The following is a 72,089-nucleotide window of genomic DNA, read 5'->3' as shown; positions in this document are numbered from 1 at the left end:
CAGGTCTGATATGTTCTTCTTGTATATTCCGACAAGACAATTAGGGAGTGGTTTGAGGAATCAGTTCATAGATAGAGGCACATTGAATAGCAATAAGATAGGGGTTTGAAGGTTAGTTCTGAAAATTTCTTTAATTCTGAGCCAACCAAATCCCCCAACAAATAATCGGGGGAATGTTCCTATGATGAGAATCATTTGAAAATGACCACCAATTTTTCTAAGCATCCATCAAGGAAAGACCAAGCCAATTCATGTTGATACCAACAACCTTCAAGAAGATATCCCATGTTCTTAAAGTAAAAGGGCAACTTAAAAAAAGATGAGAAATGTTTTCTTCAAATTTTTTGCATAGAGTACACCATCCTGAACCATGTTTGTTTCTTTTTTGAAGGTTATCCCAAGTTGGGACTTTGTTCTTGAGAATACACCAGAATAAAATTTTGGATTTTTCTCAGCAACCAAGTTTCCACATTAGCTTGAACCACCAATTCCTATCTCCACATGCCCTTCAATTCAGAATTTTACGGGGAAAGAAACAGTCGTTTTTGGTGATGCAACTCATGCTGCTTCAATCACTAAGATACTTGCTAGAGAGATGGGAATTCGTGTGAGTTGTACAGGTACTTATTGTAAACATGATGCAGAACAACTTGAAGCCAGACCTTCCTTCTTTTCACACTACTACGAAAAGAAAATTGGAGCCTATTCTAAGTGAATCCTGTCGAAAGTAGTATTTCCTACTGATTCGAATCATAACATATGGTCCCGTAAAATCAGTAATATTTTACCTAGCAAATTGTACCCAAACTTCAGAGCATAAATTCCACTGGGAGAGTGGACCCATCGGAGTTCACCTTCCCTTTCCCTTATGTATACATTTTTTCTCTGCAAATCCATAGTGTAGTCCAACCAGACACCCTCCCACTGGGGCTCGAAGTTTAAATCCTCATCCGACTTCCAACCTTGGTTTAAAAAAGATGACTTTTCCTCATTTGAAATTTGATTGAGAAAGTAATCTCCCTGAGTAGCGAGGAACTCCCTTAGATCCCTTAAAAGAGTAAAAGCCTCATTACAACCTACCCAAGGGTCTACTCCCACTCAAACACTAGTACCATTCCCAACAAGCCAGGATAGACCTGTTACACAAAATATTGTCACCATGACTGTTTGCAGTCAGTATGGGTCTATCATCATTCATACTGTCCTCCTAAGCAAGTCTCAAACCTCAGCTCTTCATGTCAAGCTTTGAAAATGAGAGAAAGACCTTAAAAATCAATAAAGCTTTGGTTTCGCACTTTCTCTCACTATTGCCTGCGGTCCCGCACCCCCTGTTCATGTTACCTGCAGACCTGCCCACTCTGTAACTAAAGGAGTGGGTGCGAACCCCTATGAAAGTCAAAAAGGCACAAGTTTATTCTTAAAAACTCACTTTGGGTTAATTCTAGATGATTCTAGAAGGAATCTTGACGTGGATGGTTCGCTCCTAGGTGGTTCATGCATCCCAAAAGTGAAGGAGCTAATCCCTTGATGAGAGGAGCTATCCCTTTGAAGGAGGGCTTTATCCCTTTGAAGGTGGACCTAGTAACTTCCCTCCATAGCACTATAAATTAAGGTATTGGGCTGGTTGCTAGGGAGGTTAGAAGCTGAACATTTTTTAGGGTAAATGCTGGTGGAATTGAGACTTCCTAGTTAAGCTTGAGAGGAGAGATCACATACCTTTTGGCTTCATTGGGAAGAGAGTGAAACTTGTCAAAGTAGAGGAGACTTCTTGATGGACCTTGAGAGGAGCTTGTACAGCATTAAGGCACAAGTTGTAAAGTTCTTCTTTGATTTGAATTAATACAATCAGATTCATTTTTCTCAATGAATTGTCTTATGTGATTTGTTTCATGAATTCCTTGATCATCATGATAAGTATACTTTATTATATTGGCTTTTCAGGTGCTATTTAATTTGTGTGCTTGTTTGTGTTTGCATATTCTCTACAAGGGAGCTCATTTGGATCAACGGAGCGAGGCTTCCACAAACTTGCATTGTACCCAAGGTAGGCCTAAAACGGTTGTTTGCCTTTATTTATAAATTGCATATTTAGAGAAAGATAGAAGTTGATTGGTTTGCTTGTCGCTAGATATCATTAGATACTAGGGAGGTCGGTCTTGTCCGCAAGAACACTCATTCTGTGTGACAAGACCATCAACAACAATGTCAAAAGACTCAATTGTAGCCTTCCAGATGGTCGAAGAGTTTCTAGAGGACTTTTCCGGGGTTTGCAGCCAAGTATCCAAGTCCAAGGGATCAATATATTCCTTTTTATCACAAATGTCCATGGGTGGTCCTTGGTTAAAAGGCTCCAAGCTGATTTTCCAAAGAGCAAGAGAAACATGCAATATCCTTAATACCCCACCCACCCCTATCTTTTGGATGAACAATTTTCTCCTAGGCAACCCAAGGGAGTACATCATCTTCCTTCAAACCCGCCCATAAGAAATGACCACAGATTTTCCTGATCAGTGAAAGAACTCCTTTTGGGACCCAGGTAAGAGCAATCCAGTAAATAGGGATAGCCAATAAAACAAATTTTATAAGAACCAAGCGTCCTACTCTTGAGAGCCACTTAAAACTCCAATGCTTGACACACTTGTTTATTTTTGCAACTAACTAATTCCAGTCTTATTTCCTGTAGGAGTCCGGCTTTAGGAGGAACCCAAGGTATTTAAGACTATTTGACAAAGGATTTACTTCGAAAGGAAATAAAAATAATGATCTATTTATCTCCGCCCCATAGATCCCATTGTGAGTAATAGAGGACTTATGTGCATTAATGCTCATCATGGTTGCCTTAAGGAGTAAGTCTAGAATTATCTTTAGCTGTGATAGTTCACCCCTAGACCCATCACAAAATAGTAAAATATCATCCATAAAAATAATATGAGTAATAAAGAGATTTATAGAAATTTCAATTCCTTTAAATTCACCCCTTCTGATAGCAGAATGAATCAATTGGCTTAACCCTTCAGCTGCAAAGAGGAACAAAAGGGCCGATAAAAGGCATCCCTGACACAAACCCCTCTAGCTAGTGAAAAAAGGAGAGGAAACCCCGTTGATGAGAATAAAAAAGATCAGATTAGTTATACAACCCATGACCCAATTAATAAGACCAATATTGAAACCCAGGTGGGTCATCAAAAGACACAAGAACATCCAACTAATCTTGTCATAAGCCTTTGAAAGATCAATTTTGACAATCATTCCTTTTTTTTTGTGTCTTTTAATATTGTGCAGAGATTCTTGGGCCAACCCAATGGCTTCATGGATTTTCCGACCCTCAAGGAACCCAAACTGTTCCTGAGAAATGTTTTTTGAAAGGATTGGTTTTAGGCGTTTTGCAATAGTTTTGGCAATAATTTTGTATGTATAATTGCACAAAGAGATGAGTCTGAATTCATTGAAACTTTGAGGATCATTAGATTTAGGGATTAAAGCCAAAAAGGTTGAATTAAGGGGTTCATGCACAAAGCCCCTACTTCTGGACTCCTCCACCAGTCCAGCCAAGTCATCCCCAATTAGGTCAAAAAAATGTTGGAAGAATTCCACCATCCAACCATCAAGACCCAGGCTCTTCTCCTTTTGCATAGAATGAAGAACTCCCTCCACTTCCCTCTTTGATACGACATCCATGAGTATATCATTATCGTATTCTTCAACAAAGCTGGGGAAAACTTGTGCCACCCGAATGAATTCACAATAGTGGCCTTAGTAGGAGCCTTAAATAAGGATTTAAAATGACAAACACCCAGGGCAGCGAGATCGCTAAAAGAAGATGTTGATCCCCCATCATCTTATTTTAATTCCCAAATGGTATTTGAGTTTTTCCTGCCCTTAGCATAGTTCTGGAAAAATTTGGAGTTTTCATCCCCAACCTCAAGCCAAATGGATATACTTTTAAGCCTCCACTTTTCTTCAATGTCTTTCATAATCCTATACCTTTCACCCTCCATAGCTTTAATCCTTCTCTTTTTCTCTTCCGTCTCATACCCATCCCCTTCCAGACTTTCTAAAGCCTCCAGTTCAATCTCGATGGTTTTTAGAGCTGCTTCATCCCTTAAATATTTTTCCTTTTCCCAAGAGATCATTGATTGTTTCAATATTTTAAGCTTCTCCATAAAAGACTGAGCAAGGGATAAACCGTAGGTTCTGTTATGAGATCTCCAAATCTCATGAACCAACTTATTGTAAGATCTTTAAGCTAGGAATAGTTGAATTTAAAAGGAGATTCAGGCTTCTTACTGGCCCCTTTTAGTTCCAAAAAAATTGGAAAGTGATCTAAATCACCCCCGGATCCGACCACTAGCGAAAAAAAAGGAATTTGAGCAGCCAAATATTCTTTAATAATAGATTGATCTAACCACCGTTGCCTCTCCAACCCTCCTATTTCTCCTGGTAATTTTTCATTTCAGAAGATCAACATCAATAAGTCTCCCAATCCTAATCTTGTTTAGAAAGAAATCAACCAAACGGTCCACCTGTGCATTTGGTCCCCAAGATTTAGACAAACCTAAAGAAACATTGGATCCCCTCCAGCCATAAGCTTAGAGAAATTTAGTAGAGATTTAGAAAACAACTTGTTCCAACAGGGAATTCATCCCTGGCAAGGTCCATAATTTTTGATAAGGGTTAGGTTTGTATTGAGATCCAAGGATAAAACCTCCGCTCCTAGCATCAATTCAAAGCCCCAAGAATTTAAGAGTTTTAAGATGTAGCCCTTAGAATCCATAGTTAAACCCCCAGAATGCCCACTTGCATCCAATGCCACAAAAGTCCACCAGGCATCATGTTACTCAAAACTTTTATTACAGAATCCCTAGGACCAAGAGTCTCTTGGAGCATAATTACATCACAACTAACATTTTTGAATAATTGTTTTAAAGCCAACTTTTTCCCGGGGATAGAAATACCTCTACAATTGAAGGATAGAAAAATCATTTGGAAACCACCACAGGGGTTACCGCTACTCTAAGTGACCCTTTGAAGGAGAGTTGTTTCCCATCAGCTATGTCAAGCTTTGATTTTATTTGGGCTTTTGAAATGTTCATTTTTTAGCCCCAGGTCTTGGGAGGACCAGCATTATCATGAATAAGGCCGAGACCCCCTACAGGTTCATCAGGATGGTCTCTTTTGTCCCAGGGCCGAAGGTTATAATGGGGCTTTCCTAGGAAAAGATCTTAACGGAGGGGTAAAACAGAGCCCACTAAAGAGGATCCAAAAATATTTAAAACCGAGATCGATGTAATGATATTGTCAAGGGAAAAAGATATATTGAAAATTGGAGAAAAGCCATCAAAATAAGGCCTAGAAGGACAGAGCCCGAGAATAGGATCCACATGGGGCATCAACAGAATCGAATGCGAAAGAGGAGGGGGAGAAGCAGTACCCATAGGATGAGATGCCTCCTTCTCTACCATCTCGTCCCGCATATGTTCGATTGCAGGGATTTCTTCCTCTTTGGGTGTTGCCAATTGAACCTCCTTGACCAAAGTTAGAATCAGAGCCTCTGCCAGTTGTTCCCCATGATTTTCCGACTACTCCATTACTTCGTCCTCAGGCTTCTCTTGCATTTCTTGAACCGACTCCACCTTATTCTTCCTCTGGCATCTAAACCCTAAAGGGAAATCCTTTGCCAAGTGACCATGTTTGTGGTAGCGATGGCATCTATAGGGTAGTTGTTCATAGTCGAGAAATTGAGTGAGGGAGTAGTTGTCCACCTGTATCTACATCATATTTGCCAAACCCTCCCTCAGGTCCAACCTAACTAGGATGCGGGCCACCTTTCTTTCCTTTGTCACCTGAAAGGACATATCGACATCCAGAAAGGTAACCAAAATGTTCCCAATCACCTTGAAAACATCCATTGACCAGAGCTAAGGGCAAGAGCTGGAAGATGCACCCACATGGGGATTTCTCCTAATCGTTCTCTTTGAGCATCAAAAAGGGGAGTTCATTTAAAAAAAAAATTCGGAGCTTTCCTAAAACCCCAGTTCTGATCAAGCACCCAATCAACAACTTCAATGTTAGAGAATATAACCATGAACCAACCCTTGTTCAAGCATATTACCTCCGTCTATGTAACGGCCCTGCACTCCTGTCATTTTTTATTCATTCCATTATGAAATTTGCAGTAAATTGTCTTCCCTTTACCCATCCCACTATGATGCGCTTTGATGCATCCATAGCTTCGTCCATATGAATGTCGACCCCTAGGATCAAATTCGGTTTCTCTACTTTCTTTCTTATCACCTTCCCTTTCTTCCTCTTCAGGCTTGAGGCTTGACCATTAACTGAAGGGGCTTTTGAAATATGTTCTTCGTCAACTTGGATTTCAAACATCGGGAGACCCTCCAATGGCTCATCCAATACCAAATTGATGTTTGGTAGAACCTAAAAATCCAATGTCTTCCCGCCAGAGACAAGAATGAGGGGATGGTTTCCCTCCTTTTACCCCTGGGAGCCCTAATCCAATTGACCAACTAGTTCCAAACCCTGACAAGAAAGAGATGGAAACCCTAGTGCATCATTCCCAGATTTTTTTGGAGACGCTGACCCACTGAAGAATTAACTTCGGGAAGCCAATAAATGAGTTCTCCCCACTACCAACAATCTCAATAGCTAATCAAAAAGACTCTGAGAGGTTTATGGCGCATACCGGAGCAGGAATTTTGCAATTTTGTGTTTTGTACAATCTCAAACCCGCAGTCGGTCATTCAACCCCCAAAACTTATTTTAAACAAGATTGCAACCCTTCCTTTCTCTTAAGCCCACTACTCCTGACTATATCTTCCAACCCGACCATTAGAAACCCAGAACCAGAGGCAGCAGGAGGGGTTTTAGGGCTTACCAATATTTCTGCCGATGACTCGACTGATTTTCCTACCAATACTACATCGTCCTGACCTTCAAGAGCTTTAGAATCTAGAAACCAACAAACTTACCTTGTAGATGAAGGTTTTGACTCCTCCAGCAGCCCTAAACCACACCAAAATGCCATGCTAGCTCCGTACCGCCACTTTTTCCAGGTGGAGACCTAGCTGGCAAGGCTACCTTCGCCAGATTTTGTTGCGTCAATTCCAAACCCCATACTGACAAAATATCCTCTGGTATCGGTTCCAAATCCACATAATCCTTGGGGCTGACCATCTTGTTAACAATAAAATGAGAAGAAGACTAAAAAAATTAAACTCTGATTGTACTAACCAGTGAAGCAACTTCAAGTAACGAAAATTCTGGTAGAGAACCCAATGTGGAGGAACCTCCCAGAAACAGTACACCGCCGGTAACTTGAAGCCCAAGTGATTAGGAAGCCAGTGGTGAAACCGAGAAAACCATTGCATCACAAGGAAGGTAAGATTGAAAGGATGAGTAAAAAATGCAGAGGAAAAGTACAGTGAAACCCCAACCGGTCACCCAAACGCTTGGAATGAGGAGAACGGAAACCTGTTCCACCAGAAAACCCCTGCCTCAAAAATCTCAAAAATTCATCGGCACCTAGACCAAATGCGGGGCCAACATATGCGTGGTTGCCCTGAAACCTACATAAAACGTTACTTGGCTCCACGTTCATCCATCGCTCGTCAAACCTTCAGAGTAGATCCCACCACTCAAATGTTCATATACATGTGTGTGTGTGTGTGTGTGTGTGTGTGTGTGTGTGTGTGTGTGTGTGTGTGTGTGTGTGTGTGTTTGTGTGTGTGTTTGTGTGTGTGTTACCATAAATATTCAAATAGTTTATTTAATTTATGTATTGAAATACTTTTAGAAAGTATAAGACTTCTTTTTCACACTCAAAAGTAAAAATATAAGAATTTTTATTTTTTATTTTTTTTTATCTTTAATCTCTAACTAAAATATTTTATTAGAAATATTTTTACCACGTCTCTTTCATATTATATTGTAATATCAATAATGAAACAAGTAAACATGGTGAAGGTGGGACTATTGATGTTTTATAATGTTTCCAATTAAAACTTAACTACTAGTAACTACCCCTAAAGGTGCAAAGATATACCGAAGGAATTGAACATGCCTATGATGTTACTGCAAAAATGTTGTAGCAAAGGAAAGATAACAACCTAAAGGGATGGAGGGGAGGAAATGTGTTCAGGCTTGCAATAGTCTCACACTTGTGTCGATACCTGTCTAATAGATGTTGCTCGAACCACCTGGCTAAATCAGTTTTTCCAATCAAACCACTATGCCAAAATCTTATAGAGATATCATATCCAATATATAACATGCAAGGTAATGAGGAGAAACATTACAATAGGTCCTCGTGGGGACTGGCACACAAAAAATGTAATTGTAGACTAAGTGACTAAAGTCAATATGTGTTGATAATGAGCATCTTTCACTCGAGTGACCTTTAGATTCCAAGATATTTTGCAATCAATGTAAAGAAGGGGGTTTCTTTTAGAATTTTAGCTATCTCCTTTTAAAAAATTTAAATTATTTTGGAGCCATTTTCCTAGAACCATTAATTCCAAATTTAAATTTAAATTTAAATTTTGCCTAGCAAAGATTTGTTGGAATTGCACATTTATGTGGTGTAATTTACACAATCCAAGTGTCCAAGTAAACTTTCAAGGCATTGTATCCATTTATGCATTCAAAAACACAATTTTAAAAATGAAAATTTACACATGCTATATGCATATATAGAACCAATATAGATCCATTTTGAAGAGGGTTAAATCTCTCGAGGTGCATACCTTTTTTCAAGGTTTACACTCTAAAAGAGGTCCCATAGGCTATATTTAACATTGTGGACGTTAAATTTTCTTTACGGTTGTCTTTTCACAGCTCGTGTGGGTCCCACAATAACGAGTGACCATGTAAGTTAGCTGTAGTTAAGAAGTCTTTATGTCGATGATGGCCTAAACAAAAAAATACCCAATAACATCTCAGGTTGAACACGATTTAAAGTGGGACTTTATCATAATTAGTTAAAGCAATTTTTTGTGGGAGCTATCTTAAGAATCCCCAAAGCCGTAATTTCTATACGAACTTTACCAAAAATTTAGATATTTTCTATTATATAAAATAATTGGTTAGGTTATGATCTAGCTGTAAATTGGTTGAAAAAAAATAAAACTAAGCCCATTTAATTTTTCAATTAAACATTATATATATATATATATATATATATATATATATATATATATATATTCAGTTGCATATTACACGTATGAGAATCAATCTATATAAAAACCTTGTACCTTTCCTGGTTCTAGGATGAAGATAATTCATTATATTTTAATAAAATAATAACTCTTTTCTTGTAAAAAAATTTCTTGAATGTTAACATTGTTAATAATTTTGTTATTATGCTTTATTTTTCTTTAATAATGAGTGAGTAAACATTTTCCCCATTTTTAACTTGAAACAATAAGTAAACATTCATCACTCTTAATTTGAAAGAGTACCTACTAAGTATATAATATGTATTTATAGTTTGGAAAATTTTCACATTATTGAATTTTTTATTTTGCATATATGTGTTTTGTATGTGGAATGGAGAAATTATAAATCTCAATTTCATATCAACAAAGTATAAATATAAAGGAGAGAATATATATATATATATATATATATATATATATATATATATATATATATATATATATCTATATATATATATATATATATATATATATATATAGATATAGATATAGATATAGATATAGATATAGATATAGATATATCCATTTTTAAGGTCATAGCCAAGCTAGACACCAAATTGGTGTATGAGACCCCCTTGTTTGTGGGACAAGGGACCCACCTCCGTGCAACGATTAAGAGTACATGGGTATCATGTAGTCCACTGTGGTTCGCCAGTTTGGTCGCCATGTACTCTGATATGGGCGAACGCTAAGAGTACACTAGGTGGTACTGTGATGGGGCCATCAGAGTATTGATGGCCCCATCAGGTGTTACTGTATCATCCTCTACTCGCACATATAGGAATCACAGGCGGTGAAACTATAAGATCAGATAATTTCACCAACGTTCCAACGGTTAAGAGTATGTGTTCTTTTGGTAAAATGTTATAGGTTCAAATTCAAAGAGGATTAAAATATATATATCTTTATAAATTTTAAATGAAAAAATCTCATGTATCAACTTAATATCTAATTTAGCCATAATCTTAAAATTAAATTATCATTATTATTTATTTTTTTCAAAAACATTAAAAATAAATAAATAAAAAACTTAATTTTAATTTAGATACTAAAAATTAATTAAATATATTTAGATTCTTAATTTGTAAATATGCTTTGTTATAATATCATGGGTCATTACTATGGCTTATCAATACTACATGCCCAAAAAACCATAACTCATTTCATATGACACTTGTTCATATAACATTTTTTTAATTAATTAATTTAATTAAAAGGATAAAAAAGACATAACTACTTTGAAGATAAATCTCAATCATTGATTTGTGTATACTATTATGAAAATTCTAAAATATTTCATGGAGATTAAATCTATACCATCCACCTAATAATTATTGATAATTAAATTAAAATTCTAAAAACCATTCCAAAATATACACGCTTATCTAAATAATTGAATTTTTATTTTTTAAAAATAATGAAAATTTTGTTAAATTTCTCATCATGTAATCAAATATCTATTTTTTTTAAATGTCAAATGGAGATAAAAAAAGGTAGACAATGCCTAGTGTGACCAATTTCAAAAAGCGACAACTTCTGTGTAAAAACTATATGGCTCCCCACCCACCAATTTCCTAGGGATTTGTGAAAGAAAATTTAACATACTAATAAATAAAACACTCATAAAATAAATAGCAGAATTATAGAAAAAACAGACATGGCGGAAAATGCCTCAACCTTACAACATTCCTCACATTCTCATTATTAATCAATCCAATGTACAAAGAATGATAATAGTACAAATAAATACATGAGGAAGTTGGTCTCAAGATAGTATGTCTATCTTGGACACTATGGTTGAGATATTTTCTCAACAAAACACTAATCTAGGAGAACTAGTTGGAGAGAATCTCTCATCCTAGCTAAACTCCCTAGTTTGAGGAACTAACTCCTAATTCTCAAGATTTGATTTATTTAATTAAGATATTTGGATTTATAATTGTTTTATTATGAGAGTGAGGCTAACATTTCCCCCCTCAATGATAAATCCAGAATAAGAACAAGGAACCCTTTTCCAAGTTCTCAGGTTGATCCTCAAAAAAACATTTGCCTGAAAAACTACCAAAGCTGGATGCTAAAGAAACTGCAATATGAAGAGACCATGAATCAGCTACATGTCTGATTTATCTTTGAATATTGCTTGACAACTCCATCACGAGCCAAGCTGCAAAAGGATTCAACTGTCTTTTTCTTGAAATCAACATCTTGTGTCCACTGACAAAATATTGAGAATGCCCACTGGCTGATGACGTCGAAAAACAACTCATTGTTTCTTTTGTTGTGTTTGAAAAACTGCTCACTGCTGACTTTGCTGTCGTTTGCCCACTGACGAATTTTGTTGATGCTCACTCGCTAATGAAAATTCCCACTAGCTGCTTTGCTGATGTTGTCAAGACTTTTAGTCTAACAACCACTGTCAATTTCATTGACATTTTCCCCCCTTTGTCAGCTGAAAGGAGAGACAATCTTCTTCAAATTATTTCTGAACTACACCCCTTCAAGTGTAGGAGTGTTTCACTGGTGTACTCCCTCGTTCAACTACACGAGAGTACCATCTTCATTTTTACTATTGGCTGCAATATGTGTGAGTGAATGCGATTGTAAAACTTATACAATCTTCTGACTGTGGATGAACATTCCCAGGAATCAATCCATGAATAATTGATCTTCAATCTGCTTGATTGTTGTTGTTTGCTGCATCATGTTGATGAATGAGTTGACTTGCGAAAATGGTGACAAGGATGGAGATCAAAACATTGATCTTCCATATGACTAGTTCTTTGACAACGAAGGCGTTTTGGTTTGTCTGCTACTTTCTCATGGCTTGTTCATGTTATTTGATCAAGAAATCCTGCACTGGTGAACTTGATCGCCTTAGAATAACTGGGGATATGCAAGTTGTTTTCATCTTTGTCATATCCTAATCCTTGTCGATTTTTGTTACTTTGAAGTTCTTCCCATGGCTTGATGATTGGTTTGGAAGAAAGTTGAACTGGATTAGGGACCACTTCGACACTTGAAGTTGGTTGGATCAGTGACTTGGAATCATCATCTGTATCTTCATATGGATGAATGAAAGACTTGGAAACATCACTCTTCTGTTGCAACTCATCTCTTTGAAGTTGCGACTCCAGTTGAAGAAACTCAATCATTTCATGTGCATGTTGAAGATGCACTTGAATATCAGCAAGAGTTGTTTTGTTTATGTTCACCATGTCGCCAGATGATGATAAAATCAAATTGTTAAGAATTTGGGACAGTTGAATGTGTGTCACCATGTTAGCTTGCTCACTTTGATTTTAGGCTCGCTTGTTTTGATTGGTTGAATGACACGCTCGCTTGCTTTGATTGTTTGAATGACACGCTCACTTGATTTATTGCTTATTTCTCACTTGAAGAAAAGAATACTAGATTTCACACTCGTTTGATGATGATTTCTTGTTAGATGGCGTGCTTGAACTTGCTTGATTGATTACTGACACTTTGTGCTTTCTTGAATGTACTCACTGAATGTGTTGATTTTTTAAAAAGAAAAGGAAGGGTGTCAAACATTGTCGAAAATGCACCCAATAGACAAATGACAAGTTCAATCTTGATTACTCAGTTGAAGTCTTACTTGACTTAATGTATTCACCTTAACAATTCAAATTAGGGTGTCGGTTACAACCGAGAATGCACCTGTACAATTCAGTTAAAAAATGTTTATCTGCAAGTGATACAAAAAGTGTTGATGATGTTGATGTCGTCTTGGCTTGAAATGCTTGATTTTGTAGTGTCCCTAACTTGATTGCTTTGATTATGTGATGTGGAATGTGCTTGCTTGGAAGATCATCTTATCAAGTTGATGATGTGACGCTTTGTGTTTGTGTACTTAAGCTTGATTACAGGAGCTTGATTAAGTGTTCTTATACTTAAGCTTGCTTATGTGCATGTAGTTGTTTAAGCATAATACAAAGAGAGCATTTTGATAATCTGAACACAAGTCATGCACACACATTCATTACACATGGTGTACCTAAGATCCCCTTATTCAATTTCGGGCAGATCTAGGACACAAGCACCACAAAAATTATGATTTTATTAATTACTGGAGTACATCATTCTTCAATGTCACAACTTTGTCGTGTAAACTTCTCAATGAGAATGTCACACTTACAAACTTTGGAAGCAAATTGTCTTCAAAAACTGCCTGCACTGGCTCAATCGCTCTCAAAGTAAAATATTACTTTGGAGTGCAACAATGGCTTTCTCTAAAAAATTCACTTATCACTCCAAATACAAAATACTTATAGCTCGAAAATATACCTATTCTCTACACACCTTATTTCTCCAAATTACAACTTATACCTTATCACTCCGTTACAAAATATTCACTTTACTTCCATCACTTATCACTCCCAAAAAGTTTTACAAATTCAAAGCATACCTTATCTAAATACATTTCAAGCAATCCAACCAAAATCATTAAAAAACAATCGAAACAATCCAGTCCGGAAGCACACCCTGGAAAACGCACCGACAGTTGTCAGTCGTAGTACCTCCCTCCATGATGTAACATTCACTTTACGCTGAGCTGATCTGGGCGATCTAATGGCCATGCGGAACAATCCTATGGACTATTAGGTCGGACTAGGGTTGTTGTCCGTTCAAATTCAATTCTAACAAAAGTTGCTCTGCTCCTAAATAATTTAAGCACCCATTAATCTGTTAATGAGAATGGAGGATTCGTGCAGATTAATTTGATGGCGAGCATGCCAGGGGACTACGTTCACTTCAAGGCCTGTGTGCCACTTCGACGGGTATCGGTTGGATCAAAACAATGGCGATACTATGATTACGGTCCCAAGCAGGTTCCTCCACTCATTTGTCTTCCTGTTGTGATAGGAACAGTTGATGTCTTCAATCAATGATACAAATCCTTCTTCACATCCAGAAAAAACATGCTTTGACGATACGTTCGCAGAAATGCAACGAATTGTCAGATGCTGCGAGTGATCTTCCTTTTGGTTTTGATCCAATGGGGTTTCGCAGTTTCTTATGGCAAGAAGGGGTTTTCCCGTGGCATTAAGGTTGGACCAGAACCAAAAACGTGTATCGGAATTGTTCCGAACAAACATCGGGAAAACGTTTTGTCCATCAGATATTTTGGAGCTGTAGGCGACGGGAAAACTCTCAACACCAAAGCTTTTCGGACGACAATCTCTCAAATTGAAAATCTAAACAGCAGAGACAAAGGCGGCACATTGCTTTATATTTCGAGTGGAGTTTGGCTTACAGAAAATTTCAATCTTACCAGTTATATGACTCTGTATTTGGCTAAGGATGTCGTTTTACTCAACATGATGGATATATGGTGCACGTCAATCAATCACCATATATGCGCAGGGCCCTTAGTTTTAAACTTCAGCGTGGCTTCCACCTGTGATCCACTTCTGCTCCTTGACGGTGCACAATAAGAGATAGTCTGTCTTGTGTGTGGAGGGCTATGGATTGCAAACGAAAACTTGTTGACCTTACCATCAACCAATCTCCTTACGACCTTGACTACTTCAGAGAGCAGCGATCCCTAGATCTACAATGCGGGTGCAGTTTGGCCATTATTTTGTTGCCATTGTATGTGAATCTTGATTTGTGGTCTCTATCATTCTTTGCGACCAACTGTATGGTTCCTCATTAACACAATTGTTATATGGCTGTTGAATTGATGCGATGAACCCTCAAAAGCACTCTCGGCCTTCAAAATGTTGTTTCTACAGTTCATTGGTTCTGATACCACATGTAGAAAACTAATAAATTAATAATACACACTCACACTCATAAAATAAATATCAGACATATACAGCAATCAGACATGGCAGAAAAGGTCTCAGCCTTACAACATTCATCACATTCTCATTATTAAGTAATCCAATGTACAAAGAATGATAATAGTACAAATAAATACATGAGGAAGTTGGTCTCAAGATAGTACGTCTATTTTGGACACTATGGTTGAGATATTTTCTCAACAAAAAACTAATATAGGAGAACTAGTTGGAGAGAATCTCTCATCCTAACTAAACTCCCTAGTTTGAGGAACTAACTCCTAATTCTCAAGATTTAATTTATTTAATTAAGATATTTGGATTTATAATTGTTTTATTATGCGAGTGAGGCTAAAAGTGATTTTTCCAATTCTAATAAGTTCTTCCATGATAAGTTCCTCATTATTATTTATAACATTCATTTATATATAAGCAAATTTTATTTAGCAAAATGGTCCATTTTATAATAAGATGTGTAATTCCTTTTTTTCCTTAAGTTAAAGTTGACCCATGTCAAAACAAAAGGACAAATGTTAAATGGAGATGAAAATGCCTAGCAACCAATTTCTAAAAGAGACACCTTCGGTGTAAATATTCATTTTCATTTTTTTCCCTAAGGAAAAATCGTAACTTTTCATTAATTTGAAAAATTACATGTAGTAGATGTCGTAGACATATGCATTCTATTGGCCATAGCCATGCAAAATATATAGATCTGTACATAATTTACCACGCAGGGTATACTGATAAGTCCAAAGGCATGAAATAAATATATACAATACATCAACAAGTAGTTGTTATAATCACTGCTAAAAATTGCAAAATAATTTAGGGTCTGTCTGCCCTCAGGTATGCTCTATCAATATATGGCCGATGATAGTACTGGTAGTGATCATCTCCAATCTTCTCCTGAATTAACCATAGGCCTCTGGGGTGTGTCATAACCTCCTTGGAAAGTTGGTCAGCAGTCGTGTTACGTTCCTTGTAAATATGTTGACATGAAACATAATTAAATTGTGCTTTTAATATCATGATATCATCCAATATGTTCCTAAGAGAGTGCACATGACAAGTAGAAATGTTATTGAACCAATTGATGATGATTTTTGAGTCACCGAAAATCTGTAAATGATAGCATGCATGGGCCAGTGCAAAATGTAGAAGATGTCTGAGAGAGATCAGTTCAGCAAAGTTGTTTGTTCCCAAGCCTAACCCCATTTGAATTTTGTAATGGTGGTTTTCAGTTTTATGAAGTAGGATTCCCCCTCCACATCCCTGTGCTTGTGTCGCGCCATCAAAATAGGCCCAGGGAATAGATTGATCAATAGCTTCGGGTGAGACAACATGACCTACAAGTGTATTATCTTCTTCAGGGATTTCATGATATGCTGTAATAATTTTTGTGATGATGGATGACCATCGAGCCAATTTTTCTCTGAAGATGATCCCATTCCTTGTCAACCAAATAGACCATCAAATGAGGAGTGGTAGACAGTGTACTTTAGAGTTTTGGTTTGAAGCTCGCCAATGATCCCAAGCATTTGATACATTCTGTCCATGCCATCTGTTAGTAAGAGCCAGCTCGTCCAGGACTTGATTCCAAAGATGAATTACCGACGGCAGGATAGGAATAGATGGTCATTAGATTCCTCCGCTTGCTGACAGAGCACACACCAGGTAGGGCCAAATAATGATCTCTGCATTAAGTTGAAACCAGTAGGTGTCTTATTTCAGATGACATTCCACATGAAGAGCTTCATTCTCAAAGGCGCTTTAAGCTTCCATATCTTTCTCCACCAATCCTTGAGAACAAGCGTCTATGCCTGATGTGAATAATAGGATAGCCCGCCTTCGGGGAGTATGTACCATGTTCTGCAGGGGTCCAAAGGAGTTCATCAACCCCTTCTTTTATACAGACGTGAGATTCATTAAGGGCTGTTATATAAGCCTCCCAGTCAGATGTAGTGCGCGGGGATGTCTAAATGCTCTGTAGAGAACCATGCTTGATTAAAGATAGAGTTGTTCTCCATATCCGCAACATGAGAAATTACAGTAATGTTCTTGTTATTGAGAAATTGAATTAAGTCCGGGGTAATCAAAACATATTCCCACAGCCCAACCATGGATCTAAACCAATGTGAATGGATGTGCCATCATTAATTCTCCATGCTAATCCATTTCTGATAGTAGGCAATGTGTGTAGGATCACTCGCCAAACCATTGAAATCCTAGTTCTCTGCCAAGTGGGCATACGTATCCAATCCATTAGCTGATGAGGCCAATATATTTATAATAGATAACCTCAGTCTAGAGGCTATGGGAGGTGAGGATATTCCAACCCAGCTTAGCAGCAAGTGCATGTGCAAAGGAGGATAAATCCTTCAGACCCCAACCACCCCATTTCTTTGGTATAACAATATGATTCCATCCCACCCATGCAAAGGGTTTACCCTCGTTATAGCCATTCCAAAGGAATATGCAACAAATCCTTTGAATTCGAGAAAGGATTCCTTTAGGAATCCAAGCCAGCGACATCCAGTAAACAGGTGTATCTTCCACCACAGATTTGATGAGCACTAATCGTCCTGCCCTAAAGAGGAATTTGTGGTTCCAGTTGAGTAATCATTTTTCGATCTTGACCACGAGCCAAATCCAATCAACAATTTTGTAGCTATGTGGCTTGATCCAGAAGCCCAGGTATTTGAGTCCATCCTCCAGGTGATGGCTCTGAAAAGGAAATTTTTGCATTGCCACCCTAGCCTCATGGGGAGTACATTCAGATAGAGTAATAGTGGATTTCAAATGGTTTTCTTCCATACCTGTGGCCTTTGCGAAGAGTAGAAGGATATCTGAAAAGGTAGTAATATCCTGAATGCCTTCATCAAGGAAGATGAGTACATCATCTACGAAGAGTAGATGGGTAAGTATGCACTGATCGGTTATTTTGAGACCCTGAAAATGCACATCATGCTTGGCAGAAGTAATGAGCCTACTGAGGCCTTCCATAACAATCAGAAAGAGGAGACGGGAGAGAGGGAATCCTTGATGCAACTCTCATTTAGCATGAAAAAAGTAAGATGCAGAGCCATTTATCAGGACACTGAAAGAGGTTGAGGTGATGCAACACATAACCCAATCAATGAAGGGAGGGGGGAAACCCAGATGGGTGAGAATCGTTTTGAGATAGAGCCAGCTTACCCGGTCAAAGGCTTTTGCTAGATCAATTTTGAGAATTTCCCCCTTGAGATTTTTAGATTTCATGGAATGAAGGGCTTCCTGCACTGAGCCTATAGCCTCATGGAAATTTCTGTTATGAAGGAAAGTGAATTCTTCAGGGGATATGTGACAGGAGAGAATCGGTTTGAGGTGATTGGCTATGATCTTGGCAATGATATTATAGAGACAATTACAAAGAGATATAGGCCTGAAGTCATTAAAAGACGAAGGGGAGTCTGATTTGGGGATAAGGGCAATGAAAGTGGAGTTAATAGCCTCGTACATACGCCCAGATGTCCTGCATTCTTCCACCACCTTTAGCAGATCCTGACCAATAGTTTCATGAAAAGCAAGATAAAACTCAATAGACCAACCATCAGGTCCTAGGCTCTTGTCTTTTTTGAACCATTTTAAGGTACTTTCCAATTCACCCATTGTAACTGGGGAGGTGAGCTCCTCAGCTTCATCTAGGCCAACAAACCGAGGAAAATGTCCCGCTATTCGAATGATATTAGCAAGGGTGGCACCGGGGGGACCTTAAAGAGTTTTTGGAAGTGTTTGTTTCCCATATGAGACAGATGATTAAAAGAAGTTGCAAGTCCACCATCCTTCATGGGCATGTGCCAGATAGTGTTGCAAACTTTCCTTCCCTTTGCATAGTTGTGGAAGAATTTTGTATTCTCATCACTAACTTGTAACCAAATAGCCCGATTGTGGAGGCGCCAGGTTCCTTCCCTCTCTTTTAGAATCTTGGATCGCTGAGCCTCCAATTCAATAAGGTGGGACTTTGCAGTTTCAGATGTGAATCCCCGATCCTATTCATCCAACAAATTGGCCAGATTAAGTTCAATAGACCTGAGGGTCTGTTCATCTCGGTCTCTTTTTTCTTTGGCCCAATAAATAGATAATCGCTTGATTTCAAGTAGGTTGTCATAGAATCCCTTCGCCAAGGTTCTCCCCGAGGATGGTGGATGAGATAGCCAATAACTGTTAACCAGGTGAATATATGAGGGATCCTTTAGCCAGGTGGAGTTGAATTAAAGGGTGCATTTGGCTTCTGGACTGGACCGGAGAGTTCCATGTAGATGGGGGAATGGTTCGATATTCCTCCAGAACCAACCCATTGTCTGTACAAAGATAGCCTTCTCACCAGGGGATCCTTAATGAGGAAGCGGTCCAAACGCCTAGCCAGGGCAGCATCCTCGATTCTTCGGTTGCGCCAAGTGGGTTGTGGTTTAACCATAGGGATGTCAATCCAGTGATGATGTTCAAGGAGTTGTTCCATAAAGTTAGATAAGAGATCCACATGTGCATTGCTTCACCATGATTCCCCGTATCCAATGGAGAAATTCAAGTCTCCTCCCAAAATGGTCTAATCAGAGTTGATGATGGAAAGAATTAGGAGATGATTCCAAAAATCCTCTCTGTTATGACAAGGGTTGTATACATTGACAATCTTGAGGTCCATGCCTAGTTCTGATGAAAAGATGTCCATACCAATGAAGCCAACCCCACCCCAGGAGGCCTTAAGGTGTATTGTGCGGGAATTAATACCCAGGTCCAGCCCACTCGATCGCCCCATGACATCAAGAGCCTGGAAATGCCATCCTGGTTTAATCGAATGAAGCACAAGTATAGTATGATCAACCAACCCAAGTGTTTCTTGCAGAAAGATAATATCCACCGACTCAGATTCAAATAAGTGTCTGAGGGCTAGTTTTTTAGGAGGGCTAGCCAGACCTCTGCAGTTGAAGGAGAGCCACTTCATGGGGGAGACTGAGGGTGGGTAGGTTGTGCTCTAAGTACCCAGTCGAGAGTAGATTGTCTGTCGAAAGCTACATCCACCCCAACTTGCTTAATGGCCTTTGATATGAGGGATTTCCACCCTCTGGGGACAATGGAGGAGCAGGAAGGGGATATCAGGCCCAACCCGGAGTTCCCAAAGGTCTCATATGGTAGAGAAGTGCGGGGGCGAAGATTATAAGGATGAGAGTGACTGGAGATGGTTGATGGCTCAGAATGAGAGGGAGAATGATCCAGGTTTGGGATGGTGGGTGGAGTAGTGGAGATAACCGGAAGATGGGGATCCAGGGAGCAAGGGATGGTAGGGATATAATCTGGTAAAGATGCAGATGCAGAGTGCAAATGCAGTGCAGAACTTAAAAGAGAAAAAATAGTTTTAGAGCAAGGGAGAGGAGGATTAGCCAATGATCGAGTTGCCGCAACTGCAGCCCTTGATCTGTCATCGGCGAGGAAGGAGGGCAGGGGGCACTCGAGGAAGGCACCTGAGTTGCTGCACCTTCCTTTGTCTGGGGATATTTTTCCTGAGGATTCAAACCAGGAGCTGATGTGGCATCCCTTTCCATTCATTCGCTTGCTTCTTTGGATGGTGAAGCAGTCTTGCAAACCAACAGACATTCCTTGTAGAGGTGCCCGACCTTATGGCACCTACGACATCTGAAAGGCACTCCTTCATAGTCCAGGATTTGAATCCTGGTGAAATTCTTCCACTACATGGTGATTTTTTCCTCCAACCCTTATCTAGTATCCAAGTAAACTAGTATACGGGCCAATGACCGATTTCCCGAGCGGATGTACGTCTTGTCATAGTCCAAATAGGTGCCAAGAGCATTGCCTATGCGAATGAAAATATCTTCAGACCAAAAATGTAGGGGGAGACTAGGCAGCCTTACCCAAAGTGGTTCGACTCCAATTTTTTCCCGTTCTAGATCAAACAGTGGACTCTAATGCTTAAGCATGACCGGAGCCATATTAATATTCCAATGTCTGGTAAGTGCCCAGTTTGTATATTCCTCCTACTGGAAATAGAGCGTGAACCATCCTCAGGCCAAGGTTTGCACTTTTGGGAGTTCCTTGAAGATGTTCCCCCAAATATCTTTGATCTAGAGCTTGAGTCTCTCGACCGAATAGGCACGGCCTCAAACTCTTCCAACAAGAACCCTACCCGCCGCGACTACCACTTCCCCCATGGTTACCTGTAGAGTCTTCAAAATGTATTCAAAATATCATTCACTTTCACCTTTATCACCACCATTTCACTCACATGTCACAACTTCATGACCATATAACCTTTCATTAGCCTCCATTTTCATAATTATATGGGTTACCTTTGTGTTTTCCAAAAGTTAATGATTTCTAGTATTATAAGTGAATTAAATGGTTAAAATTTAGAAAAAAGACATATACTTGCTAATACTTAAAAGTGGCTTGAGTTTCATAACATGTGTAGGTCATTTGGAAGCTTCCAAGGCACACTTATGTGGCCTCCAATACTCAAATTCGAATTACTTTCAAGATATGGAAGAAGATTTGGGTAAAGGTCAAAGAGGATACGTGTCTCATCATTACCTATTTGAGTTGTAACTCTATGAGATTTTCTAGGGATCTAGGGAGAGAATAATGGACCTCAATTAATGAGGTAGCTTCTTACGTTTTTGTATAAATAGGAGAGCCTTCTCCTTTGAAAGGCATGTGTAAAGTTGGGGAAATGCTCATGTTTTGAATATAGAATTTGGATTTGGCACCATGCTCATGAGTGATGTTCACCTTGATTTGGTTATGCTTGCATTTAGAGCCTCTCAACTTGCCATCTCTCATGCTTTTGGATTGGCCATCTACAATGTGTGCAATTTAATGTTTTTCATAGATTAAGATTTATTTATTTCATACATTTTCTTGTGTGAGAGGTTAAGAGTGATTGTCTTTATTTTCTTTCTACCTAGAAGTTAAGAGCATTTGTTTTTATTTGCTTTCATATCTTTTCCTGTGTGAGAGGTTAAGAGTGATTGTTTTTATTTTCTTTCTACCTAGAAGTTAAAAGCATTTGTTTTTATTTGCTTTCATATCTTTTCCTGTGTGAGAGGTTAAGAATGATTGTTTTTGCTTTCATTTATGAAAGAGTGGTGTGCTTTTTAGTTCCTGCAAGATTGAAAGATTAAGATTTCAATTTCGCACGCTATACTATAATTTCTTTTGAATTGAGTGTTGAATTAGAATAGGTGAATTTGGTTTGTCATTATTTGGTTTCGTAGTTACATTGATCTAAATTGAAAGTTAATTTCTAGCATATATAGTGCACGCACGCTTCGCAAGTTTTACGAAACCCCCTGGGTTGACAATTAAATGATAGCTAATTAATTCGCCTCAACATTTTTGCACTGTTGCCAGGGAAGTGTGCATAGGAACTAGCTTTCAGTCTAGAGTTCATTTTTCAGTTTTTTTCTAGATGCATGATTAAAGCATGTAGATGCATAAATCATTTAGCTGCATGTCATATATATATATATATATATATATATATATATATATATATATATATATATATATATATATATATATATATATATAATTTTTTTTATATTAATCATTTATGGACAAAGGATCTAGAATGCAGATCAAACATTCTTTGGAGCACAAGGACTACATTGAGGAATGGTGTCGAAACGCGATTGTGCCACGACATTCATCCGTTCTTCAAGAGATCTTTGCGGCAAATCTAAAGGTTAAAACGATTTCTCATGTCCTCATACACAATCAGGTACATTTTGCAAATTTGGATATGAACATTTTAGATGGTCTAATCCGTAAATGGCTCCATTGGAAATATTCATATACTTAAAAAATAAATAAATTTTTTTATTTTTTATTTTATTTTTATTTTTATTTTTTTTCAAGTAAATAAATTAAGAAAAGTAAAATCAAGCTTGATTACATTTTTTTTAAGTTCTTGGTTACATTTTTTTAAGTTCTTGATTGCATTTTTTTTAAGTTGTTAGACTTGAAAATCTTTTAGAATTTTATTTATTTTCTTGCATTTTTTTTCATTAACATCACAAATATTTTCAATAAAAAAATCATGTTTTGATTTTAAATAATTAAAAAATAAAAAATCATGTTGGATTCTCATTAAAAAAAAAAAATCAATTTACTTATTTATTTATTTTTTTCAATAAAAAAATCAATTTTCTTTTCAATAAAAAAATCAATTTTTTTTTTCAATAAAAAAAAATTCATGTTTTTGAATAAGGAAAATAAAAATTCTGAAATCAATTTTCTTCTTTGATTTTCATTCCCAAAAGAATTGACAAATTGATAACTGGCTCTCATGGTACCTGCAAAAAAATTAAATTCAATTGCATTAGCTTAAAAATCAAAATCCAAAATTCATCAAAAAAAAAAAAAATAACAAAACACATAAACCAAATAAAAACAATAAAAAAATATGCTTTAAAAATTCACAAAGAAAAATTTTGCAATAACAATATCGAAAGTTGATCAAATGCATCATAGTTTTCTCGCAATCCTGTAAATTGATTGCCCATCTATGCACACACTGTATCTGGCCATTTACAACTTTCTCGAGTCCGAAATGGGCAAACACTATCACAACTTTTCAGGAATAAATTTGTAGAGAGGTCACTATCCCAGAAATGGAAATAGATACAGACATATCATTTGAACCTTCCTCTTTAAGTTCATCTACATTTTTCTTCATTGATTCCTTCAGTGACATGGCCATTATTTTCTGTTCTATTTCTTCTGAGCTTGCCATATCTGTAATACAGTCATGTGAACTAGAGAAATTAACTTTGCACCCAACTGACTCCATTGCTCGCTTAATAGCTATGTTCTCTCGGCAAGCCCTTCTAACCAGAGTAACTGCAGAATGGCGGGCACACTTTTCAGATACTAGCTTCTCAGTTAGTACTTGCAGGCCCAGCATAAATGAAACTGAGGCCAGAGAGTTGGTGCTAAGGCTGCTGCAGGGGGAAAGAGTGGTCCAGGATACTGATCAGCACTATAGAAAAGGGGATCCTAAGGACGATGAAGATCGGGCCAAGGCATCCACTGCACGGCTGAGTTCTTCGAAAAATTCCAAGAAAACAGTGGGAGCAAGAAGCAAGAAAACAGTGGGAGCAAGAAGCTGAGCAGCAGGTTATGGAATTTGTTAAGAAATACACTCCAAATCTCCAGATCTGGAAATCAACTGAGGATCTGCAGGTTGAGCATCGATGGTTCGTTTGCTGAGCCTGGGAGGCACATTTTAGTAGGTTTGTTTTGGAGGATATTTCTTTCCAAACTCACTACGTGCTGTTAATAACTCCATGTGCGTGTGCTTGGCTCATCCCTGTGTCCAGCTACCAGGGTGCACAAATCTTCCACATCGAAACCTCCCAACATCGAAGGCCAAAAAATCTGCATATGCATTAGCATGGGCCACGTAATAAGTCCAAATCTCCAATCAATCTAGAAACAATTAATTTTGTTAACTCATCATTTGCCAGAATGCATAGCAACTTAAAAACATCAGTTTTAAAACACGATTTCTAGCCAAATGAAATCAAACTTCTAAAAACTGAAACATGGGTTTTTCCTAGAACAGGGTCAATTACAATACCTAGGAGCGATTTTCTCAAATTCGTAACAGATTGGGAGATATTCCAGGTTCTTTAGAGCCTTATTTTCCAGATTACATGGAAAAAATGGTTTTTACTTACTGCCTTGATCCTGCAAATCGTTGAAACAAATCCGGTCTGATTGAGTCCATGAGAAAGACGTCTTGGTTTTGATGAGCGCTGCTAGATTTGCGTCCACAATATGGGGAGAAATGTGGGTTTGTGAGCACCAAGTATCAATTTATTTACGAAAACCAGCTTCCGCTCTATTCTATATCTCCAACTGCTTCACTGAGAAGAAACACACATCCACCCAAAAATTCCACCCGCTGCTCTCACCACCGCCTACGGATCTCTTTTGCAGATTACACATTAAATTGTGGCCTCATCCATCCCTCCACGTGGACATTCAAAATTAACAACAATCAACTTATACTCCTTCGTGCTCCAAATGCACAGTTACAAATTTTATGCGCATTGCCAACACTTGTGCTCCGGAATATGCTGTTGTTACAGTCAAAACCACGTATCAGTGTTGCTACAGTCAAAACCACGTATCTGTTCATATCAGTTCAGATATTCACTCACAATGCTTTGAATTTTCATGGCAAATTTCGTACTAATTTTTTCTGTATATGTATATTTTGATGTTAGTGGAATGTTGTTTTAATGTTTTATATGTATAATTTTTGTTATTTTGTTATTTTTATTTTTTTTAAGTGTAAATATATGTTTTTTATAATATTTGTTTTTATCATTTTTTTTTTAATGAAGTGTTTTTTATAATATTTGTATACTTATAGGTTTTTTTTATGATTTTTTTTATGTTTGTTTGTATGTATATTTTAGTTTGTAGATATATGGTTGATTTATGCATTCTTAAACATGTTCAATGTATCTTGCTGCAACAAAAAGAAACAAGCTATTGAAACACACGAACCAATACCAATTAAGATTTGATTGTCACACAAGAACCAACCAAACATGTTGCAATTCAACGTATGACAAGGAATACTTTGCAAAACGAAATAAAATTGTCAAATACCATCAAATTCAAAGTTTAAGGATATATGATATAAGCCAATCTCATTCAAAAGTAAATCATGATTAAGCAATGCAGTAGATTGCATGAAGACATACAATAACGTCAGTTGGGGGGGAATGTAGAGTCTCCAAAATGTATTCAAAATATCATCCACTTTCACCTTTATCACCATCATTTCACTCACATGTCACAACTCCATGACCATATAACCTTTCATTAGCCTCCATTTTCATAATTATATGGGTTACCTTTGTGTTTTCCAAAATTTAGTGATTTCTAGTATTATAAGTGAATTAAATGGTTAAAAATTAGAAAAATGACATATACTTGCTAATACTTAAAAGTGGCTTGAGTTTCATGACATGTGTAGGTCATTTGAAAGCTTCCAAGGCACCCTTATGTGGCCTCCAATACTCAAATTCGAATTATCTTCAAGATATGGAAGAAGATTTGGGTAAAGGTAAAAGAGGATATGTGTCTCATCATTAACTATTTGAGTTGTAATTCTATGAGATTTTCTAGGGATCTAGGGAGAGAATAATGGACCTCCATTAATGAGGTAGCTTCTTATGTTTTTGTATAAATAGAAGAGCCTTCTCCTTTGAAAGGCATGTGTAAAGTTGGGGAAATGCTCATGTTTTGAATATAGAATTTGGATTTGGCACCATGCTCATGAGTGATGTTCACCTTGATTTGGTTATGCTTGCATTTGGATCCTCTCAAACTTGCCATCTCTCATGCTTTTAGATTGGCCACCTAAAATGTGTGAGATTTATTGTTTTTCATAGATTAAGATTTATTACTTTCATAGATTAAGATTTAATTCTTTCATATTTTTTCTTGTGTGAGAGGTTAAGAGTGATTGTCTTTATTTGCTTTCTATCTAGAAGTTAAGAGCATTTATTTTTATTTGCTTTCATATCTTTTCCTGTGTGAGAGGTTAAGAGCGATTGTTTTTATTTTCTTTCTACCTAGAAGTTAAGAGCATTTGTTTTTATTTGCTTTCATATCTTTTTCTATGTGAAAGGTTAAGAATGATTGTTTTTTCTTTCAGTTTTGAAAGAGTGGTGTGCCTTTTAGCTCCTGCAAGATTGAAATATTAATATTTCAATTCCACGCACTATACTATAATTGTACTATAATTTCTTTTGAATTGAGTGTTGAATTAGAATAGGTGAATTTGGTTTGTCATTATTTGGTTTCGTAGTTAGATTGATCTAAATTGAAAGTTAATTTCTAGCATATACAGTGCACGCATGCTTCACAAGTTTTATGAAACCCCCGGGTTGACAATTAAATGATAGGTAATTAATTTGCCTCAACATTGCCCATTCCCCGAATTTTAGAAGCAGGTCCTTGATCATGGCCTTTACACACTTGAGTTTTTGTTTCCCGATGCGAGGTGTTGTGGTATGATCCTGCAAAGGATCCTGAGAGCCTTGGTGCTCCTGATGCGACAATAGAGTGGAGTGTCGGATTTTGATAACTAGGGTTTCAAAACAATGATAAGGGGAAGATGGGGAACCCGGAGCCACTACTGAAGGGGCAAGTGGAGTGGCTGAAGGGGGTTTTATTCCAGTCTCCAAGTCAAATCCTATAGAGGAGGGAAACTCAAAGGAGGTAGAAGATCCAAATTTCTGGATGGTGAAGGGCCAAAAGGGGGAGACGGCGGAGTGCAGGAGGTGAGCAGTCGGTGGAGGGTTTCCGGCGAGAAAGGCGGGCAGTCGAGATCCGAGGAGTCGATGGAGAGAACGACGAAAAGGAGGTGTTGATAAGTTAGTATATTAGTCAAAAATAAATTCAAAATTTTAAGTTAGGATATGGATGCAAAAGAAAGAAAAATAAAATGTTAGGACAATTTTATATTTTAGAGGCATCCATATCAATAAAATGATAGGAGTTAGTTACCCTAAAGAAAAAAGACAAAAGAAAAATAAAATGTTAGGGAAGCAAAAATAAAACAAAGGCTTCATTTTCATATAAAAATAAATGCAAAGGCTACTAGTCTAAATGTGCCACGTTAGAAAAATGTTAAATTTTGTTAATTTATGATTAATTCCTTAATCTAGATTAATTCTTTGGTTATAAAACTTTGTCATTTGAAATTATATATTAAAGTGCATATTTGATTAGACCAAAGTCAATAAATGAAAAAAAGTCTTGTCGGCTTTCAATAAAAGAGCGCATGATTCAATGACTCATCTACTCCCCCCCCCCCTCGCCCCCCCCGGATCAACGGCAGGGAGATATTTCGCACCCCCTTGTCCATTTCCCGTTAACGCGACCGGGGGGTGCGTGGGAGTCCGGAAAGCGGTTTCCATGGCAGACGCCCCAACCTTATGTGTCGCCACCATATCACTCTGCACCCCCCTCTCAAAACCACAAACCACTCGCTACCCCCCCCCGCAAACCGCTCGTGGTTTCCCTCCACCAACGACTTTTCCATCCCATGCCTTAACCATTATCCCTCAACCAATCCCAAGCCGCCACCTCACATACCCGTTGCCTATTCGACATATCTGTTTCCACCTCACATGCTCATTGCCCTGCTATCATACCCGTTGTAATCACCCATTATAGCTCCGCTCCTGTGCATTAAAGCAGCTACGATTATGAATTAAATCGTTACCCCTTCCCGGCATATTATAAATAAACCTATTCCTGTCTCTTTGTTACTTTCCTCTAACTTTTTCTGTTATTCACAAGTAAACAATTTCTGTAGAACTTTTCTTATTCACTCAATCTATTGCCATCGTTGCTTTTCCTTCTGCCTGCTAGTATGGCCTCAAAAGTGAAATCCAAAAAGCAAAGTGCATATGAAACCTATACCACTCTAACTCAACTCAACCTTGGCCATGCTCCTCTGGTAGACTCACTGTTCAAAATTGCAGCAGCCAAGTGTGAGTTCGATTTCTATGAACTGCACTTGTGGCTCAAACACAATTATCTTGACAAACAAGATCCAGTTAGGTTTTGGGAATCCCTATTACCTCTCTTTAGTTTCCCAAAGACACATGAGTTCCCTGATCTTATTACCTAGTGCCGAGCCATATATGATCCTGTGAAAAGAGCAATCATGGCTCAGAATGGAGACATTCGGATAACATTTCTGCTAAAAGCATAAATCAAATGCTCTTAATCCCCCAATTTGACTCCTTAACTCATTTTTCACTAGCAGCACTTATGGATCTGTACCATAAGTTAACTTTTCCTCAGAGAGCCCAAATTTTTGAAATCTTTCTACCTAAGGATGCAGAAATACCCAAAAGAAATCCACCCTACTCATCCTCTATGTTTCCTGAAGCCTCAAGGCACTGCATTTTCTTGCTTTCTTATTTATTAGGATACCTAGATGACCAGTCCGTTGATAAGACTATCATTGGTTTCCTATCCATTTTTAATAAAGATCAACAATCAGCATTCATGTATAATTACAACCAATTCTTGGTTGATAATATACATGAACAATTCATGAACTTCACTGTGCAAGGAGTGTTCAGTTACAACTCTATAATTGTCCACATGTTTCTTTTTCAGCAAGGTGATTTCTTACCTATCAAACTCCGCAAGCAGGATGAACAAGGAGTGAATCAATCAATGATTCACGGATAGAAATAGTCAGAGCAACTTCTACCACTTCATCATTTGTAGAATTTGTAGATGCATTCATACATCCAATGGCATAGCTCCTTAACAGTCAGACATAGCCCAGGATCGGGGATGAAATTAAAAGGATTCTACACTTAAGTGAACAAACCAAAACTGGTGACTGGTATTTATACCAAAAGTATACCAAGGTAAGGGTATATGGTTGTGAGCTTGCACCATATAAGTTGTCCAAATATGTTCTTATGAGAATATTTTCTCTGGAATATATTAGGCAGATGATTCACATGGATGAGATACATTTTTTGTCAGGTAAAAAGAAGTCTCAATTCAAGCTTAAAGCACAGATCGGATCATTTATTTGCAACACCACATCAACTGGTGTTGAGGCAGATGCATTGTTAAGGAAGATGACTTTTCAACCCAATTTCACCTAGTCCTATGATCATTTTGGCATCGTTTCTACTTTGAGAGTTAATTTCAAGATGACTCCTTATAACCATACTCCAAGGCCAGAAATAGAAAAAATTATGAGTCACGAAACATGGGTTGATGGGACTCTTCAAGAGGTAGATGAACAGGTTGTGTCTACCTCCACTAAACATACTCCAGTTGCTCGGAGTAAGCAACAGAAAAGGTTGAGAGAGGAAACTTCATCTATTGAAGATATTATGAAATGATTCATTTTTCAACAAAAGAAGCCTAAGGTTAGCTTGGTCACATCAGTAGAAGAAACTCCACCAATGATCATTGATCTTGGAGATCCAGAAGTGTCTACATCAGTAGGGATTAGTGCTTCAACCACTCCTCCCACAACTAGTGTTTCAACTACTCCTCCTACAACTTCACCTTCTAGAGAGCCTCTAGAAATTATTCAGTCCACAAGAACTAGCTCTTCGGATGATCAGAATATATTTTCAAGGTTCCTAGAAATTAAATAGAAAAATGAGACTTTAAAGTCCAATGTGTACAACCAGTTCTAGAAACAAACTTCAACCTCCCAACATAGGCTTCTTTCTGCTTTTGACAGTGAGAAAGGAAGAATGCAAATGGCTTTCTTACAAGCCCATATTCCATTTCCTAAATCACCATCAAATTACAAAAAGGTTGTGTTTTCATTTGATACCAGTCAAATCCATCCAATTGATCAGATGGATATGCACAGACAGACTAGTGAGATGTTGTTTTCTACTATGACAACTACAACTATGTCTCTTTCTAAACTTAGGACTGCCCTATCTAATGTTCAGTCCCAACTTAAGTTAGAAAATATTTCTTCTTTAGCCAAAGACAACAGAATAAAATCATTAGAGGATTTTGTAATTAAAGTGGGATATGATCCCAAAGATGTAAAAGTTGCATAGCTACTCCTTAAGAAGAAAGATGCAGACATTGTTGCATTGAAGAAACAGTTAAAGTTTCCTTCGAAAGAAGATCCTCTGACCAAAGATATGGAAGAGAATGAAAGGAAAAAGGAGGATATGCTCAATCTTATCATTGAGCAGAATATACAGTTGAAGAAAATGGAAGAGCAGATTGAAGAGTTATTAAAAGAGAAGGAAGCAGCACAACTTGCCATGGTTCCACTCACAACAGTCCCAATAGAAGTTGCAGGTACAAAACCTAGTTCATCATCAACAACCATTGAGTCTACATCAACAACAACTGATCCAACTAGATTATCACAGGAATTGTCCATACAAACACGGGGAAACGAGAAATTACTTTAGAAATTCCAAACTCTAGAGTTGCAGAAAGTACAAAATAATACTTTGTATTTGCAGGAAATGCAGAAGACACACAAATTGGAACTTAAAATCAAGAAGTTAGAGAGTGAGTCCCTGATGGAAGACACTTTTGCTCATGCCAATGAAAATATTTGGACAAAAATCAACCAATCCATGACAAAGGTATGGCCATCCATACAGATTATTTTTGAACAGCAAGAACTCATCACTAGATGCAAAGCAATGATAGAAGAACAGAAAACAGCCTTGAAGACCAAGCCAACAGAAGCCACATATATGATCAAGGTTTTAAATTCAAAGAGCGAAGAAGAATTAGAGGAGATAAACATCTCTGACAGAACAACTACCATCTTAGAGATTAAGAAGGTATTACAAAAAAGGAATTTGATCAATCAATTAGAAACTAAATGCCAAACCCTGTATATTTCTGTCAAAAGATTTCATTCAAAGTTTAATGTTTTAGATCAGAAAGTGTTTCAAGATTAGTAGGTTTGAATGATAAATTGATTATATTATATGATTATTGTAAGGAGCTATATGCTATTGCAATAGACAGAACCAAATTTGTAGGAGTTAAAGGACAAATAACAGGGAGGGATTTTCTGGAAGCCTTGGAGTTTGATTTAACTATCTTGCATGAAATTAAACATTTATTTCTCACCAAGCCTAGTTTCGAGAGATACACAGAGGTGGATGAAACATTTAGAAAGATGGTGAATGTGGAAATCCCAAGTGAAAAAAGATGGGATAAATTGTGTGAAACAATTGAGTAATTGCTCATTCTAATAGCATGACATCTCACCAGTGTTTTCAGGCCAGATCATCAACAGATTCCCAAAGGATAGAGCCACCTCTTCAGTAGTTTTTCGATTCCTGTTATATTGTTATATTTTTGTAATTTTGTACTATTTTGGTATTCTATTCCAAACAAATTGTAGATCTTTTGCAAATTTTGTATAAATAACTCCTCCATTGAATTATTGAGGGTTGAAGCCCTGAACAAACTATCAAGCAAATTTGTACTAAGCTGGAGCATTTTTGAAATAATAAAAGATTCTAGATTTACCTCATATGGTCTGTTTCTTAGTGAGTTGTATTTCATCTTGTTTATTCATTATGTTTTCTTCATATAAATTAAGTCTTTTGCAGTTATCTGATTTAAAATTTAACTAATTTTCAGTCTCATTTTGAATGCTATATGAAGTTGTGGTTTTAAATAAGAGAATAATTTACAGAACTATTTGTTATTGTAAGTTCCTCTTTAAATATAAATTACACCAGATTTCTGTAACAGTTTGATTATATTTTGTTGATTAAGAAAGCATTGTTTTCTTAATTTCTTCTTATAAATGGTTAAATATTCAGTTTGAATATCAAATCAATTATACCTCTCATGCTCTACTTCTCCATCCCATAAAAATGAAATTAACCGTGTGTAGTTAAAGAACAACGTTTTGTTTTACTTAAGAATCTATCTAAGTTTAAAGCACTTGTTTATAAAATTGTTCATTGGTCATCCAATCATTTAAAACAACAAAACATTATATATGCTTTGGCATAACTAGTTGACCTTAAGTTATCTCAAAGGACAACAAGAAGCCGGATGTAGATGGACCGGGTAAAGAAACGGAGGGTGGATCAACGGGAATGCGTGAACAAGACGGACCTTGTGACCCAACAGGTGTATATTCCAACGTAGGTTTAGGGTTCGACCATATGGTAACATGGGGGTCAGGGTCGGCAGAGTAGTCCACCTCCTCGAGGTCCATGTCCAACATCCTGTAGCGAATTGAGCGACAATGTAGGGTAGCAGGTGACAACGAAACCGGTAAGAAAAAAACCGTAACGGTGAGGATGACAACAAAGGTTCAGCGGGTGATCAGGCGCGCCCAAGTGCAGACAGAGAAACCCTATCCATGCTCCTTGTTAGGTGAGGTCGCGAGTGCCTGGTCACCCATCATTCGAGCTAGTGTATAATTTTTTTTTTCATTTATAATCATAACCCACATTGTTTTTTATTTAGAGATTATTTTATTTTTATTTCTAAAAAGGCACAAGTCAAATCGAAGTTGAGTACAAAACTCTCTCATTTTGCATGTAAAATGTGTCATATATATATATATATATATATATATATATATAGAGCCAAGCCATTGAGTCCAGGGTTAGCTCAATTCGTCAAATCTCTATTGTTAAAGCATCTTTGCTATTGACAAACCATAGGTTCAATTCTCACAACCTTGGTGTCAAGCTCCCCTTCTCTTGGATTTCCAAATAGCTTAAACCGTTTTATTGGTTTGTTGTTCAAAATGAAAGCAATATGTAATTTCTTTCCTATTCACTAGACACTTGTATATAAATGGGATGAAAGGATATATATATATATATATATATATATATATATATATATATGATCAAATCCTTTGGGCACTTGATAAATCTAGATTAGGAGGGACGTAGGTTAATGATTAAAACATTTGATGTTTAAAATAAAGAAGATATGCAATTGCTTTAATAATCAAGATAATATTGATACATTATATATAGAGAGAGAAAGCATTAATCCATCTTAAGCTAACGAGAGATCAAATTTCTTGAAATTTAAATTTTTTCCAAATTTTGCACTCTAGAAAAATTTAAGATTTACACCTTTAAAGACTTCATTTTTCTCAAAACTTAATAGATCCAAAGTTAAAATCAATATCCCTTATTATAACTTCATACATAACTAGTTTCTTATAGACCATAAACTCACACAGTATCATTAAATTTTTTATAACTATTAAAATTATAGAAACTTTTACAATCATAAAAATTATAAAAATCTGTCCGTCACCACCATAAAAATTATAACAAACTCTCCCATCATAAAGATTTTTTATTTAACTACTAAAATTATTAAAAACTTTTACAATCATAAAAATTATAAAAATGTGTCCCTACACAATCATAAAATTTATAAAAATCTGTCACTTGCAACCATAAAAATTATAACAAGCTCTCCCATCAGAGAGAATTTTTTATTTGTTGTGCTATATCTATGCATTCGGTCATTTCTACATCACCGTCATTTTGCAAAATTAGCCTGCATAACAATAAAGAAAGAGAGTTTAAAATCCTTTCTACATAAGAAAAGATGTATCATTGTGAATTGACTTTATTCACAAGTATGTATTATTAGAGTCGAGCTACCAGTCTTGTTTTGTAAATTTCAACTATTATCTTGGGATCAGCTACTGTTTTCGCATATCCTTCAATCTTGTGCAATTCCTGTATTCCAGGCAGAATGTGGTTAAGCATTTTTATAACATAAGCACCAAATCTATTATAAAATTCCAAAACCATTTGTTTTTGCACCGTTGAAAATAGGAAGTAATGCAAATAAAAGAGAAGTTTGACTTGCCTGAATCCATTTCAGTAGTTTTGGCCTTCCAGCTGTGATATCATAATTCTTTAATGCAGGAAACACAACTTGAAATCTTTCAAAGAAAGGACCAAATGCAATATCAACCTGCAGTAATGGTTAACAAAATATAACATCATATAATGTCAAAATATCTCAATTGTCAAATCGGATCATAATATAATATAAGGTCAAATGGAAAACAAGTTATTAAGATGGCTTACCACACTGAATTCACCCAAAAGGAAAGGCCCATCAGCAAACTTTCCCAGAGCATTTTCCAAATAATCAAGAGCAGGTCCTGCAGTGATGGGAAGTTCAATTATATTAACCCACACTTCATAATCTGTTGAAGGTTAGAAATCTTATTAAAACGTAAGCGATGGCTGCTGGAGAATTTGTTCTTACCAGCTTCTTGTGCAGCCTCAGGCTCTGACTTGGTCAAGGCAACGAATAGATTTTGTGTAAAAGTATCCGTATACTTCAGTAACTCAGTTGCAGCCTCTGTTTTCGCAGGATCCTGTTTAATGGCAAACAAATTTTAGAGCATAGACTCTGGAGGTAAAACTGGACTAGCATTCCTCAGGGTATTACAGCTATGGTTCCAACCCCACCCTGCTACCCTGAAAAAGTCTCTAACGAATTCAACGTTATAAACTAAAATTGATAAATACCAAGTCCCTGACCATTGAGACACTTTCATTTAGTTAATGACCTAAATTAACAATATTCAGGTAGGCTAGCACATACCGTGGGAAAAAGTTTAGGTCCTTCAAAATTGTTCTCGAGATACTCGAGCAAATCCATACTCTCTCCTGTGACCTTGCCATTGTGCTCAAGAGAAGGAACCTGAAAAAATGAAAATAATCAGTTGTTGCGAGTTCCACTCTGTATCTTGCAGACATCTGACCCTTTTGTAACATTTCACAGTTGCCACTTCTATTTCTGCACATTCCTTGCTTGAAAGTTTAACACCACTCTAAACATGATCACACCTCAACGCACACAAGTTTAACACCACTCTAAACATGATCACACCTCAACGCACACAAGGACGGCTCACCCTACTTCGTTAAGAATGCCAAAGTCAATATCCAATCTGTGTTGGTTTTTCTTAGTCCATGCCCAAATAGTAAAAGGCTAAAACAGCGATGATCAAACACTCATTGCAGCCTCTCGAGGAGAGGGTGCCTCATAAACTTGGGAGTAGCATTTGAACCCTCAGCTTCAAACCTGTCAAGCCACAGTAAGAAACGTGTGCATCTTAAGCTTGGAATTGCTTATATTACTTATTAGATTCGACATGCAGCTGAAATCCAAAAAATTCCACCCTCGCCATGTGTTTTAGTAAAATAAAAAAAAATAAAAATTAATAATTATAAAAGGATGGACTTTCCAATTTGTAGCCAGCACAAGCACATGTAATTCTGAATTTTGGGCATGTGGCAAGATAGACTGCAAATTTGGCAAGGTATAACCTTATCCTCAGGCAATAACCCTATGATCCCCACCTCATTTTACTTGGTCACATATCAAATATATTGGACCAAACTAAATATCGCGTAGTCTAAACAGGCCTCATTTTCACCCAGAAAACAAAGTTTTCTGGCAGATTTTTATATAAATTTGGTCAGAATTTTTAAAAACCAGGTTACAGTTGTGGAACAGTTGTGAAATTTGGGATGCTCCAGAGGTTTTTGATAATGTTCCATTTATTTCTAGTGATAATGCTCCATTCATTTATTTCTAGTGATAAAATGGTGACTGAAATACTAAAAACTTAAAATTTTGCAATCCAAAAATTACCAATTCTGGCCAAAAAAAATATATTCAGAAAAAGTTGTCGCCTCTGTAAACAAAACCCCCAAATATTGCTAGACGGCTTGTTCATGTGCAAGCCTGTTCCCTGTTACCTAGGCTAAGTTAAAACCAGGGCCAACCCATCTATTTTCTCTTTTGCATCTGCTCGGATCAACATAAGAAACTAATAACAGAGCTTTTACACTACAGGGCCCAGGCCCTAGTTACACGGCAATTAAACCATAAAGTAGATCCAATTGCCCTTGAGTGAGGAACTAAAATAAAATAAAATTAAACAAATATAGAAACACTAGACTACCTTATTGGGAGGATAAACTTTCTCCTTGTACCATGCTGGTCTGTCTTGCAAGTCAATCGAAACTATCTGAATCTCATTAAGACCCTGCAATTTATTTTCAACCGTTTCAACCAATGGATAATGATATCTGATATCAATAGAAGACCTACCAACACAAAACAGGGGATCAGCAAGATAAAAACCTTGATGTTCCTGGCACTCCAAGCTCGCTGGGCATATGGGCACAGCACATTAATATACAATCTGCAAACCACAGATCAAATTCAGTATTTAATCGCTAAATAAATACGATACCGTACACATTCCAACAGAAAGTGATAATGAAAATAAATGATCAATAACAAAATGCAGTAACAGTAAAAATTTAGATACTCACCTGGTCGTTCCATCAAACAATGGAGGCGGTTCTGATTTGGAGGTGAGAGGGGGTGGAACTGCATAGCTGCAATCGAGCAACGCCGTGCCTTGAGTTTGGATATAATAAATTAAATATATCATCAAACAATGCAGTGACTTATACTTACAGTGCTGCCATCTTAACCTGGAGAATCACTGTTATATAAATATGTCTGCAAAACAAATCTCAAAAGCTTAGTGTCCCCTTAATTGTGGAAGAATATGAACCATACATACTGTAAATATCTAAATGAAATGGATGGATTTATAAAGTTGTACCTGCAACTGCTATGCGGTTCTTACAAATGGGCAATTAATTTATACGAACCATAAGACAAGACATGAAGAAGCTTCGCGAACACGCTGAACGCCAGTGAAACACTGAGGCATCTATGACTTTTGCAATTGTATTTTAAGATTTTCTTATTTTCCAAGAAAATATTAAAGACTATAAAAGTCAATGATTAGTTATGAAAGGACCAATAAATCAGTAATTAATAATAAGCTAATTACATAATATTTCAAACAAATCTTATAATACAGCTTCGCACTAAATCAGAACATTACAAATACCTCAGCAATGATGTAAGCTGCGCGTTGAAGAGCAGACTTCGTTTTTAAAAGTCAATGATTAATTATGAAAGGAACAATAATTCAGTCATTAATAATAAACTAATTACATAATATTTCAAACAAATCTTAAAATACAGCTTCGCACTAAATCATAACATTACAAATACCTCAGCAATGATGTAAGCCGCGCGTCGAAGAGCAGACTTCTGGTTCGGCTACGGCATCTCAATGTTAGAATGCCTCAGCAATGATGTAAGCCGCGCGGTGACATGAATATTCCATTTACGAAAGCACGTAGTACGTCTAAAAAATAAATAAAACAAGAAGGGCTGCGGTGCAGCTAGTCCCTGCCATATTCTCTTGTTAGTTGCAGTATTTAGCAAGCTTGTTCAGCGGTTTATGAACATGAAGTAGCTAGATTCTAGTATGAATAATAGTTTTACAATTTCATGCGCTCGGAAATAGCTTTACAATTTCATGCTCATGTACCTGGACCAGTGGATTTGTTATTAAACCGTTGAGAGCAGATTGGCCATGTAGCAGGCAAATCGGTGATATAGCTGGAGTAAGGACATATTTTCGCAAAGTTACTGGTCTTTGTAGCCGGAGTGAGGACGTATTTTCACAAAACGCCCGATGCCCGGTAACAAAGTATGGAAAGTTGCTTTTCCCGCTGTGTGACGTACGCGGTGTTCGCCACGCGGCGATTTCAGGCATCAAATATGACACCACTACTCATATTAATTGCCGCGAATTCATCAGTTACTTGCCGTTGGGAAATAACGAGGGTTCCGATCCCGTTTTACCTGTCCATCAACATATTTCAATAGCACATTCATTGATGTCACTGCCATATATATTTGACCATGCAATAAGCCAACGGGAAGTCGCTGCAATTTATAACAATGATATATTTGACCATACAATAAGCCAAGGGGAAGCCACTGCCGTATGACAATAATATATTGGACCATGCAATAAGCCAAGAGGAAGCCACTACCATATAACAATGATATATTAAATTGGCAAACAAATTTGAAAAGATCACAAGAGAAAATCGCTGCAAAACATTCTCCATAATATGTTTTCTTTTGAATAGCTGCAAGACATTCTCCATAATATATTAATATGCAATAGATAACACACTCTCCATGATATAAATTTCCAGGAATGAAGTTTTCTTTTGAATAGCTGCAAGACATTCTCCATAATATATTAATATGCAATAGATAACACACTCTCCATGATATAAATTTCCAGGAATGAAGGCTGCTCCATAATGAACGTTGCTCAACGCTCTCCAAGCTCAACGTTGCCAATCAAGCATTGAACACTGCAATTATATATGAATAAAAGTCTGCAATCAAGCATTAAAGGCTGCAATTAAGTACTGAACGCTGTAATTATATATAGATAAAAGACTTGAACCACCAATCAAGCATTGAACACTGCATAATGCCAAGAAGGGTGGTATAATATATGAACACTCTTCGTAATGCAAAGAACTTAATGCTCTGACTCTCCATAATATTAAAGGATGCTGGCATATTAAAGATATGGAATATTAATTTTATTCTCTCCAATGCATATTAAAGATCCAGAAATTCTCTCCAATGCATATTAAAGATTTAGCAATTGTTTGTTGCAGCCAGATATGAGTTCTTAGCGAAGGCGAAGAAACGAGCTTGGTAAATCGTCTCGTGGCGAAGAAACATGCAGAATACCCGACGCGTGTCAAATTATCATGTTTTTCCAGAGCATAACACCTGTGCACATAATTTATTGGCTGCATGTTTTTCTAGAGCATAAGACTTGTGCACATAAATCATTGGGTGCATGCACAGATAGTGTAACATGTCAAACCGGCTTTAACTCCGTGATTTCTATGCCCAGGTATCGGCTTCAGTAAGACCAATGAATTGTCCGTCGCGTTGCCATTATCGCCTTCGCTGTAAGTTGTCGGTCGCACTGCCATTATCGCCGTCGCTGTAAGCAACCTATTCTCAGCGTATCATGCAGGCCGAGGGCACAAGTATGATGTTGCGGCTGTAACTGAATGCAGGGCCATCTGTTGAGAGGGATTTAGTTTCTGTGCAATTTTAATCCTGTTGTAGCCCATAATTTGGCTATTTTCGAGCCAGAATTGCCCAATTTTGAGGGATTTTCACTGATTGAAATCAGAATTAAAATCGATGTTATGTGTATTTAACCATTAAGTTCAATAATGATGTCGTATTCATCCCTTTGCATGTATTGTGAACAGTTGTCAATATAGCTTTAAGGTTCGCGAGCAAGTGACATTTGCGTTGTCTTGGTAAGTTCTGTGACGGCTGTAAGCACTTTTAGCAAACACTGTGTCAGTCTGGTCTCTGGTTCAAAAGCCAGCAACTAGCAGAACAGTGACTGAAGTTGTTGTTAGTGAGATTTGTGTTATATTCGTAAATTCTGCCTCTGTGTCACGGCTTCTGGTACTGTGCTTCACTCTGTTCGTTGTTCGAACATCTTGTACCTCAAGCTTTGAAGAAAGAAAGTGAAAAAGAAAACGAGCAATGGCTATGCCCAGTTCAACGACTGCCGGTGGCGCACAAATGGTTCCGGCAACCCCTTCTTTTGCCGGAAAGTTTAACATTTTGAGGCGACCCGGCTTTGGCAATTCTGGACAGCCTATTTCCCTCTTGGCAAATCATTACAGGGTTCGGTTTCAGAACAAGGAGTTGTTCCATGCCTCTGTGTCAGGGCTTCTGGTACCTTGCTATGACTAGCGGTGGTGCATTCTCCACTGCACCCTGCAAATTATTAAGCGATACATATTTTCTCCACGGCAACCTGCAAATCATTAAACAGGAAGAGAGCCATGGTACCACAAATACTTCATGATTGTTTTGTCATTCTGATATTATTGTTTTAGTCACGACTCATTTTGTTTCTTTTTTTTTCAATTCAGGTAGAACGCCAGAGCCCGCGTAGGTCAGAGAGGTTGGCACAGAGAGTTCCATATAAATCGCACTCCAACCTCCAGCCTGTTTGCAAAAAAAGGAAAGATATAGTGAGTAATCCTGGGTTTTATAAGGACCGGCTGACCTCTGCAGCGCTTGATAAATTCTGATAATGCAATGATACTATAAAGAATGGTTAGTCACGACTCATGTTGTTTCTTTTTTCATTTCAGGTAAAACCCCAGAGCCTGCGTAGGTCAAAGAGGCTGGCACAGCTGAGACGCGAAGGAACTATTAATGATCTTCCCGACGACATCATTCGACAGTGCTTTGGCAATTCTGGACAGCCTATTTCCCTCTTGGCAAATCATTACAGGGTTCGGTTTCAGAACAAGGAGTTGTTCCATTACGATGTATGTATCTTTCTCCTTTTCTTTCACCGTCTCTTTTTTATGCGAAAATTCATGTCAATGTCTGGAATGATCTTTTTGGCTTTAACCGCGTAGGTTACCATTGAGCCGAGGCCTCCTAAGGGTTTCCAATATAAGATTATGTATGAAGCATTCAAGAAGTACCCTGAGGTCCCTGCTTATGATGGGCAGAAGAGCCTCTATACAGCCAAGCCTCTCAGCGACAAGCAAGTGGAACTGGACGTAGCTGACAAATCAAGGTCTCTGGGTGCTAAAAATGTTCATGTGATTGCTGCCGATGTGACCAAAGAAGAAGACTGTAAGAGATTCATAGACGAGACTATAAATCTCTATGGTTGTTGTAAGATCCCTTTCTGAGCTTTAAAATGTTCTTGTAGTCCTCTGTGTATATTCTATGTTCTGTTGGTATAACAGAAATTCTTCAAATTAATGCAATAATTGTGGAAACCTGTACAGTAGTATTAAAATTGCATGTTTTATTATGAGTAATTGTACCAGTGAGAGTTAGAGAGGTATAATGAGTTTGGAAATGGGAAAATTTGGAATCAAAAGCGAGCTTTATCATGAGATCAAATGAGCATTTGAGAGTTGTTCAGGCGGGTTAGGACTTACCACATGCTATTCAGGCAGGCCGCAACGATTCACTTGAAGCAACTGGCACAGTATTTAGCAGGGGAGCCTGTGTCGCTTCCGCAAGAAGCATTGCAGGTCATGGATGTGGTGCTTCGTCCCTCAGCAACATCTTATGCGTATGAATTTGTTACTGAAACTACTGCTTTGCGTCTCGTTCTTCACCACCTGAAACAACTGGTTATGCATATCATCTGGATATGCTTTTAGGTATGCTTATACAACATCTGTTTTGTCTACCCTCAGCAACAGCATCTGTTCTGTAGACACCACAGCAGCATGCAGAGTGACACATTGCAACAGTGATATCAATCGGTTCAGCCTCCTGATAGCTCAAATGCAATAAGAGCTAGAGCTAGCATTTTATATTGCCAGATTAATGTTAGCATTAATCATCTAACATCTGAAAAATGAATGAGAAAGACCCGGACAAATACAACATAAGATATGATTTCAGCGCCTCTGCCTCGGGAAGAGGCCAAATAAGACCATAAACCACTATGATGTAAAAAACTTTGTTTATACTCGATAAACAGACGCGTTCAAGCAGGTGAACTAATGTTAAGTACATCTTTTTTTATTACTATAGTCCCTGGCCATTGTCAGATGGCAGGGACTAAAAAAATAAAAATTCCAGCATGTTTGATGGAATTTGATTTGATTATATATATTTTAATTATAAAAAATTATTTGATGGAATTTGATTTGATTATATATATTTTAATTATAAAAAATTATTGTTTACTCAGGAAGGGTAAGTAATTGTTTTATGTGAGGTTAGGGTTTAAATTTCATAGGAAACCATGTTTAAAGTTGAAGAGTTAGTTTTAATTTCATTTTGAAAAACATATATTCATCTATTTTTTCAAAGATGAAAAGTTATAAAATAATTTTTTTTATAAAAAAATTGTAAAATGAAATAGTATCTTTCTAAATCTTAATAATCTTACAAATTTAAAGCGTGGCTACATTAAAACACTATAAAATCTTAATAGAACTTAGTAAATAAGCTAAACCTCACAATGACAAATTGAGGTAGACAAAAAAATTTTGATAGGAGGATAATGAAAAATACCTTTTGACTAAAGACCTGCGTTATAAAGGAATAGTGAGAAGAATTTGAAAAAGGACTGAATCTGCAAGGACTAATCAACTCGTTGGATTATGTCAGAGCTCTCGCCTCAACACCTCTTGTATCCCAATTGACAGAAACTAGACAAATACTACTAGTGATGACATTGAAATATGTACTGCTTTCGCCTCCTATGATACTAGGTTTCCATCTCGATCTCAATCAACGGATTAAAAAATCAGATCAACCAACCCTACCTTTGCTTCTGTTGCTCATTAAAGGCCAACGATAGTCTAGCGTCAGACTGTGGATGATAACTTGCCCTCTATGGATAATGGGTTGCACCCTTTATGGATGATGGTCGCAAACTTGCAATTCAAATGGAAATGGAAAAAATGGATGCAGCCTGCAAGGAAAGAGTGCTCGAGGATAATTGGGGAGGAGCGAGAGCCGAGAGCGCACACGAAGTTGTTGAATGGGTCATTGAGTAATATGCTTCACCTCAATGTGCCAAGTGTAATAGCACCAACTTGCAGTATCAATTTTCCAGCAATATTATTCTTATGACAAAACATGATTATTGAAAGAAGAACAAAGGCGGCATATCGAGACAACAAAGCTCACATTGACATTTTGGATAAATATATATATTTGTGTATTGTAATCCAGTATAAGAATAGTTTATTGTATGTGACTTAACATTTTCCATCAAGTTGTAGAAGATTTAATGTTTGGTATCCAAAACCATGTTAACAAATATCATCATTCATGATTTCATTAAGTGCACATCATATTGTCATTCGTCTGCACAATCTAAACCCCTTACATCCTCGCTTACATTTGAGGTCTTTGTCTGTGGTCTTCTCATGTACCCTACTATCGATGGTAGGTGGGTACTATCACCCATCCTCTATCCTTTCCCATGTCCCAGTTTTCCTTGAAGTTATTGCTTTACAACGATTCTTAAAACTTCTATTCTCTGCTACTTCTTCACAGACAACATAGTTAATGCTTTGGTCTCATTGTCGGGCCAAATGAATGATGAGTACATCAAATGTTGTATAGTCAAACAACATAGTCTGAATAAAGATAAAGATTGTAGAGAAAATGAGACAAAAAGAGTTCATGTGTCAATGGATCACCTATCCAAACACGAAAGGACCCATACATTATTTTGTAATTGATTTCATCTTTGATTTTATAATTTATTTCCAATGTAAGGAATTTGTTGATATATTGGGTAGTTGACTAGATTATTCTATCATGTGTGGCCATAAAATCACAAAGTTTCCACTCATGTTTGTGTTGCATTTTATATGGGTGAAGAATCAATCAAGATTGGGTTCATAATTAAATTAATTGAGTGCATTTGCACATAACATCACTGCCTTTGCCTTCAACAAATTCCAAAAGTGAAGTGGACAGTGGAGAAATTAGTTCAGTTGCTTCTAAAAATTCAAATTAATGGACGAAACTCAGCATTCTTTTGAAGGAGTGAATGTAGTGGGATACATCAATAAAAAACGACGATTTCAAAGGAATGATATGATTCCCTAGCCCCTATTTTTAAAATAGTTTCCTTTAAGATGTATGTGCCCCTATTTTTACAATAGTTTCCTTTAAGACGTACATGGGACCATTATGTCCCATTGTTATGGATGCGGGGGTGTATTATAAATTAGTGTTGTTCTCTACATAAATGAATAAAATGAGTTACTATTATTGTCCTCACTCATAATCATTCATTCATATCTTTTTAGTCTAGTGCCTAAGAAACCTAAAAGTTCGTACTATGTATGGATTTACATGCATTGATGGGGCACTAGGTAGATGGAATTGCACTAAGAACAAATGTGTGAGATCAATAGGAAAGAAATATGATGATCTATTATTTATTGTCAGTACAGAAACATGAGTAAATTTAAAGAAATTAAAAAAATATTGAAGGGTTATTAAAAGTATTGCCTTGTTATTACTTATTGTTGGTACCGAAAGAGAAGTAAATTTAATGAAGTTAAAAAAAAATATTGACAGGTTACTAAAAATATTAAACTCCAACCCAAAACTAGGAAACATAAACATTGAAGTTGATAAATAAATACTAATGTAATTTTAAGGTCATGACCAATCCAAACACCAAATTGGTGTATGAAACCCCCTTTTTTGAACAAGGTTCCCAGCTCCACACAACCAAATACAACATCATTACATGAAGATAGATGAAACCCTAACCAAAAACTAGGAAACATGAACATAGAAGTTGATAAATAAACAATAATCTAATTTTAAGGTCACGGTCAATCTAAACACCAATTCGGTGTATGCAACCCCATTGTTCGTGGGACAAGGGACCTGCCTCCACACAATGATTCGACTGCTAAAGTCTACAAAGGTGTACATAATCGACCACCATATAGATTTGAGCTTGTTGTTTTAAATGCAACAAGAAAACCTCAGTTTGACTTTGCCTTGGTCAAACTAGAGAGAATTCGAATTTCTATTTCAGCATAAATCTTGGAGGTAGTTAACTGAGGTGACATGGCACTTGTCACTCAGTTAACTCAGTTAATTTGAGTTAGAGAAGCTTAATTTCAGTAAAGTATGATTGAATGCTAATTTTTAGAAATCTATTCTAGTTAAATTGAGTTATTGTTAGTTAAACTAGTTCCAATTGTTAGAGGAACTAGTGGAAGGTCAAGTAGTGGGTGTGACTTCAGTCACAATCAGTGATCATTCAGTTAATTGATTAATCAACCTAAAATAATTGATGTATGCAGAGAACTCAGGATGCATCCAAGTTATAGGTTCTATTGGTGTTTGGAAGATCGTTGCCTTAATCCCCTAAAGTGCCCAATCAATGCATTCGAACCCGTCTTCAAAGCTAAATGTAAGCAAAAAAATCTCCTTCATTTCATCCCAATCAGCTGTCCTGTGTTGCAGCTTCATCTCCAAATACCAGTTCGTCGGTATAACGTCTAAGGTATGAATAAATATATGTACCCATTCTAGTTGAGGTACCTGATCCGTAAACTGCCGTGGATATTCCACTAGATAGCTCCTCACAACAAATTTGATAATATTATATTTAAAATATGAGATTCTACACTATTACAATTTTATTTAATTTCTAGATATTCAAAATTAATTGTAGTTAGTGAATGCATGTAAAAGTAAATCAAGAAAAAAAGTAGAGAATGACAAAACAATCTCACACACACATCATACACAAGATATGCTCTCTGAGAAACCCTTTCGAGATAAAACCCAGTTGGAAGGTGAGGCTATTTCGCTCTCTTTCTCTGTCTAGAAATATGGCTACAGATACAAAGAAATAATGTTTGTGGCCTGTGGGCTGCTACAGTGCATAGATCCTCTCTGTGTGCTCTACCTCCTATCTCTCTTGGCTATCTTTTCTCAGTTATGGAACTAAATGCTCTCGAAAGAATGGAATGCCTCTTCCTCCTAGTGGCTCGGTTATAACACAACCCGGTAGCCTACTAGTGGTTAAGTTTGACTACATCAACTCTTAACTAGAGTTACAAAATAGAATCTCCTAGAGTATTTTACATCACAAACACGTGGCTAGCCCCTTTTCCATGAATAATGGGGGCTGACGCGGCATCCTCCCGAGCTATAGGTGTGAAAGCAGGAAGGTCAACTTCTGAGTGGTATAACTTTTGCATACGGACTCCGATTAACGTGATTATTGCGCCATTGGAAATATCTTTGTGTGTAGAATAGCATGAAAATGTGTTTTACTTAAGAAAGAAAATTCTACCCCCAAAAAACTTCGTTGGATTCCCCGAAACACTCTTGGAAGGTTTCAGACCCCGTTTCACCAAACTGGGTCCCGCCGGTAAAAACGGTCCCTTCAGATGATTCCTCCACTTTTTCCACTCCAAACGCATCGAGATGGATGAAAAACAATATAATGATCCAATTTGGATCACACCTCCCAATTTTTGGAGGATTTTGGTCCCCAAAAGCTTTTACTGAATGAGGTGAGTAAATTTTTCCTCCACCTTCTCTTTGGTGTACCATTTAGCTTTGCCTGGAAGTTGTCCCTTCAACCCAATCTACTAAAGGTCTTGTTTCCCTTGTCTTGTATTTTTGGACCTCTTTTGCAAAATTGTATCTTCTTTCAACTTTTCCTAAGCGTCTGGTGCTAAATCCTCCACAGAAGGTATGACATGTTCCTCTTCTTGCTCTAGCATGGAAGGCTCATAGAGTTTCAAATTATCTACATTTACAACTAAGTAAATGTGCATATATGGTGGTAAAATAAGTTGATAGGCATTATCACCCACCTTTTCTAGTATCTCAAAGGGACCATACCTTAGAGGCTTGATTTTCTTAGCAGGCCCTGTTGTACTATGCAACAACCCCCCATTTATTTTACATAAATGACTTAGGAGATTATTGTATAAATAAATAGGGACCCTTAAAAAATTGAAAAACACAAGAATATAGTTTAGTTTAGGGGTTTTGTTAAGAAGAAATTTGATTTTTTTTAATAAACAAATCCTCATTAAATCTTGAATGACTTGAATAAGGCTTACCTTAAAGAAAACTCGACAATATCGCATGTCGCAAAGTTTCATTTACCCTTTCGAAACTTGCAATTACAATAAAAGATAGCCCCCGGGAACCAAAACTATCTATTCCTTAAAAATCTTAAGTAATGATGAAATACCTTCACGACAAAAATTCCCCGCATCGCAATCTCATAATAAAATTGATATATCATAAAACCAAGGAACATCCCTATTGTGAAATGCGACAAGTGATCGGACTCGACAAAACAATAAAATGCACTCCCTAAAAACATCGCGTCTAGATAAATCACAAGAGTATCAACATGCTCCCCGATTATATCATTCCCAATTTCCCCGATTGCAATAAAGCTATTTCTTAAAGAGTGCGCCTAAGGAAAATCATAAAGCTAAAAACAAAGTCACGCTTAATAATAAACCCATGGGCCCACTACAATGCCACGCCACTTCTCACAATTTTGCAATCACTCAAAGCTTTCAACCATATCCATTCTCCGCTACTCCTGAAACCTATGATTGCGATATTGCGATATTGTGACTATCGCAATCACACATCTCTCATGCTTAATAAACTAATACAATGATATCGTTATCGCATATCAGCGGAGTACTTGAAAATAACTTTTATTTACCGTTTGAAAATATTTTTGCGATGCGATATATTAATGGATGATAAATAACCACACAAAGCTATGGTTTCAGTTATTAAAGGATTCTAACGGTATTTATGATTTCAAAGCGCAAGGAGATTTGATGGCCTTTTTAGATTGATTCACATTTAAACTTCCCTTCCTGTCATTTCAAGGCCTTGTGTGTTTGTATGCTTCCGCGTTTAACTCCTATTGCTCTTCATTCCTCTGTATTCTCAATTTGCAAGTTTTGCTCGAGAAAGAATCGTGTAATAGGATGACTAAGTCAAAGAAAGGAAACAAACCCATGGTAGCCACACAATCTTCTACATCTGATGTAACAGAAATGCCCCCACTATTCTCAGACATGACATGCACTATCGACAACGATACTTCCTCATGGGAAACCATGTACCAGTTGCTAGAGAGTGAGGGACCTAAGATAATTCAAAGAGAAGCAACAACCAATGCTACTACCTCTTCTGAAGTCTCCCACTTTTAATTTGCAAGTTATTTCCTTCACAGAATTGCTTCTAGACCCAAGATTTTACCTTACACCGATATGGTAAGATGGATAATAGAGAATATTAACATTTCTGACAGGGACATTGTTAGGTCCCTTTAATACTAGTGTAGCCCCTTATTGTTATTAGTGCAACCCCCTTATTGTATTGTTGTGCCCATGTATTCCCCATGTTTTTATTATTGTGCCCCATAGAAGCCCACTATTGTTATTGTTGTGCCCCTACAATATTATTGTTATGTAGGCTCGGATTATATTGGGACCACTTAGACTCCTATATATAGAAAGGAGGTCCTGTCATTTGTATCATCCAATAATTGTTCATTTGTGTAATGTAAATTAGATTTCCCACTCGAAGAGGCTGATTTTGAAGTCATTGATCTATCTTTTCTTCTATTTTGTGAGTTGGTTGCATAACATTTGGTATTAGAGATTTGGATTCTAGGGTTTTGCTGCTTCAAATAGGTCATCGTGGAATTTTTGCTATAACTTTGTTTCTACGAAGTTTCCAAAGCTAAAATTAAAACCCATTTGAGACGAAATCTTGATGAACCTTGGGTCCGAATTTCAGATCTTGTCTAGCTATATTTTTTGAGATCTGATCCAAGGAATTTAGGGTTTTTGCAGGCTCCCAAATTATATCTCAAACAGGTAACCTGGGGAAAATTGTCATAACTTTATCTCTGAGCATTAGATTGAAATTTTGTAAAAATTTACAAAAAGAGGACAGACTTTAGTTTTCTTGGTATTGTTTCTAGGTCCGAAGTTTGAAACAGTAACATGTGGAACTTTGTACAAGTTTGTTTTACTGAACTAGTCTATAATTAGGCCATCGTGGGATATTTGGAATAATGCTTTCTTGGAGAATCCAATATTAATCAGACTTGTGGGGTTGGAAAGAGGACTTAGAGGGCTACCACATGTCACGATTTCAGACCTTGGAGATCCGAAATTTCAAAGATACAACAGATTCAAGATCGAGCTCCTAAAAGAAAGAAAAAGAATGACTCGAATAAAGAAAATAGAAACACCTAGTAACCAAAATTGGAGGGATGATTTGAATAATGTGATCGAAGATATGATCAATAAGATAAATGGTATAGAAGAAAAACTGAATGGAAACATGGAAGATTTGAAGAAAGACATGGGAGGTTTGAAGGAAAGCGGGACAAAGTCCCTACAAGAAAGGCTTCCTAATGCCAAAAAGGTAGTAAAGTAAACTCATGATGAGAACAAAAGAAATGTTAATCATGATTTCATAGACTCTAACGTTGGATTGAAGACCCTCCATATTCCAAATATAGATTTGAGGAAATTTGATGGCAAGGATCCAATAACTTGGATACTATAGATGGAACAATATTTTGATCTACATGGTGTGCAACTGCAACAAAAGGTACGTATTGCATATTTATATTTAGAACCGAATCAGTTTGTGTGGTATAAAGGGATTTGTTCTCGCAAACCACTTGTCACTTGGTCAATTTTCATGGAGGAAATGATAGCACATTATGAGGATACAAAGAGCAACACCTTCTTTAGCCAATTGATAAATCTCAAACAAAAGGGTTCAATGGAAGAGCACATTGAGGACTTCCAAAAATTGAATATAAGGGTAAATGATCTTTCGGAGAAGCATAGGATTGAAGTCTTCATAGGGACTTTAATTGATAACATCCAACATGAGGTTCGCCTTTGGGAACCTGATTCATTGGAGAAGGCATTCAGGTTGGCAAGAAAAATTGAAAGCAAAATTGTACTCAGGCTAAGTGTTGTCCAGAGTCAGTCTATCAGGCAAAGGGATAGACTATACAGTTGCAGATTGTACTCAGGATTGAGAAAGCATTGTGTTTCAACTCTATTATTTGATTAATGCAATACAAATAGGAAGGGGTTTTGAGCAGTTGCTTTCCCCTAGATAAATCTTTGTGTATGTGTGATAAATCTTCGTGCATGTTTATGATTTGTGTTCTCGATCATGAATAAAATTCCGCAATTGAGTAGAGTAGATTTAAGTCTTATGTTTTAGTAAATTACATGAGAAGTTTCAGATCTACACATAATTTCTACATGGTATCAGAGCAAGATTCATAGTAGAGAAGAGATTTTGAAGTTGTTATTGCAGGAGGATCGAATTTGCAGGATCAATTCTTTAGAGCTAGCAGGATGGCTTTCTATGGACTAAGACTTCAGTATGCCCTTGAGGGAAGCCCAAATTATGTTGCTTGGAAGGACAATATGGAGGCAATGCTGGAAGATAATGGGTTGAAAGAATTTTTTGATACTAATATCTAGAAACCGACAACAGTTGATACTTAGAATCTAGCAGAATGGAAGAAGTGTGTAGCCAAGGCAAGGAGGATCATATTGGAGGGAGTTTGTTAGGTCCCTATAATACTAGTGTATTCCATCATTTTTATTGTCAGTGTATCCCCCTTATTGTTATTGTTGTGCCCATGTAGTCCCCATATTGTTATTATTGTTATGTTGGCTCTGATTATATTGTGACCCCTTATACTCCTATATATAGAAATGAGGTTTTTTCATTTGAATAATCCAAGAATTGTTCATTTGTGTAATGTAAAGGAGGTTTCCCCCTCGAAGAGGCTAATTTTGAAGTCGTTGATCTATCTCTTCTTCTATTTTGTGAGCTGGTTACATAACATTTGGTATCAAAGTTTGGGATTCTAAGGTTTCTCTTCTTCAAACAGGCCATCTTGGAATTTTCGCAATAACTTTTTTTTTTACGAGACTTTAGAAGATAAAAATTTTACCACATGGATTCGAAATCAGGGTGAACATCATGTTAAAATTTCACATCTTGGTTCACTATATTTTTGGAGATATAATCTGGGGAAGTTAGGGTTTTTACAGGCTCCAAAAATTATGTCTCAAATAGGTGACCTATGGGAAATCGTCATAACTTTCGTATTTGAATTCTATAAAAATTAGCTAAAAATTCATGCACTGTAGTTTTTCGTGTAGCAATTTCAAGGCCGAAGGTCAAAACAGTGACACGTGGCACTCTGTACAAGTTCGCTCTACTGAACTAGTCTATAATCAAGTCCTCATGGGAGATCGGACATAATGCTTTCTTGAAGAATCCAATCTTGGTCTGGCTTGTGGGGTTGGAAAGAAGACTCAGAGGCCTACCACAAGAAAAAAGTTCAGACCTTGGAGATCTGAAATTACATAAACGCTCCTGCAAAGAGAAAAAAAAGGTGTGTAGTTTTTCAAATTTACATAAGTTTTGTTTGAAAAACTAGTTTGAAGTGATTCAATGGGCATAGTGAAGCATAATTATCATTAATTGATGCCCTGAAGAAAGAAAATGGAAACACCTAGTAAGCAACCTAAAATCTCTACTATGACACATGAAGAAGAGGAAGAAATACAACATGATATATCAAAACCATGTCTCAGTGCTGCTACAGTCAAAACCACATATCAGTTCATATCAGTTTAGATATTCACTCGCAATGTTTTGAATTTTCATGGCAAATTTCGTACTAATTTTTTCCGTATATGTATATTTTGATGTTAGAGGAATGTTGTTTTAATGTTTTATATGTATAATTTTTGTTATTTTGTTATTTTTATTTTTTTTTAAGTGTAAATATATGTTTTGTATAATATTTGTTTTTATCATTTTATTTTTATTTTTTTTAATGAAGTGTTTTTTTATAATATTTGTATATTTATAGGTTTTTTTATGATTTTTGTTATGTTTGTTTGTATGTATATTTTAGTTTGTAGATATATGGTTGATTTATGCATTCTTAAACATGTTCAATGAATCTTGCTGCAACAAAAAGAAATAAGCAATTGAAACACAAGAACCAATACCAATTAAGATTTGATTGTCACACAAGAACCAACCAAACATGTTGCAATTCAACGTATGACAAGGAATACTTTGCAAAATGAAATAAAATTGTCAAATACTATCAAATGCAAAGTTTAAGGATATATGATATAAGCCAATCTCATTCAAAAGCAAATCATGATTAAGAAATGCAGTGGATTGCATGAGGACATGCAATAACGTCAGTTGGGGGAATCTAGAGTCTCCAAAATGTATTTAAAATATCATCCACTTTCACCTTTATCACCACCATTTCACTCACATGTCACAACTCCATGACCATATAACCTTTCATTAGCCTCCATTTTCATAATTATATGGGTTACCTTTGTGTTTTCCAAAAGTTAATGATTTCTAGTATTATAAGTGAATTAAATGGTTAAAATTTAGAAAAATGACATATACTTGCTAATACTTAAAAGTGGCTTGAGTTTCATGACATGTATAGGTCATTTGGAAGCTTCCAAGGCACCCTTGTGTAGCCTCCAATACTCAAATTCGAATTATCTTCAAGATATGGAAGAAGATTTGGGTAAAGGTCAAAGAGGATATGTGTCTCATCATTACCTATCTGAGTTGTAATTTTATGAGATTTTCTAATCTAGGGAGAGAATAATGGACCTCCATTAATGAGGTAGCTTCTTATGTTTTTGTATAAATAGGAGAGCCTTCTCCTTTGAAAGGCATGTGTAAAGTTGGGGAAATGCTCATGTTTTGAATATAGAATTTGGATTTGGCACCATGCTCATGAGTGATGTTCACCTTGATTTGGTTATGCTTGCATTTAGAGCCTGTCAACTTGCCATCTTTCATGCTTTTGGATTGGCCACCTACAATGTGTGAGATTTATTGTTTTTCATAGATTAATATTTATTACTTTTATAGATTAAGATTTATTTCTTTCATAATTTTTCTTGTGTGAGAGGTTAAGAGTGATTGTCTTTATTTGCTTTCTACCTAGAAGTTAAGAGCATTTGTTTTTATTTGCTTTCATATCTTTTCCTGTGTGAGAGGTTAAGAGTGATTGTTTTTATTTGCTTTCTACCTAGAAGTTAAGAGCATTTGTTTTTATTTGCTTTCATATCTTTTCCTATGTGAGAGGTTAAGAATGATTGTTTTTGCTTTCATTTCTGAAAGAGTGGTGTGCTTTTCAGTTCCTGCAAGATTGAAAGATTAAGATTTCAATTCCGCACGCTGTACTATAATTGTACTATAATTTCTTTTGAATTGAGTGTTGAATTAGAATAAGTGAATTTGGTTTGTCATTATTTGGTTTCGTAGTTAGATTGATCTAAATTGAAAGTTAATTTCTAGCATATATAGTACACGCACACTTCGCAATTTTTACGAAACCCCCGGGTTGACAATTAAATGATAGGTAATTAATTTTCCTCAACATTACCCCTTCCCCGAATTTCAGAAGCAGGTCCTTGCTCGTGGCCTTCACACACTTGAGCTTTCATTTCCCAGTGCGAGGTGTTGTGGGATGATCCTGCAAAGGATCCTGAGAGCCCTGGTGCTCTTGATGCGACAACGTAGTGGAGTGTCGGACTTTGACAACCTGGGTTTCAAAACAGCCGGAGGGGGAAGATGAGGAACCCGAAGCCGCTACTAAAGGGGCGAGTGGAGTGGTTGAAGGGGGGTTTATTCCGGTCTCCGAGTCAAATCCTGTAGAGGAGGGAAACTCAAAGGAAGGCAGAAGATCCAAATTTCCAGATGGTGAAGGGTCAAAAGGGGGAGATGGCGGAGTGTAGGAGGTGAGCAGCCGGTGGAGGGTTGTCGGCGAGAGAGGCGAGCAGTTGAGATCCGAGGAGTTGATGGAAAGAACGGCGAAAGGGAGGTGTTGATAAGTTAGTATATTAGTCAAAAATAAATTCAAAATGTTAAGTTAGGATATGGATGCAAAAGAAAGAAAAATAAAATGTTAGGACAATTTTATATTTTAGAGGCATCCATATCAATAAAATGATAGGAGTTAGTTTCCCTAAAGAAAGAAGGCAAAAGAAAAATAAAATGTTAGGGAAGCAAAAAGAAAACAAAGGCTTCATTTTCATATAAAAATAAATGCAAATGCTACTAGTCTAATGTGCCACTTTAGAAAAATGTTAAATTTTGTTAATTTATGATTAATTCCTTAATCGGGATTAATTCTTTGGTTATAAACCTTTGTCATTTGAAATTATATAATAAAGTGCATATTTGATTAGACCAAAGTCAATAAATGACAAAAAGTCGTGTCGACTTTCAATAAGAAGAGCGCATGATTCAACGACTCATCTACTCCCTGCCCGGATCAACGGCAGGGATATATTTCGCACCCCCTTGTCTATTTCTCGTTAACACGACGGGGGGAGTCTGCAAAGCGGTTTCCATGGCAGACACCCCAACCTTATGTGTCGCCACCATATCACTTTGCACCCCCCTCTCAAAACCACAAACTACTCACTACCCCTCCCCCCTCCGCAAACCGCTCGTGGTTTCCCTCCGCCAACGACTTTTCCATCCCGTGCCTTAACCATTATCCCTCAACCAATCCTAAGCCACCACCTCACATACCTGTTGCCTATTCGACATATCCGTTTCCACCTCACACGCTCACTGCCGTGTTGTCATACCCATTGTAATCACCAATTATAGCTCCACTCTTGTGCATTAAAGAAGCTACGATTATGAATTAAATCGTTACCCCTTCCTGGCATATTATAAATAAACCTATTCATGTGTCTTTGTTACTTTCCTCTAACTTTTTCTACTATTCACAGGTAAACAATTTTTGCAGAACTTTTCTTATTCACTCAGTCTATTGCTAGCATTGCTTTTCCTTATCTATGTGAGTATGACCCCAAAAGGGAAATCCAAAAAGCAGAGTGCAAATGAAATCTCTACCACTCTAACTCAGCTCAACCTTGACCATGCTCCTCTGGTAGACTCACTTTTTAAAATTTCAGAAACCAAGTGTGAGTTTGATTTCTATGAATTGCACTTGTGGCTCAAACAGAATTATCTTGACAAACAAGATCCAATTAGGTTTTGGGAATCCCTGTTACCTCTCTTTAGTTTCCCAAAGACACATGAGTTCCTTGACCTTATTACCTAGTGCCAAGCCATATATGATCCTGTGAAAAGAGCAGTCATGGCTCAGAATGGAGACATTCTGATAACATTTCTGCTAAAATCATAAATCAAATGCTCTTAATCCCCCAATTTGACTCCTTAACTCATTTTTCACTAGCAACACTTATGGATCTGTACCATAAGTTAAATTTTCCTCAAAGAGCCCAAAATTTTGAAATATTTCTACCTAAGGATGCAGAATTACCCAAAAGAAATCCACCCTACTCATCCTCTATGTTTCCTGAAGCCTCAAGGCACTGCATTTCCTTGCTTTCTCAATACCCAGATGACCAGTATGTTGATGAGACTATCATTGGTTTCCTATCCATTTTTAATAAAGATCAACAACCAGCATTCATGTATAATTACAACCAATTCTTGGTTGATAATATACATGAACAATTCATGAACTTCACTATGCAAGGAGTGTTCAGTTACAACTCTGTAATTGTCCACATGTTTCTTTTTTAGCAAGGTGATTTGTTACCTATCAAACTCAGCAAGCAGGATGAACAAGGAGTGAATCAATCAATGATTCACTGGACAAAAATAGTCAAAACAACTTCTACCACTTCATCATTTGCAGAATTTGTAGATGCATTCATACATCCAGTGGCACAACTCCTTAACAGTCAGACATAGCCCAGGATTGGGGATGAAATTAAAAGGATTTTACACTTAAGTGAACAAACCAAAATTGGTGACTGGTATTTATACCAAAACTATATCAAGGTAAGAGTATATGGTTGTGAGCTTGCACCATATAAGTTGCCCAAATATGTTCCTATGAGAATATTTTCTCTGGAATATATTAGGCAGATGATTCACATGGATGAGATACATTTTATGTCAGGTAAAAGGAAGTCTCAATTCAAGCTTAAAGCACAGATCAGATCATTTATTTGCAACACCAGATCAACTGGTGTTGAGGCAGATGCATTGTTAAGGAAGATGAATTTTCAGCCCAATTTCACCTAGTCCTATAATCCTTTTGGCATCATTTCTGATTTGAGAGTTAATTTCAAGATGACTCCTTATAACCATACTCCAAGGCCAGAAATAGAAAAAATTATGAATAAAGAAACATGGGTTGATGGGACTCTTCAAGAGGCAGATGAACAGGTTGTGTCTACCCCCACTAAACATACTCTAGTTGCTCGAAGTAAGCAAAAGAAAAGGCTGAGAGAGGAAACTTCATCTACTGAAGATATTATGAAATGATTCATTTTTCAACAAAATAAGCCTAAGGTTAGCTTGGTCACATCAGCAGAAGAAACTCCACCAACGATCATTGATCTTGGAGATCCAAAAGTGTCTACATCAGTAGGGATTAGTGCTTCAACCACTCCTCCCACAACCAGTGTTTCAACTACTCCTCCTACAACCTCACCTTTTAGCGAGCCTCTAGAAATTATTCAATCCACCGGAACTAGCTCTTCAGATGATCAGAATATATTTTCAAGGTTGCTAGAAATTAAATAGAAAAATGAGACTTTAAAGTCCAATGTGTACAACCAGTTCTAGAAACAAACTTCAACCTCCCAACATAGGCTTCTTTCTGCTTTTGACAGTGAAAAAGGCAGAATGCAAATGGCTTTCTTACAAGACCATATTCCATTTCCTAAATCACCATCAGATTACAAAAAGGTTGTGTTTTCATTTGATACCAGTCAAATCCATCCAATTGATTAGATGGATATGCACAGACGGACTACTGAGATGTTGTTTTCTACTATGACAACTATAACTATGTCTCTTTCTAAACTTAGGACTGTCCCATCTAATGTTCAGTCCCAACTTAAGTTAGAAAATATTTCTTCTTTAGCCAAAGACAATAGAATAAAATCATTAGAGGATTTTGTAATTAAAGTGGGATATGATCCCAAAGATGTAAAAGCTGCATAGCTACTCCTTAAGAAGATAGATGCAGACATTGTTGCATTGAAGAAATAGTTAAAGTTGCCTTCAAAAGAAGATCCTCTGACCAAGGATATGGAAGAGAATGAAAAGAAAAAGGAGGATATGCTCAATATTATCATTGAGTAGAATATACAGTTGAATAAAATGGAAGAGCAAATCGAAGAGTTATGAAAAGGAAGCAGCATAGCTTGCCATGGTTCCACTCACAATACTCCCAATAGAAGTTGCAGGGACAAAACCTAGTTCATCATCAAAAACCATCGAGTCTACATCAACAACATCTAATCCAACTAGATTATCACAAGAATTGTCCATACAAAAATAGGGAAACGAGAAATTACTTTAGAAATTCCAAAATCTAGAGTTGCAGAAAGTAAAAAATGACACTTTGCATCTGCAGGAAATGCAGAAGACGCACAAATTGGAACTTAAAATCAAGAAGTTAGAGAGTGAGTCCCTCATGGAAGACACTTTTTCTCATGCCAAGGAAAATATTTGGACAAAAATCAGCCAATCCATGATAGAGGTATGGCCATCCATATAGATTATTTTTGAACAACAAGAACTCATCACTAGATGCAGAGCAGTGATAGAAGAACAAAAAGCAGCCTTGAAGACCAAGCCAACAGAAGCTACATATATGATCAAGGTTTTAAATTCAAAGAGCGGAGAAGAATTAGAGGAGATAAACATCTCTGATAGAACAACTACCATCTTAGAGATTAACAAGGTATTACAAAAGGGAATTTGATCAATCAATTAGAAACTAAATGCCAAACCCTGTATATTTCTGTCAAAAGATTTCATTCAAAGTTTAATGTTTTAAATCAGAAAGGGTTTCAGGATTAGTAGGTTTGAATGATAAATTGATTAGATTATATGATTATTGCAAGGAGTTATATTCTATTGTAATAGACAGAACCAAATTTGTAGGAGTTAAAGGACAGATAACGGGGAGGGCTTTTCTGGAAGCCTTGGAGTTTGATTTAACTATCTTGCATGAAATTAAACATTTATTTCTCACCAAGCCTAATTTCGAGAGATACACAGAGGTGGATGAAACATTTAGAAAGATGGTGAATGTGGAAATCCCAAGTGAAGAAAGATGGGATAAATTGTGTGAAACAACTGAGTAATTGCTCATTCTAACAGCATGACAACTCACTAGTGTTTTTAGGCTAGATCATCAACAAATTCCCAAAGGATAGAGCCACCTCTTCAGTAGTTTTTCGATTCCTGTTATATTGTTCTATTTTTGTAATTTTGTACTATTTTGGTATTCTATTCCAAACAAATTGTAGATCTTTTGCAAATTTTGTATAAATAACTCCTTCTTTGAATTATTAAGGGTTGAAACCTTGAACAAACTATCAAGCAAATTTGTACTAAGCTGGAGCATTTTTGAAATAATAAAAGATTCTGGATTTACCTCATATGGTCTGTTTCTTAGTAAGTTGTATTTCATCTTGTTTATTCATTATGTTTTCTTCATATAAATTAAGTCTTTTGCAGTTATCTAATTTAAAATTTAGCTAATTTTCAGTCTCGTTTTGAATGCTCTATGAAGTTATTATTTTAAATAAGAGAATAATTTACATAACTATTTGTTATTGTAAGTTCCTCTTTAAATATAAATTACACCAAATTTTTGTAACAGTTTGATTATATTTCGTTGATTAAGAAAGCATTGTTTTCTTAATTTCTTCTTATAAATGGTTAAATATTCAATTTGAATATCAAATCAATTATACCTCTCATACTCTACTTCTCCATCCCATAAAAATCAAATTAACCATGTGTAGTTAAAGAACAACTTTTTGTTTTACTTAAGAATCTATCTAAGTTTAAAGCACATGTTTATAAAATTGTTCATTGGTCATCCAATCATTTAAAACAACAAAACATTATAGATGCTTTGGCATGACTAGTTAACCTTAAGTTATCTCAAAGGACAACTGGAAGCCGAATGTAGATGGACTGGGTAAAGAAACGAAGGGTGGATCAATGGGAATGCGCAAACAAGACGGACCTTGTGACCCAACAGGTGTATATTCCGACGTAGGTTTAGGGTTCGACCATATGGTAACATGGGGGTCAAGGTCGGCAGAGTAGTCCACCTCCTCGAGCTCCATGTCCAACATCCTGTAGCGAATCGAGCGACAACGTATTGCAGCAGGTGACAACGAAACCGGTAAGAAAAAACCGTAACGGTGAGAACAACAACAAAGGTTCAACAGGTGATCAGGGGCCCAGGTGCAGACAGAGAAACCCTAACCGTGCTCCTTGTTCAGTGAGGTCGCGAGTGCCCAGTTACCCATCGTTCCAGCTAGTGTATCATTTTTATTTTTATTTTCCGTTTATAATCATTTTTATTTATTTATTTATTTTTTCTGTGTGGTTCACGAATACCCTTGGTCACTGGGTAGCGGCTACGTCCACGGTAAGAACTGGGTGGATCGAGGATCACAACCCTCAGCCTATTTACTGACCTAACCCCAAGAGCTTTCGAGAATTGACCCTGTGACCTCCCATCTGGCGAGGCCCAACTTGACCGATTGAGCTAACCCTTGGAGCTATTTTCGTTTATAATCATAGCCCACATTGTTTTTTATTTAGAGAATATTTTATTTTTATTTTAAAAAAGACACAAGTCAAATCGAATTTGAGTACAAAACTCTCTCATTTTGCATGTAAAATGTGTCGTGTATATATATATATATATAGCCAAACCATTGAGCCCAGGGTTAGCTCAATTCGTCAAGCCTCTGTTGTTAAAGCATCTTTGCTATTGACAAACCATAGGTTCAATTCTTACAACCTTGGGGTCAAGCTCCCCTTCTCTTGGATTTCCCAATAGCTTAAACCATTTTATTGGTTTGTTGTTCAAAATGAAGGCGATATGTAATTTCTTTCATATTCACTAGACACTTGTATATAAATGGGATGAATGGATATATATATATATATATATATATATATATATATATATATATATATATGATCAAATCCTTTCGACACTTGATAAATCTAGATTAGGAGGGATGTAAGTTAATGATTAAAACATTTGATGTTCAAAATGAAGAAGATGTGCAATTGCTTTAATAATCAAGATAATATTGATACATTATATATATAGAGAGAAAACATTAATCCATCTTAAGCTCTGATTTATTAAGGAGAGATCAAATTTCTTGAAATTTAAATTTTTTCCAAATTTTGCATTCTAGAAAAATTTAAGATTTACACCTTTAAAGACTTCATTTTTGTCAAAACTTAATAGATCCAAAGTTAAAATCAATATCCCTTATTATAACTTCATACCTAACTAGTTTCTTATAGACCATAAACTCACAAAGTATCATTAAATTTTTTATAAAGTTTAACTTATAAAAAACCTTTACCATCATAAAAATTATAAAAATATGTGCCTTGCCACCTTAAAAATAATAACAAGCTCTCCCATCAGAGAATTTTTTTTATTTAACTATTAAAATTATAAAAAACTTTTACAATCATAAAAATTATAAAAATATGTACCTTTACAAGCATAAAAATTATAAAAATCTGTCCCTTGCAACCATAAAAATTATAACAAGATCTCCCATCAGAGAGAATTTTTTATTTATTGTGCTATATCTATGCATTCGGTCATTTCTGCATCACCGTCATTTTGCAGAATTAGCCTGCATAACAATAAAGAAAGAGAGTTTAAAATCCTTTCTACATAAGAAAAGATGTATCATTGTGAATTGACTTTATTCACAAGTATGTATTATTAGAGTCGAGCTACCAGTCTTGTTTTGTAAATTTCAACTATTATCTTGGGATCAGCTACTGTTTTCGCATATCCTTCAATCTTGTGCAATTCCTGTATTCCAGGCAGAATGTGGTTAAGCATTTTTATAACGTAAGCACCAAATCTATTATAAAATTCCAAAACCATTTATTTTTGCACCGTTGAAAGTAGGAAGTAATGCAAATAAAAGAGAAGTTTGACTTGCCTGAATCCATTTCAATAGTTTCGGCCTTCCAGCCGTGATATCATAATTCTTTAGTGCAGGAAACACAACTTGAAATCTTTCAAAGAAAGGACCATATGCAATATCAACCTGCAGTAATGGTAAACAAAATATAATATAATGTAACGTCAAAATGTCTCAATTGTCAATTGGAATCATAATATAATATAATATGATGTCAAATATCAAACAAGTTATTAAAATGGCTTACCGCACTGAATTGACCCAAAAGGAAAGGCCCATCAGCAAACTTTCCAAGAGCATTTTCCAAATAATCAAGAGCAGGCCCTGCAGTGACGGGAAGTGCATTTATAAATACCCACACTTCATAATCGGTTGAAGATAAGAAATCTTATTAAAACGTAAGCGATGGCTGCTGGAGAATTTGTTCTTACCAGCTTCTTGTGCAGCCTCAGGCTCTGGCTTGGTCAAGGCAACGGATAGATTTTGTGTAAAAGTATCCGTATACTTCAGTAACTCAGTTGCAGCCTCTTTTTTCGCAGGATCCTGTTTAATGGCAAACAAATTTTAGAGCATAGACTCTGGGGGTAAAACTGGACAAGCATTCCTCAGGGTATTATGGCTATGGTTCCAACCCCACCCTGCTACCCTGAAAAAGTCTCTAACGGATTCAACGTTATAAACTAAAATTGATAAATACCAAGACCCTGACCATTGAGACTACTTTCATTTAGTTAATGACCTAAATTAACAATATTCAGGTAGGCTAGCACATACCGTGGGAAAAAGTTTAGGTCCTTCAAAATTGTTCTCGAGATACTCGAGTAAATCCAGACTCTCTCCTGTGACCTTGCCATTGTGCTCAATGGCAGGAACCTGAAAAAATGAAAATAATCAGTTGTTGCGAGTTCCATCAGTTGTAGGCTAGCACATACCGTGGGAAAAAGTTTAGGTCCTTCAAAATTGTTCTCGAGATACTCGAGTAAATCCAGACATCTGACCCTTTTGTAACATTTCACAGTTGCCACTTCTATTTCTGCACATTCCTTGCTTGAAAGTTTAACAACACTCTAAACATGATCACACCTTAACGCACACAAGAACAAGGTCACCCTACTTGGTTAAGAGTGCTAAAATCAATATCCAATCTGTGTTGGTTTTTCTTAGTCCATGCCCAAATAGTAAAAGGCTAAAACAGCGATGATCAAACACTCATTGCAGCCTCTCGAGGCACAGTGAGAGGGTGCCTCATAAACTTGGGAGTAGCATTTGAACCCTCAGCTTCAAACCTGTCAAGCCACAGTAAGAAACGTGTGCATCTTAAGCTTGGAGTTGCAACTGAACCCGAAGCAGCAGTACGTTATCTCATATATCACTTATTAGATCCGAGATGCAGCTGAAATCCAAAAAATTCCACCCTCGTCATGTGTTTTACTAAAATAAAAATTAATAATTATAAAAGGATGGACTTTCCAATTTGTAGCCAGCACAAGCACATGTAATTCTGAATTTTGGGCCTGTGGCAAGATAGACTGCAAATTTGGCAAGGTATAACCTTATCCTCAGGCAATAACCCTATGATCCCCACCTCAATTTACTTGGTCACATATCAAATATATTGGACCAAACTAAATGTCGCGTAGTCTAAACAGGCCTCATTTTCACCCAGAAAATGTTTAGTTTTCTGGCAGATTTTTATATAAATTTGGTCAGAATTTTTAAAAACCAGGTTACAGTTGTGGAATTTAGAGTGCTCCAGAGGTTTTTGATAATGCTCAATCCATTTCTAGTGATAAAATGGTGATTGAAATACTAAAAACTTAAAATTTTGCAATCTAAAAATTACCAATTCTGGCCCCACAAAAAATATATTCAAAAAAAATTGTCGCCTCTGTAAACAAAACCCCCAAATATTGCTAGACGGCTTGTTCATGTGCAAGCCTGTTCCCTGTTACCTGGGCTAAGTCAAAACCAGGGCCAACCCATCTATTTTCTCTTTTGCATCTGCTCGGATCAACATAAGAAACTAATAACAGAGCTTTTACACTACAGGCCCTAGTTACACAGCAATTAAACCATAAAGTAAATCGAATTGCCCTTGAGTGAGGAACTAAAAGAAAATAGAATTAAACAAATATAGAAACACCAGACTACCTTATTGGGAGGATAAACTTTCTCCTTGTACCATGCTGGTCTGTCTTGCAAGTCAATCGAAACTATCTGAATCTCACTAAGACCCTGCAATTTATTTTCAACCGTTTCAACCAATGGATAATGATATCTGATATCAATAGAAGACCTACCAACACAAAACAGGGGATCAGCAAGATAAAAACCTTGATGTTCCTGGCACTCCAAGCTCGCTGGGCATATGGGCACAGCACGTTAATATACAATCTGCAAACCACAGATCAAATTCAGTATTTAATCGCTAAATAAATACGATACCGTACACATTCCAATAAAAAGTGATAATGAAAATAAATGATCAATAACAAAATGCAGTAACAGTAAAAATTTAGATACTCACCTGATCGTTCCATCAAACAATGGAGGCGGTTCTGATTTGGAGGTGAGAGGGGGTGGAACTGCATAGCTGCAATCGAGCAACGCCGTGCCTTGAGTTTGGATATAATAAATTAAATATATCATCAAACAATGCAGTGACTTATACTTACAGTGCTGCCATCTTAACCTGGAGAATCACTCTTATATAAATATGTCTGCAAGACAAATCTCAAAAGCTTAGTGTCCCCTTAATTGCGGAAGAATATGAACCATACATACTGTAAATATCTAAATGAAATGGATGGATTTATAAAGTTCTACCTGCAACTGCTATGCGGTTCTTACAAATGGTCAATTAATTTATAGGAACCATAAGACAATACAGTGGAGGATTCAAGAATGTAAATACATGAGCATGGCATGGCTTACCATAAAGGAAAGGTCGTCCATCCCGCGCCATGTGCATCAGGAAGGGTCATCCATCCCGCCGCCATGTACTACAGAAGAAGGACCGCGATAGGACGATTTAAACGACGCATTATTTTAAGGTAAGGACGATTTAAGTTTAGGTAGTGGGTAAACCAGTGAAACGTCTTAATCCGAACAGATAACGTTTGCAGCACGCTTTCTAAAATTCCTGTCCACTTGCAACACTGTGGTTTGAATTGCGGGTCCAACTTGTGGAATGGAGCATACAATGTTGTTTTGATTGTTTGCAGGCAAATCGTCAAAATCAGCGTATCTCATTAATTTGATCTCCAAGAAAAAGCTCAATCTTAATGTTTTTGCACGTGCTGTCACTCAGATGGGGATGGCTATTCCTCTAGCATGTCAGATAGCATTTATAATGCTATAGAAGTAGCATGTCAGATAGCATTTATAATGCTATAGAAGTGCAATAGGAAACGTCTTTGTTATCTAGAAATTCAGTCATTGTTTGTATCATCATATATGTGGATTGTATTTAATTTATTTCGTTTAAGGAGCGGAAAGATAAATACAAATTAAATTACTAATTATGTAAACATTAAATATTATTTTAATGTTTATCCAAGTGTATTTTTATTTAATTTGCATTAGTAATTTTGATTAAGAAATTTTATGTTTTATTTTTACATTGAAATTTATATAATAATAATTGAAAATTAATTTATAAATTTATATAATAATTATGTTAATAAATATGTTTATTCGTTTTTATAATTTTAATTTAATTATTAATAATGTGGATGGTAGAAATTTACCTTCCGTGAATATTTTAAAATATTCTTAGATGTATACACAAATCAAAGATTAAGATTTATTTCAAAGTAGTTATGTCTTTTTTGTTATTTTAATTAAATTGGTTAATTAAAAAAATGTTATATGAACCAGTGTTATATAGAGTTATTTTTTATTTTTAAAATAAAGTTATAATTTACTTAGTTTTTATTTTATTTTTAAATTTTAGTAATATAAGATGTTTATAATATAAGTGTTTTAATATTTATGGATATTTACCAATTATTTAATTTATATGATTAATTAGTAATAAGTAAAAAAAAAATCTCTATTTTTTTTCAGAATTTAAACTTCCAAAATTATGAATTATCTTCTGATAATAAAATTTTAAAAATTGTGTAATAAGAAATATGTATATTTAGATAATATTTTAAAAATTTGAAATAAATATTTTAAGTTTTTCATAATTTATATGAAATAGTATAATATTTATATATGAGGTAAATAATAAATTTATATTTATATAATAATAAATAAAAGTAAAAAATTAATTTATACCTAATAAGTAAAAGAAGTTATCAAAAAATATGTACAATCTTGTCACATGAATATAAGTTTTCAAAATTATGAATTATCTTCTACTGTATGGGCATCCATTTACAATAGTATGGGCATCCATTTACAATAGGATGATTGGACAAAAAATGTTGCAATATTTGGTAAATTTTATCAATAAAAATATAAACAAGTATAATATGCAACATTGTTGTTTAGTACATGCCTCTTATATAAAAAATAATTTATAGCATTAAAAAAAAAAAATTGAATGAACTAAACTAAATAATTGCTATATACATTTTCTTAACATTAATATTATTATTTAAAAAAAAATTAAACAATAAATTGTTATTATATAATATATTTTTATATTGATATAAATTAATTAATATTATATTTTAGTATTTTTTTTGTAAGCTTAGCAGTACCTTTCATTCATTCATCTATAAATAGGTAGGTTACAAATATATGAGTCGTTCGGTGGCCTCAACCTACCCAATGGGAAACCAGATTTGTTGGCCACCAAATTGCATTATAAGCCATCCAAAACATAAATAGTTTGAGCCTTTTTAGCCAAGCCTTATAAGGTCGATAGTCTAGAAACCAACTAATAAACATGAGACTGAAAACATAAATGTTACCCGACATAAACATCCAAAAAAATCTAAAATTAACAGTCATAACTTCGATCCACTAATCATCCAACTATTCCACCTGACCAGGATCTTTAGCACTTGATCCTGGTAATTCAGTTTGTGGCAGACATGGGATATGTCGCTTGATGCGGCCCAGAGCGTCGTTCTGGTTCTGCAACTGACGTTGGATAAGCTGGAGCTCATTTTGAATGTCTTGTAGACCCGACTCGACGTCATTGTGCACCACTCCGTTGGTGGTCACAGCCATTGCTTTGGCCACTATGCACTTCATTAACTAGTAAAGATGAATGGACTGTATGAACAAGGTGAGATGGTCGCTTGTGTACCTAGGGTCCGTGATTAGTTCCCCCCAGTCTTCGACTGGAAGTTCCAGCTTAGCTTGCGAATTCAACTCTGCCTCCCAGTTCGCAATCAATTGTTTCACCTGTGTCGGGGTCCTTTTGCAGTAAGCCTTGACCGTGGCCTGAAGATTCTCATAAATTTTTTTCGACCCATCTTCCACGCAGTCCCATGCCACGCTATCCCCCGTCGCGCAGTCCCCTGTCATGCAGTCCCCTACCATGCAGTCATCTACCACGCAGTCACCTGCCCCGCAGTCACCTGTCGCGCAGTCTCCTGTCGTTCAGTTCTTTGTCGCGCAGTCCTCTACCGCTCAGTCCAATCGGAAGATGGATCTACATCTTTTCCTTTATCTTCCTAGTGTCTTCTACCTCTTCCACCTTGACCCGAGGCTCCACTGCGAGGTTGAGACTTCACCATATCTACCAAGGTCGGGCCCCCTTTCTTCACCCTTCTCCCACTTTCCCGCGCTCGTGACCCAAGCCACTGTACAGAGGCCAAGAGTAAAGACAACATAGGCAAACCAAACTTTATACGCCAACCTCGAGCAGAGACATGTAGCAGCTGGGTACTCCTCTCGTGTTCCCGTTGTCGCGAACCTGTAACCAACAAACTTAGGCTCCTTAAGAAACTGAGGACCTAGGTTTATACGCAGGATATATGGTCTTAACGTCACCTTTTCTCCCACTACCTATAGGTGCCAAGGATTACCAACCTTCATGTCATGGATCTGCCAAGATCTGCAACGCTTCATATTATCACAGTGAATACGCGTGTGAGGGCGTGAGGGATACTACCCACCATCCCAAAACAATAAAAGCTCTGTCATACCAATCAAGCCCAAGCGGGCCTTCAGCTGTCTCACACCCCGATCAGGGGTTCTGATTAAGAGCCAGGTCCTGGTTCAAAATCAGAGTCAATTGTTCCATTCCTTCTTCCCCAATCTCCCTTATCCAAGGCTTATCTATATTCACTCTCGGCTGAAGATAGCCCTAGTTTGCTAAGAAATATGTAGCTTTGTTGCCATTGCGAGAGACATGCGAGGGGATGATATATTCGAAATATTGAATAAGTTCACTGATATCCTGGATCAAGCGAGCAGTCCTCCAACTTTTACTAATATTTTCCCACTAGGACCCCTGGTTAAGATTTTTAATAGTATTAATGACCAGAGAAGAGTCGCCTTCCACCACCATTTTTCTCAACCCTTCCCTTTTAGCTATTATCAAACCATGTTTAACAACATCGAATTCATCTTCTTTGTTACTTTCCATGCCACAATCCAAAGCATATATTTGGACATCTTGGCCCCGCGAATCCCTGATGACCCCTCCAAAACCCGCATCCCTAGGGTTACCTTTGGATGCCCCATCGAAGTTTAGCTTGAGAAAACCCTCAGGGGTCATGAGAAGTGAGAAGGAGATTGGCTGAGAGGAAAATTTAAGTTCCAATATGACGGTGCAAGCATTTGCTGGGATAAGTTGAGAGTAGACAATATTCGTGCTTCTTGGGGGTTGACCTTCTAATCATCAAAATGCCATTTCTCTGTTAGTATAGATTCTCTTACATTTTGGAGTATTCCCTTCTAGATTTCCAAGTGTAACAGTTTCTGGTCCTTGAAAATCCTTATGTTCCTTTCCTTCCGTACTGCCCATAAAAGAAAGTCGAGAGATAGACACCATGCTCGATTTACCATCAGATTGGAAGAGATTTTTTTCCTCCAACTCCCAATGGTGGATTGGATACTGGTATTATCCCAGTCTAGATGACCAAAAAGAGTATTTATATTCTACCAGAGTCAGGCTACAAAGGGGCATATATTCAGGAGATGCTCTATGGTTTCAGTCTAAGAGGCACACATATTGCAAAAAGAGGGCCCATGGATTTCTCTCTTCTATAATTCATCCCAGGTGAGAATCTTGCCACTGCACACTAGCCACAGGAAATACATTACTTTTGGCCAAAATTGTCCCATCCATATTTTCCTCCAGAGCGGATTATACTGATCCGGATGCTCCTCTGATACCAGTTGGTAAGCTTCTTTTATGGTGAACATACCTTTAGTTTTATAGCCCCACCTAAGAATTTCCTGTCCTTCTAACGATGCAATTCTTCTAGTGTGAAACTCAGAATCAAACACATCCCATTGATTTGAGTTAGGAGGGTTGTTCCAGTCTTGTTTCGTTTTCCACTGTCTCCATTGATTCCTGGGGGTCGGGTCCCAAAACTGATTAACCATCAAGTTGTGGGGTTTATTAGTGAAAAGGAAGATCTTCGCAAAATCTTGGCGACTCAATAATTTTTCCCATTGTTGCCATGAATCTGGCCAGAATAGAGCACTCCTCCCATCTCTGATTTCCCAGAATGTATGGTTGCAAATTAACTCTTTATTATCAGAAGCTAAGTTCCAAATTGATGATCCTCTTGGAGTTCCTTGCATTCTCAGTCTTTCCTCTGTAGTTGAAGGCATGTTATATTTCTGGCCCCAAATGACCTTCCAGAGATCAGTTACACCTTGAATCCATCGCCACCAAAGTTCCCCCCCCCCCAATCACTTGGTTTAGTAGAAAGGGATCCTGAAGACCTAACCCCCTTGCCATTTTAGGTTTAGTCAACTGATTGCATGAAAGGAGTGCCCATTTTTTAGCTTCCTGAGTCCCCTGCCATAGGAATTTTTTGAAGATAGTTGTCATATCAGAGCAAGTAGTTTTAGGAGTAGCTAGACCCGAGAGTTGATATATTGGGATCGATTGTAGCACAACCTTCAGTAAAACCACCCTCCCAACAATGTTTAGGGATCAAAAAGACCAGTTTTGAAGTTGAGATTGGATTCGCTCAAGGATGGTTTTCCAACAGGAAGTCCTAAGAAAGTTAGTCACTAGGGGAATTCCCAGGTATTTGGACAGAAGGGAGCCAATGCGAAATCCCAGAATCCTGGCCATGAAAGATTGGGAAGGAATCAGGGTGTTGAAGAAAAAGATATTGGATTTCTCATTACTGATCCGAGTACCAGAATCTTGCATAAAGTCTTGCAATATGGCTTTTAGAGCCCTGGATTCCTGAAGGGAGACTTGACATAATAACATTATATCATCCACAAATTGTTGGTGGGATAAGGGAAGATCATTGCCCCATAGATGAATTCCTTTTAAATGGCCAACTTGAATAACTGATTTTATATATCTTCCCAGCCCTTCCGCAGCCAGAATGAAGAGGAAGGGTGAAATAGGGTCACCTTAACGGAGGCCTCTAGATGCATTGAAGGTGTGGGAGGGAGAGCCATTAATGAGGATCGATAATACTGGGGAGGAAATGAGAGAAGAAATCCATTGGATCCATTGCTGGTCAAATCTAAAGGCTTTCACTATGTTCATAAAAAAGGACCAACTCAGGCGATCATAGGCTTTGGATAAGTCCAATTTTATCATCATACCCTTTGATTTAAGGCTCTTGAGAGAGTGAATTGCCTCTTGGGTAGTGACAATGCCATCCATAATTTGGCGGCCTTGGACAAAACCGGTTTACTCAGGAGAAATAAGGGCAGGAAGAAAGGGTTTAAGACGATTGACCATAATGGTGGAGATAATTTTATATATGATATTACATAGAGAAATCTTCCTTCTTGCATGGGGACTTGCATGAAGAAATCTATATGGAACAACTTACTGGCTTTATACAAACAGACTCTAGCCTTATATGTCAGCTTAAGAAATCCCTTTATGGTCTCAAGCAAGCCCCTCGAGCTTGGTATGCCAAAATGGATAACTTTCTTTTAGAAACTGGCTTTTCTAGGTGTCATTCTAACAATACTGTCTACACCAAGAAAGTGGGCAAGTCTCTTATCATTATTGTTCTTTATGATGATGATATTATCCTTACTGGTAGTGATTCCAACCTTATAAACCATGTGAAGTCCAACCTTAAAAAGAAGTTTGAAATGACAGACTTAGGACACTTGCATTATTTTCTTGGTCTTCAAGTCTTGCAATCCAAGGAAGGTATTTCCCTTTCCCAGTCCAAGTATGCATGTGATCTTCTACGCCATTTTCACATGGAAGACTGTAAGCTAGCCCCTTCTCCCTTTCAGTCTGCAGCCAAACTTTCAGTCACTTGTACATCCCTTGAAGTTGATGCTACCTTATACCATCAACTTGTAGGAATACTTTTGTATCTGACCCATACTCGTCTTGAACTTTCCTTTGTTGTTGGCCTTATTTCACGGTTTATGCAAAATCCACATGAAAGTCATTGGAAAGCAGATAAAAGAATACTTCGTTATGTTTGAGGTACAGTTCGGTTCGGGATTCATTACAGTGTAGAAGCATCTCCTCTATTGGTTGGTTTCACTGATTCTGATTGGGTTGGTGACCCGAATGATCGGAAGTCTACTGCAGGTTATGTGTTCACTCTAGATTCAGGACCTATTACATGGGTTTGCAAGAAACAAAGTGCCATTTCTCTTTCTTCAGCAGAAGCTGAGTATCGTGGTGCCGTAGAAGCTAGTAAGGAAGCCCTTTGGCTTCGTTAGATCTTGACAAAGTTTGGCTTTCAGCAGCAGCATCCAACTACACTTTGGTGTGATAATCAAAGTGCCATTCAACTATGCAAAGATCTAGTGCAACATCAACGCATCAAACACATTGAATTGCACATGCACTTCATTAGAAAGCTCATTCACGACCATGTTCTTGAAGTGCAATATTGTTCAACAGATGATCAAGTTGCAGACATCTTTACAAAGGCTCTCGCAGAGGTGAAGTTTACTAAACTTCGATTTATGGTTGGAGTTCAGGAAGTTGTCACTAGGGGGGGTAGGCTCTAATGCCTCCTTCCTTCTCCTATTGTGTCATATTTGTACATCCTTCAATCTTATCCCAAGTTGTTCTTAAGGGGCGGATGTTAGGATATTCCGACACATAGGAAATAGCTAAGTATAACTTGGTATAGTGTAGAGTTAGGTAAAGTGTGTTTCTTTACTATGTACTTTTGTAACTTACAATCTGACGGTCACGATATGTAGTGATCCGACGGTTCATTCTCTTCTCAGTATTACCGACACTTAATCTGTGGCTTAACACCTGATTGGTCCATGATCTCTATTTAAAGAGTATGGATGGTCATTTGTAGGGTAACCGTTCATGAGAGAAGCTTATGTAAATTTTCATTCTTTTATTAATAAATTGCCTGAAGTGGCTGCATTGGCTCAGGCCGTGGACTGTTTTCCTCTTTGAGTTTTTTAACCACGTCAACAATACTGGTGTACTGATCTGTGATCTGTTTGTGAGCAGTGTCCTTTGGTGTTCTATCTGAGGAACTTACCCTATAAATTCCTACACCTATCTGCACACAACTGTTCCTATTTCACTGCTACAAGCCCCAGTGACTATCGTGACCACCATTCTGCCTTTTTGTCCCAATCAGAGCAATTCTTCCGACCATTTTCGACATTCTCTGACCAATCCACGCCAACCATTCACTATTTCGTGGAGTCAACATCACATTTTTATTTCGGGTCACATCCCTTTATTAATTGATATAATTATAAAACTATAATTCATTATAATAGTTATATAATTTAATTATATAATAATTATAATT

General features: G+C 36.8%; 2 protein-coding genes across 7 annotated transcripts; both read right to left on the bottom strand.

Moving 5' to 3' along the window:
• Positions 1-33,983: 33,983 nt before the first annotated feature.
• On the bottom strand, positions 33,984-64,225 carry LOC149188106 (glutathione S-transferase L3-like). Of its 3 annotated transcripts, none has more exons than XM_089411589.1 (11): positions 64,147-64,225; positions 37,112-37,156; positions 36,964-37,029; positions 36,770-36,830; positions 36,588-36,671; positions 35,219-35,317; positions 34,877-34,988; positions 34,693-34,769; positions 34,469-34,576; positions 34,258-34,335; positions 33,984-34,150 (listed from the first exon to the last, which is right to left on the bottom strand). In XM_089411589.1, the coding sequence occupies exons 2-11, from the start codon at positions 37,120-37,122 to the stop codon at positions 34,133-34,135; spliced, it is 714 nt and encodes a 237-aa protein (XP_089267715.1). In that variant the 5' UTR covers positions 37,123-37,156; positions 64,147-64,225; the 3' UTR covers positions 33,984-34,132. The 3 variants fall into 3 exon arrangements, with proteins under 3 accessions (XP_089267715.1, XP_089267714.1, XP_089267716.1); XM_089411588.1 differs by lacking the exon at positions 64,147-64,225 and adding an exon at positions 37,263-37,365; XM_089411590.1 differs by lacking the exons at positions 33,984-34,150; positions 64,147-64,225 and having other exon boundaries at positions 34,243-34,335; positions 37,112-37,256.
• On the bottom strand, positions 60,667-64,219 carry LOC149188107 (glutathione S-transferase L3-like). 4 transcript variants are annotated; one of them, XM_089411586.1, is made up of 11 exons: positions 64,147-64,219; positions 63,888-63,932; positions 63,740-63,805; positions 63,546-63,606; positions 63,364-63,447; positions 61,987-62,085; positions 61,644-61,755; positions 61,460-61,536; positions 61,231-61,338; positions 61,020-61,097; positions 60,667-60,912 (listed from the first exon to the last, which is right to left on the bottom strand). In XM_089411586.1, exons 2-11 carry the CDS (start codon positions 63,896-63,898, stop codon positions 60,895-60,897), a joined length of 714 nt encoding a protein of 237 aa, XP_089267712.1. In that variant the 5' UTR covers positions 63,899-63,932; positions 64,147-64,219; the 3' UTR covers positions 60,667-60,894. The 4 variants fall into 4 exon arrangements, with proteins under 4 accessions (XP_089267712.1, XP_089267710.1, XP_089267709.1 ...); XM_089411584.1 differs by lacking the exon at positions 64,147-64,219 and adding an exon at positions 64,039-64,140; XM_089411583.1 differs by lacking the exon at positions 64,147-64,219 and adding an exon at positions 64,000-64,074 and having other exon boundaries at positions 63,888-63,961.
• Positions 64,226-72,089: the final 7,864 nt, after the last annotated feature.

The sequence above is a fragment of the Pinus tabuliformis genome, chromosome 3_1, assembly GCF_031772625.1.
Source record: "Pinus tabuliformis cultivar Carrire ecotype Pingquan chromosome 3_1, CPIR1, whole genome shotgun sequence".
Classification (NCBI taxonomy): Eukaryota; Viridiplantae; Streptophyta; class Pinopsida; order Pinales; family Pinaceae; genus Pinus; species Pinus tabuliformis.
The sequence above is the reverse complement of the archived record's forward strand: the minus strand, read 5'-3'. Positions and strand labels throughout refer to the sequence as shown.

What these genes read in the sequence shown, in the direction of transcription:
- LOC149188107 (XM_089411586.1), bottom strand. An exon ending in GGAGTGCCAGGAACATCAAG is followed by an intron (nt 63,448 to 63,545) that starts GTTTTTATCTTG and finishes AATAAATTGCAG; the next exon opens with GGTCTTAGTGAGATTCAGAT. An exon ending in GACCTAAACTTTTTCCCACG is followed by an intron (nt 61,756 to 61,986) that starts GTATGTGCTAGC and finishes GCCATTAAACAG; the next exon opens with GATCCTGCGAAAAAAGAGGC.
- LOC149188106 (XM_089411589.1), bottom strand. An exon ending in TTGTTTGATGGAACGACCAG is followed by an intron (nt 36,831 to 36,963) that starts GTGAGTATCTAA and finishes TGTGGTTTGCAG; the next exon opens with ATTGTATATTAATGTGCTGT. An exon ending in GACCTAAACTTTTTCCCACG is followed by an intron (nt 34,989 to 35,218) that starts GTATGTGCTAGC and finishes GCCATTAAACAG; the next exon opens with GATCCTGCGAAAACAGAGGC.